Raw genomic sequence first — 72,089 nt, 5'->3', positions numbered from 1 at the left:
GTAAAAAAATATGTTCCTGATAACCTGATATTGTAGTTTCATGCTGTAAAAGTTACAAGGGTATCGCAGCAATAACAAGCAGTGCACACTGGTCCAGAATCAAATTCTAGGTGGCCAAAAACGAAAAAATAGAAATGCAATTCTTAGGCGCAATTTGTGCTACAGTGTTTCTTTATTATATACCTGAATAATTCTGTACATTTTAAAGTTTTCTTCTCTTCGCCGCATGGCGCCACTGTCGCTGAAAGAAAGAGCAACGGATGACGTGTTCGCTTAGTCATGATTTTCATAGTTGTTGTGACTGTGGCTTGTCGTTTACGAGTCGAATGTAAGCCTTTTGCGATTTTCTTCAGTTAATAAGTTCCTAAAGCTTATAATTTGTGTAATCAGTTTGCTTTTTTGTCAAGTTGCTTTAAAGGATGGACGAGTGATGTAAACATATAATGTTTTTGTTTACATTTCGTAATTATTAGACTGAGAAAAAAAAAGTGCCTATTACTGTCAAAAGATTTCGACATTTTCATATTGTTTTGTCAATATTAAGTGCAGTGAAGTGGGTTTCGTTGCCGCCGTGCGCCGCCGGTGTCAGATAAATGGACATAATGCAGCTATAGGTGAAAACCGTTGAGGAAAATTATATGTAATCGACTTTGTATGATTATTGTTTAAAACTGTGTGACATAAATCTTTTTTTTTATTTGATCATGGAAGAAGTTATTACTTTTAAGACTCTTTTTGAGCAGTGGAGGAACCAAATTAACCCACAGGGGCCTACTACAAGAGCCACAAGGGATTATCTTGTCGCCTATATACAAAATTTGAACACAGGTGTAATCGACGAAGAACTTTTAACATCAAAAGTAGCTAACTTTTGTGCAACACTACACAAATATTGGAAAGCAGCAGATCACAGCAGAAACAAATTTTTAGTGAAACATTCGGAGTGACTAGAAACAAAATTCGAGATAAAACCGAACGTTGCAGCGTGTCCTGGAAGACCTTCAAAGAGTTTCGAGGAAAGTAGTGAGCGTTCGAAAAGGCGAAAAATACAAAAATTGAAAGGTGATGTGTCAGTGGAAGAGGCGATTACTTTGTCAATATCTTATCTACGAGACGAGGGAAAGCGAGCAGCCGCCGATTTGTTAAAAGATGTGTTGCAAGTTTCGCCTACGAGACCTATAAAAATCAGAAGAGCATACAAACAAAGCATGGATAGGTCAACCGAAGTGACTCAATACACAGATGACCAAGCCCTGGCATTGGTGATGGATGGTAAGTTGTCAAAGCATAGCTACATCACATTACGAAAAGGGGCCATAGAACATAATTTGAAAAACTTTTACCCTCCGTACAACAAAATAGTGGAAGCAAAAAATCGCTGCTATCCTGAAGGGATTGAAGTGAGTCTAGAAGGAGCCAGAATTCCTCATCAAAAGTTATTAGATCACACTGCCGTAAGGCTTATAAAAATAGCAGACTGGACAACAGTGGAAGCGCTCCCACATTTAGAATTAAAGAAAGTGGTTTTAACTGTAAAATATGGCTGCGACGGTAGCTCAGGACACAGCGAATACATGTATGTACCTCCAAAAAACGTACATTCTAATGAACTCCCGCCAGACGATAAAGGCAAACCTCTGGCAGCCGACACGATGGGACAAAAGGGGAAAGGAAAAGGGGGACAAAACGACCACATGCACCAGGAGAAACTCCGGATGCAGCACAAGACCAAGATGAAGCACTGGATATCGACGATGAACATGAAGAAGGTGACTCTCAAACTTCAAGTCTGCAAAGTGGAAATCTGTTTTTATTTTCTATGGTCCCTTTAAAACTTGAGGGTACTTTAAGTAATGAAGAACAGCAGGTCATCTGGATCAATGATAGGCCATCGTCAACAAAATTGTGCCGTCCTATAAAATTAATATATGTTAAAGAAACTGCCGAAGTGATTAAAAACCAAGTGAATCAAATGAAAGCAGAAGTAAATGATTTGGTTCTTTTTCAAGTGTATGTAGAATTCCAAAATAATCCTATTTTAGTTGAATATAAGGTCCTTTTTACTATGATAGACGGAAAAATTATAAATGCATTGACAAACACTGGAAGTCAAATATGTTATATTTGTAAATGCACACCGAAAGAGATGAATGATTTACAAAATTTAAAAAAGTTTAATATTAATCCTGAAACCTTAGAGTATGGTTTATCTCCTCTTCACAGTTGGATTAAATTTTTAGATTTAGTGTTAAAAGTTTCGTATAAAAAAAACTTAAAAGCTCCGACAATAAGAGGAGCTACTGAAGCTCAGCGACAGGAAATGAAGATGATCAAAAAAGAAATTCAGACCCGATTCCGGAATGAAACAGGCCTACACATAGATAAGGTGCTAGCAGGAAAAGTCGGAACTTCTAATACCGGCAACGTTGCCCGACGTTTTTTTCATAATGCTCAACAGTCTTCAGATATAACAGGATTTGATGAAGACTTGATTCGAAGATTTGGAAATATAATGATTGCAATTTCAAGTGGAGAGGTTATCAATGGAGAAGCCTTCGCTAAATATACAGAGGAAACGGCAAGGAGATTTGTCAATCTATACGGGTGGTACAGAATGCCTTAGCGTTCACAAGATTTTAATGCACGGAGCAGAAGTTATTAAAAGCGCCATCTTTCCAATAGGTATGTTATCGGAAGAAGCTCAGGAGTCTTGCAATAAAAAATACAAACAGTTTCGGATGCATCATACTCGAAAAGATTCATGCGCATGCCACGACAGATTTAGTTCATCAGTTACTCGTGGATTCAGATCCAGTAATAACCACTCTTAGGAGAGCAACAAGAAATAAGCGTACAACTCTACCGGAGGAGGTAAAAGCTCTGCTATTGCTCCCGAAAGAGTCAGACACGAGAACAGAAGGAGATAGCAGTGAGGGTGAAGAACTATGAACAATCCGAGGACGAAGAAAATACTTTGGACAGCTGAAAAGACCATGATTTATGTGATATATTTTTTCTTAGTTAAAATTCTTTAGTGATCTTTATTATTTCATTTTAGAATAAATTACATACTTCAAATTGTTTGTTTACTTTCTAAAACTTATTGTTGTAGTTTCCAGTAACATTTATTTATTTTCAATAACCTTAACTCATATTCAAGGAGCCATATAGTTAATTTTACGAATAGTCCGCCATCTTGGATCCGCCATTTTGAATTTTAAACAAAAAACTGTTATCAGGTTTGAAATCAGCGACCCCGAAAACCCCCCGACACTCACTCTTGAGCGATAGAAGGAAATGTTTCAATTGTCCGCCATCTTGAATCCGACATCTTGATGTTTTAACAAAACTTTACCAGATTTGAAATCAGCAACCCTGAAAACCCCTCTGTAGCAATTTTTAGCCACCAGCTATTTGAAATGAATTTTGGCCACCTAGAATTTGATTCTGGACCAATGTGCAGTGTTCGTAGTTTCAGGGAAATTTCCCTAATCTAGAGAAATTCTTGCGCTTACTGATTAGCCAATATAAATACTTAAGTTTTTCTTTGTTCGTCGGAAATAAACCAATAATTATTTCACTGTTAAGTCAAGTATAGTTTTATTAAGGAAGTGCACATATGTATGTCAAGTCACTAAAATTTCATGCGATCCAAATTGGATGGACTTTCCATGAGTGCTCCCTGGTACAGACAAAAAACAATCATTAAATATATATATATTTTTTTTGAGGGTTCGGGTCCGGTGGACCTCTTTGTGGGTGTCCCCTGGCTGTAACGATATTTCCCAACTGTTGACGCTAACGAGGTAACTACAACAATACGCTTAAAAGCTCATAATGTAATTCAGAAATATTATAAGTGTTGATATATTTTCCCTCTCTCTTAAAATATTGTGATTAACATTATTATCAATCAATTCTGCTGGTTGAATCTTTGTTTCATTAAATGTTTGTTGTTTAAATTTTTACAATCACATCTGCTTGTCCATCAGGGCCACTTATCATACGTCCTCCCGAAAATTGTAAGATGTGTAATTTAATATTTAATTGAAAAGATAATGGGAAAAATCTTTTTATAGGAAAACGGGTCCCTCAAGTCCGTCTACATGTCTTCTTCTCTCGTATTGTTGATATGCTTCACCCTAATTGTATTTTTTAAATATTTTAGTTGTTCGGGAGTTAGCCAACTATATTTCTACCACTGTTTTGTATAGCATTGTTTCTGTTTTTTTAGTTAAAAATGTTTTGTGTGTAAAAAATTATTGCATTTCTTTGTTCGCAAAGATTTACGTAATTAAACTGCAACATTACTAAACGACAATGAATAGCCCATGACTGATTTTTGAAAAGTTATAACTTTAAATTATGTCACTTCTTGTATATTTATTTGTGTTTCTAAAAGATGAAAGAGCAGGAGTAAAAGTAAAGGGGAATACAGGAGGACCCCCTTCTCCCACTTCCAAAACTATCTACGGTGCCCCTCCAATTCCTAAAAAATGCAATGGGCAAAGATAGGCACGGAAGACGGCGTGACGTCAACCGTCCCCCTATCTTTTCAGACCCACTTTTACCCTTGTGTAAGAGTAAACTGAGAGCACGACAGTTAACGTTTACGAATAATGTATTTTCGCTCAGAATTGCTCGAGTAAAACAGTAATAGAACGTTATGAGTTTTCATAATTAGAGTAGATTTTAGGTAGTTATTTAGTAGCATCAGAATATAGGGAATATACAATTTTAAGTAAATTTCAAAAAAATAAATTTTCACTGAAATGTTACATGACAGTGTCGTGTTAGAACTAAATAACTTGGAGTTGATAATGAGTGCGGGGTAAGGGAGACTATTTATAACATCATAACAAGGTATTCTAAAAGATTCTTCCAATTTTTCAGAACTAATGGACCATGGACCTCCCCCCCTAAGAAAATATCCTAGTTACGCCAATGGGAATTGAATTGAAAATCTATGTAAAGACTTTCTGCTGTGGCATGCTTCATAAGGACAATTCCAGTCTGCTCACCTGACATTTGGGGTTCATGAATTTCTTGCGAGCGTTCCGACTTTGAATTCTCTGTTTATGCCCTCTCTTTATGCATCGCATAATTTTTCAGGAATATAAATGATATGCTGTAATATGAATATGGAGAAGTACCCTCTATATGACAAATAGCTGCAAATTAATACACTACATAATTTATTTATTGCTATTGAACGATTTTCCTAACTTGTATTTAACATTCTCATATATAATACCGACCTGCTGTGAACACCTACCTATCTCAGATGTTATATTTTACACATAATAATTACTATGTTCTGCAATGATTATGTTATGGTCGGGAAATGTTAAGCTTAAGAAGAATGCTGAAGATACAATTGTATATTCACTTAGAACACTGGAAGACGTTAGGAAGCTAAACTAAGCAATATGAGTGTTAAGGATAAATGTTTTTCATGTTACTATCAAAATACAAGAGGATTGAATACAAAATTAAGTGAATTGTACACAAGTGTTCTAGCTGCTAACTTTGATATCATAGTTATTACTGAGACTTGGTTAAAGCCAAGTGTGTATGATAATGAAATTTTAGATGATAGATATAGTATATTTAGACAAGACAGAAATAGTAAAAAAGGAGGTGGTGTCTTTATAGCAGTATTAAACCACTTTCATACATATAGAATCGACATAAACATAGAAAATATTGAAGCAGTTTGTGTTAAAATTATAGTAGAAAATCGCTCGTACCTAGTAATTGCTGTTTATTTTCCGCCCAATTCTAGAGCGGAAACTTATTATAATTTCTTATCAAGGGTGGAGGAAATCATTAAATCACATCATTTTAATGTAATTCTGATTGGTGACTTTAACTTATCTTTGGTAACAGACTCAGATTTTGATTTATTACAAGGTGGAACGATATATTCTTCTCTTGCTAATTTTATGTCATTGAACAACGTTAAATCTATAAATAACATAAAGAATCGATTTGGGAAAACATTAGATTTAGTAATAACAAACCTTAGTCAAAATATGAATGTATATAGAATGTCAGAACCTTTTGTAGCTGAAGATTTATATCACCCAGCTCTGTTAATTCAAGAATCGATAATTGTTAGACCATCTCATGCTAGATGTAACTCGATTACAGTTTATAACTATTCTAAAGCAGATTTTTTGAGTTTGTATCATGATTTATGGGAAGTTAGTTGGGATGGAATATATAATTCGAAAGACCCGAATGAAGCATTGGATCACTTTTATAGGGTCTTTAACATCATTATTGAGAAAAATACCCCTAAAAGAAAATTATATAAGAAAAGATCATTTCCCAAATGGTTTTCCTCAGACATAATTAAGACTTTGAAACAAAAGGAATATTATAGAAAGAGAAAACAACATTCTGAGTTTAATGAAACTATGTTTATTGAATTGCGTAAGAAGTTGAAGAAAATGATAAAAATGGAATATAATCTGTATTTACACAATCTTGAAAATAATCTTGATAACAACCCTAGTTATTTTTGGAATTACATTAAAAGTAAAAAACTTAACAATCGAAACATCAACACTATGACATATCATGGTACGCTTTTACTGTCTACACGGGAAATAGCAGATAGTTTTGCACAATACTTTAAAACTGTGTATGCTGCAGAACCTCCATCATACGAAATTCCAAGCACACATCAGTTGACAGTACCTAATTGCTTAAATATTGATATCATACATGAAGATGAATGCAAGGAATCAATAAAGAAATTAAAATCAAGTAAATCTAGTGGACCTGACCAAATACCTCAGTATATATATAAAGGATGTCGCGATCTAATAGTGAAGCCTCTGTGTTATATATATAATATCATTCTGAAAACTCAAATATTTCCTGATAAGTGGAAACTTAGTAAAGTTTGTAGCATTCACAAATCGGGTAATCCTGATGTAATTGAGAACTATAGGCCAATATCATTAATTTCAACACCCTCTAAAATATTTGAACAGATTTTGTACAAAAGAATATATAATCATGTAAAATCATATATTTCTGAATTCCAGCATGGCTTTTGTCCTAAAAGATCTACAGTGACAAATTTAGTAACATTTACTCAATTTATATCTAATGCAATTAACAACGGTAACTCAGTTGATGTAATTTATACAGATTTTGCTAAAGCGTTTGACAAACTAGATCACTCTATCTTGATCAAAAAATTGGCTATGTATGGTTTCTCCAATAGTTTGTTAAAATTGATCATATCCTATGTATCAAGTCGAAAACAGTACGTTTCCTATTATCAAACTAATTCAGTACAGTATGAAGTTCTATCAGGTGTCCCACAAGGTTCCAACTTAGGACCATTATTTTTTATGTTATTTATAAATGATCTACCGCAAACAATTAAGTCATCTCATTGTTTGCTGTTTGCAGATGACCTTAAAATATATAAAGTAGTTAATAAAATAAATGACGCTTTAGATTTGCAGGCTGACTTAAATAAATGTTACAAGTGGAGCATAGAAAACAGATTGTTTTTTAATGTAAGAAAATGTCTAGTTATATCATTTTCTAGAAAGTTAGTAACATATAAATATGAGTATAAGATGAATGACGAAATACTACGAAGAGAGGATAAAGTGAAAGATTTAGGTGTGACAATTAGTTGCCGTCTTACATATGAAAACCATATTGAATCTGTTATTAATGATGCATACAGAACATTGGGTTTTATAAACAGAAATACTGTTGATTTCAGAAATATAAACGCAATTTGCAGACTATACAATAGCTTTGTAAGAACTAAATTAGAATATGGATGTATAATTTGGGCTCCCTGCTATCAATATTATATAAAAAGGATTGAACGGGTACAAAATAAATTTTTAAGATGTCTCTTTTATAAAAAACATAGAAGGTCATCGTATCAAGAGAGAATATCGTATAAAACCCTTTTAACAGAATTTCATTATGATAGCTTGTGTGATAGGAGAGAATTAATTGATCAAATGTTCTTGTACAAAATAGTTAATGGTTTGGTCGATAGTCAAGAACTATTACATTCATTAAATTTTAATATTAGGAAGCACAGTCTACGAGTTCGATTACCTTTTCACTGTTGTAAGTCTAATACACTCGTACATCAAAACTCGCCAATAGCAAGGATAACTAGAAAGCATAATCTATTAGTGAAAAACTGTTGTGATGTCGACTTTGCAATGAATATTGAATATTATATTAGCATAATAAAAGAATACATTAATAAGTAAAACAGTACTTTTGTAGCTAATGAGGACCTACTGATTTGCAATGCGATTTGGACCATGTATATTTAGAAACTACAAAACAAATATCAAATACATATGAAATTATATATAGGAATATCTACGGTTTGCACTTTGTTCATGTATTCATTTATTACACATTTATAACAAAAAAATGTATTTACTCTTTTACTATGTAATGTATTGAATGTATATACTATTTTCTTTCATTATTCTGTATACGTTTGTTACTTTTCTTTTCACTTTGTTTATTCTTTTCTTTTCTTTCCTCTTTTTTTCTTTTTGTAATGTCCGTCTTTATCAGTTTTACTGTATAATTTTATAAGAAAAATACCTGTAATACCTATTGTAAAGGGAGCAATAGCTCTGTAATAGGTAATAACGATAAATAAATAAATAAATAAATAAATAAATAAATATATATATATATATATATATATATATATATATATATAAAACTGATGTATATTAATGTAATTATTTTTTATAATTTTTCATGCATTGCGGAAAATATAATTGAAAAAACCGTTAACCGAGATGAGAATCGAACTTACAACCTTACTATTTGAAATCCGACAGCTTACCAGCGAGCTAACAAAGGATTTACAAAAACATGCTTCTAGCGAAACATGTGTAACTGTTCTCAAGAAAATCATGACATTCGTATCCACTACAAACGCTGTTTTTGAGGCGATAATTACGTTCTATGTCTTAACTTTGAGCATTCTTTTACATATGGAAAGATTCTTTAACGTATCTAAATGTTCAATTACGTATGGAGAGCTAAATGGCAAACAAGAATGTGCTGACATTAATACAAGGTTTCGAAATATTGTATCATTAAGTATTTCAATCAATGTTGCTTTTTTCTTCACTTGGTAACAAGTCTTATCATATTTAAAAGAAGAAAAACACATCTGCAAACTTTTTCACGATTGCAAACTTTTTCACGATGGAGGTTCGAACCTGGTTTACTTGTTTTTGAAGATACCCGAAGCTGGAAAATTTATGCCTCAAAACACCAATAAAGAATGCGCTCAACCTTTTTGAGACAAGGTGTACCAAAAATAAACAAACCTAACAATTATAATAGATATCCTTAGGGGGGAGTTGAAGTCCGAATTTTTGCGAAAAATTGAGTATCTCACAAGTCGTTGAACTAAGAGCTGAAATTCAGCATAGAACTCTTTATTAAAACTAAATAGCATATGTCCTGACATTTTTTATTTTTTTATGAGCGGGGGGGACATTTTCTATATATTGGAAATTGGTAGTGGGTTGATTTGTAAAAATAATCGAAAACGTTTGATATTAGTTGAGAAAGAAATTGAGTAATGAAAACTACAGTTCTTCGAATTTTATACCAACTGCCTTCTATTTATAATTGCAGAGGCTGGTGTTTAATATATGGAGCGTTCAGGATATAAGGATATCATGGCACAAAGTTGAGAGAAAATGGCCATAAAAATGGTATTCTGAACTTAATCACATGGGCATTTTCAATTAGAACGGCATGCTAAATTATATAGAAAATTAGTTTTTTTTTTTACGAATCGTCTACTTTTCCTTGATTTGAGATTTTTAAATTTCATCCTATTTTCTACTGAAATGTGTATGTAAGGAAAAAAGAAAATGTTATATATGATAAATTCAAATTCATTTTAATTCGGAAGATGGGAACCACTTTACCATTGTATATCTTCAAGGTCAGATCCACCAATATTGAAATAGAGAGGTGCAATGAGCCATTGACGGTAGAAATTCAAACTCCGATAAGTGATAATTTCATAGTTTTTTTTATTACAAGTGTAACCTCTTTAGTCAATGGAGAGAAGGACGTGGAGCATGGGTCAGATTTGATGACGATGGGATTTGGTCGGTCGGAGTTGGTCGCAATGGTTCAGAGTAGTTCATAGCTGGTGGTAGGTCAGAGTGGATCACGATGGATGATGGGTCAGAGTGGGTGAATGGGTCATTTGGGTGTTGGGTGATAGTAGGTCATGGTGGGTCGTGGATCAAATTTTCATTGACCCATACCATCTCTGGTTAAAATTGTACTAAAGAGAAGAGGCGTCGAAGATGTATATCGGCTATTATGCTCAAATTTTGCACATAGATAGTACCTCACAAGAAAGCAATAAATCTGAAATGGTTCACGGTACCACCTCCTAGAACTCGAGATGTAGGGGTTTGTCTGATTGGCTAAATTAAGACCTCAATGATTTATCCTTCAACAAGCAAGCTTTTTATGATCGTTTCCGTGGGGAAGTCAGAAGAACACGTGCCTAGTAATCGTAATATTGATAGTTCGCGTCCAGCCCGGGGTATTTGTTTAGTGCTTTTTGACTCACCTAAGTATAAACAAACCACAGATATAGGCAATTCAACATATTTTGGGAGAGTGATTTTGTGGTTCGTTAGCGTTTCATCGCGTCTCTGCCAATGGTAGTAAAGTTTTCAAAATGGAACTGGTGCCACAGCTGATCGTCACTGCGGGACCACAAGTTTTTGGCGAGAGGTCAATAGTTGACCATCTGTAGTCCAACGACGCTTACAGCTTAGAGTAATGAACGATGGCTTTGCCTTGTTGACTTCATGACTACCGAGTTATTATTATTATTATTATTATTATTATTATTATTACTTGTAGTAATAGTAGTATAATTGATAATAGAATAATTATATTGTCTATGTATTGTCTCGGTAGGACTACACACAGGATTTGGCTCGTTTTGGTTCGGTTCGACTCTAATCCGAGTCGAGTTGGAGGAAATTTTTCGCGCCGAGTCCTAGAGTGGACCTCAAAAATGTCTGTTTCGAGTCGAATCGAGTTTCAAAGAAAAGTCGCTCGTGCCCATTCCAACTAATGAGAGCTAATCGGAGTTGAGCGAAATCGGAAGTCACACTATTTCTCTAAGCGACTCCGAAAACTATGAATTCGACACTAATATCGATCATTTTCTATCATTCTTTTACATGTATCCCCTCCAATTCACCATAGGTAACCCAACAGCACTCTTTTTCAGACTATAAGAAATGTGGTTAAAATACTCTAGGCCAGTGGTTCTCAATCTAATTCCTATCACGATCCCCTTTTATCACATCCTCTTGCCAGCAACCCTTTTTTAATTTGTGTTTTATAATAAGCTTCTATGGGATTTTTAAAAAACCTATTTCTATAATAGTAGAATCCATTTCTTGTTTATAGTGAACAGAGCCGTGGCATGGAAAATCTGCGCCCGGGGCGAGAGTATATGACGATGTCTCCGTACATATGAGTGAGGTCGACAGACTAGCTGCGAAGCGCCACCATGGTTGGCACGAAGCTCAACACAATTTTCAAAAGTAAACCCTGCCTTTCCTTGATTTTTAGCACATTTTATTACTTTTTCCTTCTATTTTATACATGTGCACACACACCTTCCTAACATGACTAACACATTTCCTCCGAAATTCGTGCCCCCTTTTTTCGGCGCCCGGCACTGACAGTAGATTCAGTAACTGTAATATCTATATTCCCAACGACGAAGGTGTTGGTTCAAGATGGATGTTAAACCCCTTCATTGAGGAGGTCATTAACGTATCTGAACTAAGCCCACAACTTCTTGACCTAATAATCGAATGATCATGCGACAAGTCTTTGCAACTGGTCTTCTGTAACGAAGACTTGGACAAGTTCTGGCTGATGAGGAGAAAAGAATATCCTGGTCTGGTATCTGCTGCTTTAAAAGTAATAATTCCATTTGCTATTTCGTACCTGTGCGGAAGTGTGTGTGTGTGTGTTTTATTTCATGGTAAACATTAAAACAAAGACAAGAAAACGCTTATCAGTTGAAAATGGCTTGATAATGTTCGTCGCGAAGATTGAACCGGACATTGCTGTACTAGTGAAATTACACCATGCTTAGGTATCTCATTAGGTTTCAATTTTAATTTTATTTCAATGTGCAGGTTTTGTTCGTTGTGTATTTTTCTAGCATTTCTATATACAATTCTCATTAGTTTCATATCATACCCCTTTAATTAAAATTCATTTTTAAACAATTCTGCACCCTTTGAAAATATTCAGTAGACTTATTTTTTATTGTGCTTTACAGTAGGCCTATGTATAAAAATAAAAGTATGCCTATCAGAACAAAATTCAAAATAATATTTAAAAATAATTTCCTATATTAGATTCTAACTATATTTATCTCTTCCGCTTATCTTCGCGACTCCCAGGTTGAGAAACTCTGCTCTAGGCATATATGTGTTATGTTGGAACATACATACATACACTTTTATATGTATAAATACAGATAAGAGAGGGTTGAGAGAGAACGATTAAAGTATTACCGCTCTCAATCTCTTCACTTTACTTTTGCGATTCGTAAATTTCTTACGTGACAGTTTGGGGCTAGCTAGTTTTTTGTCTTGAACCACGATCCGATTTTCGATGTGCTCTACCTAAATGCTGTAATGCGAATATTGAGAAGTTACCTGCGTATGAAAATAGCTGCAAATAAATACATTACATAACTTATTTATTGCTATTACACGATTTTCTTAATTTGTATTTAATATTCACATATAACATACCGACGTTCTGTCAATACCTCAGATGTTATATTTTAAAGATCAGTATTAATTATGTCGTGAAATGATATGAATATATATATATATATATATATATATATATATATATATATATATATATATATATATATACAACTGATGAATTGTAATGTAACTATTTTAAATAATTTCCTTGCATTGAGAAAAGTAGAATATCATAAAAAAATCTCACCTGAACGGGTATCGAACTCACGATTTAAACGCTCGGGGTGTACCACTGAGCTAATACTACCGCTTTTCGGAATATGCTTCTGAAATATAACTGAGCTCATACGTAAATGCTCTTTTCCGTATGGAAATCACAATGACGAAACAAGAGTGTGAATACATAGTTTCGAAATATTGACAACCTCCTCAGTTCGTGTCTAAAAATGAGGATGAAAGAGTGAACTGAAGGAGTCACCTTCCACTCACCATCTGAAATGAGTGGGAATGTTTTCTACTTTTATGCGAGACGTTAACTTATCGTACATAATCTTATGGGGATTTATCATAAAACACAACTCAGATTTAAATTAATCAACGATGTATGTATTTCTTATAGGAAATGTGCAAGTGTAAAATGTGATGTCTTTAGTTACGGGTATTTAGAAGTTTCGCCAGATTGAGCATCGCAAACGAAGCATTGAGCTGTTGATTACTGACTTTAAAGTAACACATACCTCTGGGATTCAATTCAGCTGGTGCCTTTGTGGTGAACCTTGGTGGTCTCTCCGTGTCTGGCCTCCGGTTGGGAGATATCCCCTGGGTTGATATCTCCAGACTGTAGACTCGTGGTTTGTGTCTCGATTGGTAAGACTCTACGCTGTAGTCATCGCCGATTAGGATGTGATTGGACTCCACATCTCATATACGTTATGTGTATAACTCTAACGTTCGTTCGCTAAACGAAGTAGGATTGTGACTAAGGATTAGTCACATCAGAACTAAACTTCTCTCAGATCAACTCCTGAACTTCCGTCTGAACTTCTCTGGAACTTCTGTCCTACTTCTCAGGAACTTCTGTCTCGAGACCTCTCGTACCTCCGTTTTTGTTCGAACTTCCGTACCACGGAATTCGCCACAGTCTCATGACGTCAGAAGCGCGTGTCCTCCTTTCTTGAGGAAAACGAGGTTGTTTCCTCATTGCAATCAACAACTGGCAACACTTGGAATGCTTTGTCTCATGATTCTTGGCAATTTCTACATACCCGTGAATGTGTCTTTTGTTCACTAATTTTACAAATGCATGACCATAAAAGTCTGTTAATTGTTCTCGTTTACACATTTGTAGAATTCGGTTCCTGAATTCTCAGACGGAGAACAATGTGCTAAGATGTTATTCTAAAGAGCTGACAATACAAGCTTGTGAATTTACTAACAATTGCATTCATGTGATTTCTTATACTGATATTAATTTTTTCCGTGTTTTTATTCTTCTTTAATCCATAACCAAAACAAAAATAAAATCCTTAATAAGATGAATATCACAAAATGTACATGAAAATTAACCATAAAATATGGGCTCTGCCACATGCCCCTCTTCGAAACCTTGTTAGCCCTGCTAACAAATTAGATCTCACAGGAGATCATTGCTATATAAAACACCCTGTACATATATATAAACATGAAAGTATAAAAATATATGAAATTGCAAAATATAGTTTAAAACAAAATAACAATATATAATAGCATTAATAAATATTCATAATTGATAATTCCATCTCCAAAACCCTAATTTCAATTAAAAGTATTAATCTTTTAATCATTCAATACTGGTAATACATCATACATAAATAAAGATTTAAATGTGAATCCTAACACGATCTAGTGGTTGAGGCAAGAATTATGACAAGTAAGCTGTTCTCTGTATTAATTGCAGCTAGAGTTCTTCTCATAATATGCAATTAAGTTATCTGTTGCTAAGACAGAAGTAAAATTTTCCATTGGCACTGTGTACAAACTTGCCAACTCGAGCACAAGTTGACTGTACAACCAAAATTTATTCACGTATTTTATGACACTTTTATTCACTGTTTTCTGTTTTAAAAACTTCCACACAAATAAGAAAAATATATATACACATGTGACACTATACACTACAGGAATTAGTATCACAAATTCACCCATTACTTCATTAAAAAAAATACACCAAATTTTCACTTTCTGAGAATGAAAGTTCTCTTTTAGCCAGTTTGCAACGATGTGGATGACTTTGATTGAGAAGCGCGAAATCAGCGTTTTTCGAATCAAGGTTAATTCAAACATCCGCTTTGCTCTCTCATTCGGGCGTTGGCTTGCTTAAAAGTTAACTCGGTGATCCCACACAACAAAAATTTTAGTGTATTTTTAGAAGTTTTTGCGCTTAAATTACAATAATATCACAAGGATAAAACGATTCCTTGTCGTCGCCATCCGTGTTTCCACTTTTCACAAGTTTATCGGGCGTAATCACTAAAATGTTTGATTGAAAATCGGTGACGTGTCCCGTTTTAGTCTCTTGGTGCTCAAGATTCAACACGTTATTTTTGGTGATACTTAAATTATGTTACCTTAATTATTAGAGAGAGTAAACCGTGAATTATTAGTACGACAGGAAATATTGATAAATTGCGACAATTGCATATTGATACACGTACGTCACCACGTAAAGAGAATCAGTTCGATCGTGGGTACCACGGCTCACATTATCAAAGTGAAGGATTCGAATCCGACGGCCCCCTATTGTATTTATGAATATGTAATATTTGACATAATTTGAATGAAATTTGTCGTAACTATGTATATATATATATATATATATATATATATATATATATATATATATATATATATATATATATATATATATATATATATATATATATCTTCTGCGTGTGAGTGCCCACCTCCAAATATACAGAGAAATTGGCGCCCTTGCGTAGTACTATATACCTAGGTACTTGCTAGAAATTACAGAAGGTTATTCGCTTTATACCCACCCATTTTCGATTCGGTGCTCCCACCTGGCGTATCATACTGGAATTATGGTCTCCTTACAAGGGCAGTGTTTAGTATACTAGCAGACACAGTTAAAGATGCTTTTATCATGGAATCTGGAATGTCCCCAAAACTTTCCCTTCTGTTCTTCGAGATATTTGTTAGATTTATGACCCCGTTACCTGAAAATGAACGTTGCTACTTCCCTCTATTTTCCCTTTCTTTTATCTTCCATTCATTGTTTTTTTAATGCTGAATTTTGTTGTTTATGAAAGGTTACGGAAGTACGGCAACATTGAAGAGAATGACAGCGCACGTGCTGCTTAAGATCTGCCCTGAATTGTGGGGGGGGGGGGGAATGTGTAGTGTTTGGGGCAAGATATCTCTAAGTTTGTCTCCAGTAGTTACAGTAGGTGCGTGAGTGATGTTAGTGACTGTTATCAAGTGGCACCGAAAATGTCTTATTCCACGAGACGCTTACACATACACACAAAAGCCGCGACCAGATATTGTTCTCAAGTGGAAAAATTGTGTTAAAATATTAAATTGTCCGCACTAAGTATCTTAAGTCGCGGCACAAGCCACAATCAAAAGTAGCACTTGAAGCAATAATAGCACGTATATTAAATAAAATTAGTATACGGGAGTTCGACAGTCAATCAAACCGCAATGGCATGCAGAAATACAGGATTATCTATTCCCGCTAAAACGATAAAGATGGATGGATACCTTCTTAAACAAGAGAATAGCGGTATGTGATATTGAGCTACACTAGCGACAAAATATCTCACTTGATAGAAATCTGAACTAAAACAGTATACATCCGGGTTCCATTTCACTTTCCTCCGGCTGCTACAAACAAACAAACAACTGCCGAGTGAACGATCGTGGCTAAGGAAATAAGAAACTGCAGAAGAAGATGATTTTAAATATAAAATTGCTTTTGTGAACGTTCTTGTAAATGATTTCATTAACACTGGCAACATATAATATACGGGAAGTATAAGAACAGTGTTAAATTATTAATATATTTCAATTCACAATGGCTGGTGAGGCGTCTGTTAAGTTGGAATTCTTGTGCAAAGAAGAAATTGCTTTTGACTTACCTCAGGAAGATCCACTCGAAGGGAAAGGGTGGACATACGAACAAATGACTGACAAGAAAGAGTTAATATTATCCACAACCGAAGGAGAGGAAACAATGGACAAGGATACAGCTATGTGTCCTCTGGATGTGAAACTAAACATTGATAGGGTGAAATCAGAATTAGCAGTAGAAGATGATCCTGAATTTGAAAGGAATATAGAAACGCCTAGAAAAATAGTGGTTCAGGAGACTTGCCCGTCGTACTCTAATGACTCCCAACAATTAACAACAAAAAATTTAAATTCATTTCGCCCAGAAAGGTAATGTTCAATTTTTCAGATACTAATTGGCTTAGATTGATAATACGGTTACATGCGTTCGGAAAGTTTGTTGGCTAAATGGAATACTTCACGAGAGATATTTAGGTATGGGAGATATCTCGAACGTAAGTTAGTGACCTACAATTTGGAGATTGCATGACACCGATAGACAAGCTGTATATCAAATAAAAATAAGATCGATACGACTCATACAAATCTTATGTAGTTCAGATGTTGATAAACTAATTATTTCTTTATTATTGATTACAGATTCTCACTAATTGTTGCATATATTTAAAATATAGGTGCTCGACAATATTGTTTTATTTATATAGAGACTTATGTAAAATAAGACATCGTGAGAATGGTATTTATCATAAAATTTTCCACATTTAAACGTGGAATGTATTATATTGGAACAAAATCTATGGACGTTTGTGTTTTTAGTTAGAATTTAACTCAAATCTGTATAGCCTCATTTTTCCGGAGGGCTTCGAAAGACATTAGTAAAATACAAGATAAAGAATATTTTAACCATCAATGGATGTTCATTAATTGTAGAGGTCCAGACATCAAACCATTTCATAGCTGCACTCATATCTTCCAAGGAAGTCGACTTTTTACATTCCCAGGAATCATTTCTAGAGTATGGACCTAAATTACTCAATATATATTTACTTTAGGGGCTTAGTGAACGTACATGATAAGTGAATTGTTATAAAAACAACCCTAACCAGCATGTGCTAGATGTCCGGTAAAGATAAGATTGCTATGCTGATTACGGCATTACGCAGAATGTTGGTAAACGAGGATAGCGCAAAATTCTGTATTTAGGATAAACTTACATTCTTACGTGTTGAATGTGTTCTTGTACGTATCTAAGTATTTTATAGGTAACATTCTGAAATGCTTTCTTTGCTTGTATATTTGTGTTCCAAATTAACAGAATATATTAGGGACGTAATTTCTTAATTATATGAATTCCTTCCTTCCCAAACGTTTTTCTAGTTTTGTGTCATGATTTGCCACATTGAATTTTGATATTTCATTTCGCTTAGAGTGGTAACTAGCTACCTTAACACGGGGTTACTTTGCACATCGGGCATTACTCCCACAAAATATGAAAAGAGATTCAGTCATCTGTTAGCAAAACCATGAACTGTAAACAGATTGGTAGTTCATATTTTTCTCACTGGGTGTCTGTGTACAGTCATATGGTACATTGTTACTCTGGCGTCACATATTCTGTCTGCTTGTATGTGTGGAATGCGGTGAGCGGGTAATTGAATTTTTCCTTCATGGCGACGATCGTGGCAACTATTCTACAACCAACCTAACTGAATAAATAACTTAGTTCTTTTCATTTTTAGTAGTTAAGTTCAACAAGTTTAGATTTGTGCTTTTTACAACTTAGAAATTTATAAGAACATCCCTAGGTGGAGACTACAAAGAAAGTTTCAATTCGTTCTATTTAAAGCGCTTTCCAATTCTTTTTTTTTTTTTTTTTTGTTTTCCGCTGCTCTGAGCCTATTGTAGATTATGTATTTGATATCCAGCTATTCCTAGTAGAAGAGGCAAGTAGCTCGCGAGTATTTTTTTTTTTTAATGAAGAAGGAAGTATTAATGTCCGTACTGACAAACAATGCAAGAAATTTTGATCCTAGCATTAAACTTGTTTCAAACTTAGCAATCAGAACGGCTCCTACTCTGCGGATGATATAATTTGAGATCGTTTCATTTCTTTTAGGCGAGTGAAATGAATTGAAATCTTATTTGAGAATATAAAGGAACGTAAGAATATCTCAGGTACAAAGCATGAAAAATTTACAAACCATTCTATTTTTAACATTTTTCAAACTTTAACAGCTATTGCCAGTTATTTTGCTTCTAACTGTAGTGAATGTAATTTGAGATCACGTCTTTCTTATTAGGTGAGTTAAATAAATTTTTTTACTCTGCTTTTCGATTTTAGATAGAAGTGAGAATGGCCATAGATTCAAGTCCCGCAGGATTTTGTGTTTTTTATTTAAGAACAATTTTGGAATAGAAGATTAAGAATATATTTATCAATACAAAATAACTATGCAAAGTATCTCGTTTCACAAAATAGAATCTTAATGTGTTTTTAAAATGTGCCCGACGCCGGTTTCTTCTTTTTGGGTTCCCTTTAAAGGTGGGTGGTCATTATGACTACAAATCGATTTCTAAGTAACGTTAGTTTCAACTTTGGTTATGGGGCAGCAGCATTTTATCTGATAATGTTCTCGTTGTACTGTTGAAAAGGGTATCTTATAAACGACTTTTCGTTCTTCTACATAGAAATGTAGAACTTCTATATAGATCATCATTATTATTTAAATTCATTTCAGACCTATGTTAAATCAAATTTCATTGTGGATTAATGAGGTGTACTCATAAAATGCCAGCGAAGCGTTATTTATTTATTTATAAATCAGCCGTGTACAGTACAGATTAAGAATATCATAAATACGATATTTTTAAGTACATCCCGCCTTTTGAAGAAAATTTCTTAGTATGATAGAAAACTGTATCATTTAAGCTGCATTTCATTCTTGAATGTAGGTTTCCATTAGTAAAGAACGATGGTGGTTGAGTCCAAGTTTTTATGAGACAAAGATTTGAACTAAACTGCTTTAAGAAAAAATATTTTCAACTTTTATTAAATTTCTTACACGGGGCAATATATTCTATGATCCAATCGAATGTGCAGGAACGTGAGAGTACAACGAACCAAGACAGACGAAAAGGTTATGGAGCTAATAGTTTATACTTTACTTGTGTATCGTTTTTTTATTAATTATTGTATTAATTTGTATTAATTCCCAGTTTTTTTAAAACAAAGAAGTTGTTACTGCTACTATCCTCTCCACAAGTCCAATTGAGAAAAATGTGCTGTAACTGATAAATAGCAACTAGAGTTCTCAACTTTAACTAACGTGTCATTCATATATCTTAATTATATCCTTCTCGTGTTTCAGTTATCGGGTTTTCTTAACAAATAGGCAAAACCTAAAAGAAAGTTTCACTTTCTGAGTAAAACTTCACAATTTTCCTTGATTTTGTAGTTTAAGTACCATTTTCCCTGGTTTGTCCCTTACTTTTTCGTAAAATTTCGTAAAGGAGAAGTTTCCAATATTTCCCTGATTTCTAGATTTGTAATGTAGCAAAAAAGTTTTCGAACTGCCACAAAATATGGTTAGAAATTCAACCTGAAGACTTTTAAGAGGTCTATGGAAACTCAGCCACGGGAAGCGTACAAAAAAATCTGTTACAAGCATGGAGAAGCATTGACAAAACTCAGATCAGATATCCTCCTGGTTGCTGTTTTTTATTAGGACTATTCTATTATATTAGGATTTTTCTATTATATGCTGTGAAAATGTATAATTATGAAAAAATCCAGGTTTGTTGATAACTTCCAGGTTTTTCCAAGTTTCCCAGGTCAATAAACACCCTGTGTTAAATACTCGCTCGTACAGATGAACCACTCGTCCCAGGTGAGTGGTGGACTAGAGTATTAAAGTAGGATAGGACTCACCGAAAGTAGATCTATAAATAAATAGCAAAATCTTTTAGGTTCACTCGAGCAGACGGTTCTACCAAGTAGCATATTTATCGGTAAAATACGATGTGAAACATTTTTCGTGAAGCAATAAGAGTGTGAATATAAGTATTTACTGCACATCATATTGAAATGAATTTTGAGTGATAGTGAAAGTATTGTATGTATAAGAATGCTTTCCACTATCCTCGTTTATGCGTGTGCTCCCTACGGACGCGGCCCTTGTCGCCGGTCAGGTCTTCCTGCTGCTCTCCTGATCTGACTCAGTTAGATAGCATTCGTGCTTTTTAGTGGCCACCTATCATAAGTTGATTCTTATTTCATGCACTGTACGCAGTTTTTATGCCATACGTCCACACTATTTATACTGAGCCTTCAATCTGCAACTAGTAACGGAGTATCTCATTTAGTGCATGATCGGCTAAAAGAAATACTAAGCTCTAACCTAACCTGAAAATGTAAAAGTGCCAAAACTTAGTAGAACCGTCTGCTAGAGTAATCCCATGATTTTTGTGTGTGTAGTAACTTTCTTGTGTTTATAAATATAATTTTTTTGTGTGCGTGGGGGGGGGGTACCGCCGTGACTTCATCTCGGATGTCTGCAGAGACCAGAATTTTTAGCGAATTTGTAATGTGAGACCCGACCCAAGTCCGAAATAGGTTTTAGCATTTAGGCCTGTGCTCGTGTGATAATCAAATGAGTCCGAAATAAGCCCGAATTACAAAAACTTAATAATTAACGTAAAATTGTATTTTTATTTACAGCAATTGGAGGTTCAATTATGCAGTTGTGCTCTGAAAGTTCTCCAGAAAGAATAGTGCAATAAATATCGTTTGAGAGCATATTTACAAAGTTAGGCCAGAAAAATATTGTTTTATATTTAATAATTTACTACTCAGGCCCGATGTGATTTATGCTTTGTAAGCCCGAATCCGGCCCGCGGGCTTAGTCTGAGCTCGTACAGACCTCTACTTCGTCCATCATTGTATATATTAACCAGGGGCGGATCCAGGACCGACTTCTTGGGGGGGGCGGTGGGTTGTCATACTGCTACTTTTAAGGGCTCCAAACTTTGGGATGAGTTTATTTATATATATAAAATAAGAAAGTTTCCTCTTGGGGGGGGGGCGATTGCCACCTGGATCTGCCCCTGATATTAACAAGGAGGGGTTCTAGTTATTATTACTTTTACTTCAATGTTACTTAATTATGCACCAAGGCAGACGGTGATGACAGAAATGTCACTGTGTCTCCAATAAAATAAAATAGTACCACTTTACACTTCTCCTACAATATATACAGTATACTGATATTAATTTATTTTGCAATTCAGAATTTAAGTAAAATATGATATAATTAAGAATATGCTACTCGAATCTATTGGCATAATAGATTTTGTCTGTTTTTTCCCCTCTAACTTCTGCGCTGATAACGGGTAATTAATTAAAGTAACTGATTGTAAACTTAATTTTTTTAGCACTCTTACGTCGGGAATCGAACTCGGGACCACGTGCACCAATGGCACGCGCAAGCAATTTGAACACCGGCGAAGGCTTGATCCACATGCAGAAACTGCCCTACGACGAGAAAAGGACAAGACTAGTGATGGGTAAATTCCCGGGAAGATATTTTTCGGGAATATTCCCAAAAATGGGAATTTTCCGGTAATTTATGAACAATCACAATTAAAAAATGCATTCTATTACTTTTTTTTATCATTTCAAAGTTAAATTAGTTTTTATATCACAGTATATGATTACAGTTGTCCCCCAGAGGATTCTTTATAATGTATATTTTGAACGATATTATGTTATTTTTATTAATATATTATTATATTTAGAGGGTACACATAAATGGATATTTATTTACAACATGTTCTAGGAAAGAAAATATGTTTCAAAAATGGTATAGTAAGTCCACATACTTTTATACCGCTAAAAAGTTTAAATTTTCATGTAAGTAGATTTTCTAAACTTGACTCAACTACTGATATAAAGATAAAACATTTTTACATGTTATAAAAAAATTAGGTTGGGTAACTACCAGAAGACACATGCCCACCATTTTGTCAAGATTTGGGCATAAAAGTGTATGTTCACAATATTTAAATTCTTATCTTAAAATAAAGTAATTAGTCATATTGTTCTTATAATTTGGAAGATAAAGTAAAGAAATGAAAATAAATTTCTTTTCTGGATTTTATAGGCCAAGGAAAAAAACCGGGAATATTCCCGTTTAGAAAAATTCTTTCCCACCGAGAATATTTCCACTGCCCAAGAATCTCTGCTGGTCAGTAAGTGCTACAGAAATTTTTACTTAGGGGGGTGTTCAAAATAAAAGTTGGGGTGCTCTCAGAATAGTGATATACATTTTTAAACAAACTCAAAGAAAACAAGTATATTTTCTTACGCAACTATTGCAATACTATTATTATTATTATTATTATTATTATATTATGTTAGCTCCTCGTAGTGGTAGGTTCAGTGAAGTAAGTTCACACATTTGAGCTTTTATTATTATTATTAAACTAAGTAATACAGTGAAACCTCTCAAAACGGACATCGGTGAAACCGATTATTTGTCCGTAAATGAAGAGATGTCCCTAAAAAGGAGGGTTCTCTCTCATAACACCACACCACACATATACATGGCATGGAAGAATAAGAAAGTTTGTCCTCTTATGAAGGTGTCCATTATTGAGGCATGGCCGTTAAGAGAAGTTTCACTGTATTAGGAATTAACCTCCACTATTTTATCCAGTAATTACATTTGAATAGATTACATACGAATTATTGTAATTATTTTGCAAAATTCGGCTATTATTCAATTCATTCACCTGCAGCAAGTTTTAGTGGGTGATTTTTTTTCAAAATATTAATTTGGAAAAAATTCCCTCGTCCCATGCTGAAATCACATTCGTTTAGCAATTAATACTGTACATAGTTACAATTTCATTACTTTAATATTCTAACCCTGTTATTAACGTTAATTGTAGCAATATTATTTGATCTCTTAATCTCCGCTTCTGGCTACGTTATTGGCTCTGAATATCTTTCATAAGAAAATTATTCATTGATTTAGTTCTTTCCAGAAATCCAGTTTTTCAATTTAAAACTATTTTGTATCTGTCTGTTTTGTCTTTTTTAATGTACCCTAATTTTAATAATCCCAGGGCTCATAGTTGTCTGGTCTCTTAACGTTGAAAAGTGATCAAAAATGGCCAAAAGCACACGAAAAAGTGACCAAAATCTCATCATGCTCCTTTTTTCCTTTGTCAATTTCTTCATCAGCTCTCCCGTTGTTTGTTGTTTTGTTTCTTCTGTACTTTTGTTTCTTTCTTTTTGAACTTCCTCCTTTCTTAGGTTTTCTAAGTATGCTTTGTAGTTACGCTAAGCAGAAGTAAAAAGCTTCTGATTAAGTGGAACAAGTTCTGGCGTATTTCCGAATTTTTTCATCATAGACATTATGTTTAACTTAGCATTAAGAGTTCTCAAAAACGTGAAATATTCAAATTCATCACCTACTCTTAAGAAGAACATACAAAAAGCATAATACAAAACGAATATGATGAACCACACAAACACACACACACAACGTTGAACGGAGCATACTAAAAGATTATTATGATAGAAGAAAAAATAGACACAGAGGGTTCTCAACACCTTGAGAGCTTAAGCATCCACCAACCGTCCACTGTGCTTTAGAAAGAATAAAAGGTGAAGTGAGAATAAAACTGACTGTTTCACATATGGCAGCAAGTACTGAAGCTTTCAGAATGAGTAACGAGTAACAAGTTCCTGCCTTTTTCCAGTTCCTTTTATACTTTTCTTAGAAAACTGCCAATCCAAAACATAAATCACACGAAAAAGTCACTTTACCTCCAAAAAAAGTAACTTTTAGTTACAAATTTGAAAAAAAAGTAACTTCTACTGACCAATTTGAAAACAAGTAAACTTTAGTTTCAAAAGTGACTCGCTATGAGCCTGTTCCATTCAATGAATTTACATGAATAAAAATATACTTTACAAAAAATTAAGCTAGCGCCAAATGTATTCCCGCACAACACTAGACTCAGTCTAAAAATATGTATAATTCTTACTTCGACCGATCTCTTCATTTCTGAAGAACGTTTTGACTACATCCTTCTAACGTTCGTCCGCTGATACACCATTTGCAGAGCAGGCTCGAAACCAGCCACAGAGCTTAGGCGGTCCATGAATATATTAGGATTGACAAAGTCATTAAAAATTCTTTTACAAATATCCACATATTGCATTTTGTATTGAAGTCTGGAGGGGACATGAAAAATTTGGGGTGGGCCAGTCCCTCCCTAGCCTCCCCTCTGGTTGCGAGCCTGTAGCAGAGTAGCACTTACCAACTGAATCTGGTATAGACTTATTACTATATTGTCACATTATTCTTTATTGAGGAGGAAGTAGGTTGTTGACCGCTGAAGACGTTGCCAATTTCAGTCATATGCATCTGTCCATCAATCTCTTTTCTCGGAAAGGACCGCGGAGACCAGGAGGGTAGATATGAGCGGTCTGGTTTGTCAATTGTTTCGATCGAAATATCGCCCGAAACAATGATTTCATGTGGTTCTCGAAGCCGTGCATCAGAACGAGGTCGCTTCGTATTTTGAAGTGAAATAAATAAATAAGAATATTGCCTTCTTTCCTTAACGCTAAACCTTTTTTAACTTGATGTAATAAATAACCTATATGATACCGATTGATACAATTGGATTTGGGGAAGTATTCCTTTTCCATTCAGGGGTGTGTGTAAAGAAATTTGGAGGGGTATTAGGGGGGTGTTGGGGGTGTACTCCCTGCTGCTGGTAGTAGACAACGCTAGAAGCAGACGATACAAGCGAGTCAGTTTTGTAGCATTCTGAAAAAAAAAAATTGTTGTATAAGAAGTGGTGCCTCTTATAATAATCACTCTACGAAAGAAAACGCAGAATTACCTGCCGCCCGAAATAATTCGTTCTCCATATTGGACTCGCAACAATTATCTTTCATTCACTTTCGCTATCTGACCTTTCACTTTCACTATTTGACCAATACAACACTTGTGGCCTGTTTAGGCTTCCGCCTGAGGCACCACCACTCCTGTTACTGTTATTAGTGTGCAAGAAAGAAAGAAAGAAAAAACGCAACCGCAGAGGAAGAAGATTGAGAAAATAAAGTTACTTTTCTGAAAGTTCTCGTAAATCATTTCATTAACACTGTCAAAAAAAAAAAAAGTAAAATAAAATAAAAATAAAGGAAGTATAAGAACAGTGTTAAATTCTGATAATATTTGAATTCACAATGGCTGGAGAGGCGTCTGGCGTCTGTTAAGTAGGAATTGATGTGCAAAGAAGAAATTTTGTTTGACTTATCTCAGGAAGATCCACTCGAAGGGAAAGGGTGGACATGCGAACTGATGACTGACAACAAAGAGTTAATATTATCTACAACGGAAGGAGAACAAACAATGGACAAGGGTACAGCTATGTATTCTTTGGATGTGAAACTGACCGTTGATACGTTGAAATCAGAATTTGCAGAATCAGATTCTGCATTAGAAAGTAATATAGAAACGCTACGAAAAGTAGTGGTTCAGGAGACTTGCGCGTCGTACTCTAATGACTCCCAACAATTAATAACCACAAAAAATTTAAATTCAGTTCGGCCAGAAAGGTAATGTTCAGTTTTCATATACTAATTGGCTCAGATTTATAATACGGTTACATCGGTTCGGAAAATTGTTGGTTAAAAGAAATGCCTCACAAGAAATATTTAGTTATGGGAGATATTTCGAACATAAGTTAGCAATCTACAATTTCGAAATGGCGTGGCACACATACACTAGCTGTATACCAAATAATAACAAGGAATCGATTTTTTGTCAAGATATAAAGGAATCCTTTTTTTCAAGATTTAAATTACTACTCATACAAATCTTACGTAATTTATTTTTTGATAAAAAAAAAATGATTCGTTTATTACTGATTACAAATTACTCACTAACTGTTACACATATTTAAAATATAGGTGCTCGGCAATATTGTTTTATTTATATAGAGACTTTTGTAAAATAACAAATCACTAGAATAATATTCATCCTAAAATTTTCCAAATTAAATGTGGAATGTATTATATTAAAAAAAAAAAAAACTAGGGACGTTTGTAATTTTACTCAGGATTTAGCTCAAATGGTTCTAGCTTCATTTCTCCGGAGGGCTTAGAAAGACATTAGCAAAATACAAGATAAAGAATATTTTTTATCAACAATGGATGTCTCATTAATTGTAGAGGTCCATACACAAATCCATTTCAAATTTGCACTCATTTCTTTCAATGAAGTCGACCTTTTATATTCCCAGCAATCATTTCTAGGGTATGGAACTCCATTTCTCAATATAGGATCACTTTAAGGCCTTAATAAACGTACATGATATATGAATTATTGTTCAAACAACTCTAACGAGCATGCGCTAGATGGCCAGTAAAGAAAGATTGCTATGCAGATTAGACCATTACGCAGAATGTTGCTAAACGAGGATAGCTCAAAATACTTCATTTAGGATAAACTTACATGTCTTGCGTGTTTAATGTGTACTTGAACGTTCCTAAGTACTTTATAGGTAACATTCTGAAATGCTTACTTTGCTTGCATATTTGTGTTCCGAAGTACCGCAATACATTAGGGACGTAATTTCTTAATTATATGGATTCCTTCATTCCCAAAAATTTTTCTAGTTCCGTGTCATGATTTGACACATTCAATTTTGATACTCCATTTCTTTTAGAGTGGTTACTAGATACCGTAACAGGGGGTTACTTTGCATATCGGTCGTTACTTTGCACCAAAATTGAAAAGAGTTTCATAGTCCTCTGTTGGTACAACCATGAACTGTAAACAGCTACCTTGAAATAAGCTGTAAGATAGAACATGTAACTGTAATTTGGCTATAATGTTGGGGGTTAGAATCAGTTCTAATTACCGGGAGGATTTGTTGTAGTGGTATGGAAAGCAGTTATTGTAAAAACTGCCTAAATTTCAAAAAAATTCCGTCAAAGTCAGTTTCGTAGAATACTAGTGTGTATAATTGGACTTTGATGCAATTGTTGAAATTGAAATGTGAAACGTTTCGTAGGTGGGGTTACTTTTCACAACATACAAAAAGTATGTTGACATACGTTTCTGTGCAATGTTTTAATTCAGTATTTCAACGTTTTACATTCTACACAAAACTGCATGCATTTTAGTAACATTGATATATTGTTGGTACCGGTATCAGTACTTAGTTTGAATTATCGATATCTGTAAAGGAAATTATGTATTTTCTGTTACCGACTCTGGAACCACATTCTAATAGTTTAACATATGTTCCACAAAAGTGCCAACTGACGAAAAGAAAAAATCATTTTCTTAAACTGATTTAATTTGGTAATTCTCTTTGTCCAAGAATATGATCCGGACACTAATCAGTTCAAGATTTACGGGTTTGTAACTTTCAGGCTGAAACCTACCCAAAATTACATTTTTTTTTTAACGGCAAGTCTGTGATTAGACTCAAAAACAGTGACTTTAATCGGTTCTTGCAGGTTTAGACATTTCCTGTAACTGTTTCTGCGTGAGTCACTTGTTTCAACTGTTCGTGCCTTTGGTGTGACGTCTTAGTTCAGAGTTTGGTAATAGTTCATATTTTTCCCACTAAGTGTCTCTGTAAAGTCATATGGTAGTTTGTTACTGTGACGTCAAATGTTCTGTCTGCTTCTATGTGTGTGCTATTGCTGGTGGAATGCGGTGTGCGGGTAATTGAATTTTCGTTTCATGGCGGCAATCGAGTTAGCAGGTGCGATTTAGAAACCATAACATGAATTTAATACAAATAATTTGAACTTGTTGTTTAATATGTTTGTATTAGATTCGGATATTAATTCATATCGGTTTGCAGCACTGTGTGGTTTACTTGAGTTAGAAAAAACCTGTGATGATTGTGTTCGAAGGCTGAAGATATTCCCGACGTATGGTAAAAGTGGGCGTTTATTCGTTAGTCTTGTTTGTAATAATAACAAGTGTGCTCGCTTTAATAAATCGACGTCTGTGCGGAAAGGAACACTTTTCAGTAATGTTAACTTGAGGATTGCGCATGTGTTCTTGCTATCTTATTTTTTCGTGAATCAGTAATTATGAGTTCATTATTCATGAGTGTTCTGGTATGGCGAAACGGTGTGTGCTTTCTTTTTTAATTGATATTAATTTTATTCTTGATTTGCTTTGCATTTGAATATTTGGCAAAGTATTTGTTTTGCTGCTGGTTGTTCCATTATCTTGGTGAAATGCAATTTATTTTTCCGCATCATGCTGCACTGATTTATAATTAGTGATGAGTGCTTTTTTTATTTTTTTTCCTTCTTACGTTAGCTTTATAGTAGTGTTTTGAATAAATATTATTTTCTTTGGATGTTTTTATGGTACTTTAATATGTGTGGGTGGGGTGGTAGCCCCCATTTAGATATCAATATTGATAGTCACCACTTCACCTGGATTGATTAAGAATGGTGTTTGGTAACTTCTTGGCCCTTGTCTTTATAGTATAATTCTTAACATTGTACATTATTTTGACTCGGACAGTAACTATAACCGATTCAACTGATCCGGTTCCGGGAGCACACCGGAGCAGTTTAGGAATAATTCCTAAACTGCTCCCGACACCGGATTAGATAAATCGTTGCAGTCACTGTTTGAACCGAAGTAAAGATTTCCTAAAAATTTGTTGCTAGTGATCCCTACGTGTATAAGCTGCAAGCCCAGTTCCCAAAAGTCTAGCGATTTCTAAAAAAAAAAAAAAAAAAGTCCTTTTAAATGATGTTCGTCTCAAACAACTTTTCTGGATCTGCCAGTGTTCATAATTTGTTTTCTAACAAGAAATCCGTTGCAGCTTCTACCTAAATTGGAAATTTACCTAAATTTAAAACACAGGAGGCTCCAGTGGTAATAATTTTCTATCTAAGCGATATTTTGTACCGGTGCAAATTAACCCCTAATACAGGCTTAAACGCCTTCTCCCAGTTTTACGTTTTTTATGGCTTTGAGACATTTCAAATTCAACTACTGCATCAAAGTAGTATTCTACGAAACTAATTTAACTTCGACGGAAATTCTTACAGATGATATTTGTTAAATTTTATCAGCCTTTACAGTGACTGCTTTCCCGGTAATTTGAACTGAATTTAACCGCAGACATTATGGCCAAAATACAGTAACATGTTCTATCTTACGGTGGCACTTGAAACTTTCTCTCTACTGATCACATTTTTACCGAAAGAGTACCGTGAAACTCTTTTCAAATTTTGTGCCGAGTAATCCCGTCTTATGGTACTTCAAAGTAGTTTTATGCAAGACATCATCCACGATTAAACGGTAGGTTATATATCATTATTTGGTTTACCATAAGTGGGGAAAAGTAAGTATTAAAGAAAATTTTATTAACTTTCTCTTTCTCTGTCATCACGTTAGGAGGATGAAGCTCTATTCGTGTACTAATTTATAACAGCTAGTTAATATACACTTATATCTAACATTATGGAGTAGGGTACTATAGATGTGAAAGACCCCAAAATATTAGGAAGAGTAGGAATGGGAAAATGATCAAATAGGGTCGCTATCACTATCGAATCCATAATTTTCAGGCGCAGTAGGTGTTGCTCATTGGTATTTAGTTTCTTTATATTTTATAATAATAGTTATTATTGTAATTATGATAAGGAATTGCAAGTGTACCGGAAAAGACATTAAAATCACAAGATTGTTGCTCCTCTTCTTTGTTATTCTTATCAGTTTCTTATTTCTAAACTTTTGTATACACATTTTTTCCTAAAGCTAGTGCTATTTCTCCAGGCGCATGGTAAAATACAAGTTTCTGAAGTACTATCATATGAATTTTTACCTAATACTGGGGAAAGAGTTCGTAATTTGTATCATTTGTTTAACATAACATAAAAAGATATAGAAAAAGTATATATTAATAATCATAACATATTGAGTAATCGTGGACAATACATAATGATTCCAGTATTGTCCACGATTTATTATAGTCTTTATAATAATCTTTAATATTTATAATAATCTTTAAAACATTCAACGCTCGAAATCGAAACTGGCATCAGTAATCACTAGAGTTTGGAAACACGTCTGAAATAAATAAAAAAGTAAGAAATTATTTGTATTATTAGGGACATTGTTTCTGTAAGACCCTCGAAAATTTTAGCCATTTCACTTGTCTTTTAATGGTGTGATTTCAAATTATAACCCGTATTGTGAAAAGCAGAACGCACGCCATTCATAGATCCAAGTTCTAAACATGTTACTAATAAAACGATTAGGTATATTTGTATAGCTTTTACCTAGGATACTATTATCCCTTCCTAGATTGTAGAAAATGATAACTAATTATTTCACTCATCCAGTAGCGATAACGTGATTTGAAGTGAGACACCTCCACCTTAGTTCCTCAGAGAGCGTAAATGAGAGGTCAAAATTTAGAGTAGGTAATAAAATAGAAGAAATGGATAATTTTAGTTTCTGTTATCTACGGACATAATTGTATGCTTTATATTGTATCATATAGCAACAAATGTGTTTCCCTCAGTTATTACGGATAAGACAATTTCAAATTATATCCTTTGGTTTGAGAAGCGGAAAAACTATTACCAACCACAAGTTTGATAATATTTCAAGAATATGGATTGGATATTTTTCCTGACTTATTTCGGATTTGTACCTTTTAGTTGCAGCAATTTTACAACCAACTTTATGGAATAAATAATTTATTTATTTTCATTTTTAGTAGTTAAGTGTAACAAATTAGGAGTTTGTGCTTTCTACAATTTGAAAATTTGTAAGAATATCTTTAGCTGGAAACTACAAAAAAAATTGTATATTTTGTATTGTATTGTATTGTATTGTAGTGTATTTTGTTGTAATTTATTTACAGCAATTGGAGGTGTGATTATGCACTGTGCTGAAAATTCTCCAGAAAAAACGGTCCAATAAATATCGTTGTAGAGCATATTTATAAAGTTAGGTTGTATATTTAAAAGTTTACTACTCAGGCCCGATGTGATTTATGCTTTGTAAGCCCGAATCCGGCCCGCGGGCTCAGTCTGAGCTCGTGCAGGCCTCTACTTCGTCTGTCATTTTATATATTAAGAAGAGGGATTCTGGATATTATTTCTTTTACTTTAATGTTACTTTATTATGCACCAAGGCAGACGGTGATGACAGCAATGAATGAACGGTAGAGTGAAAAACGTGGGAGGAAACAAAAGAATACCACGAAATCCCCCGTACATGTTTTTATTTTTCAACTACAAAACCCGCTTGACGAAAGCTAAACGAACTAGCAGAACTTTACCACTCGGCCACCGTGTCTCCAAAAAAAAAAAAAAATAAATAAATAAATAAATAAATAAAATAAATAAATAAAATAGTACCACTTTACAGCTCTCCTACAATACATATTATATACTGATATTAATTTATTTTGTAATTCATAATTTAGCCAAAATATGGTTTAATTAAGAACATGCTACTCGAATCTATTGGCATAATAGATTTTGTCTCTTTTTTCCCTGTAACTTCTGTACCGATGACGGATAATTAATTAAAGTAACTCATTGTAAACTAAATTTTTAGCACTCTTACGTCGGGAATCGAACTCGGGACCACGTGCACAAATGGGCCGTGCTAGCAATTTAAACAACGGCAGAGGCTCTATCCACATGCACAAACTGTCCTATGGCGAGAACATGACAAGACTGGTAATGGGTAAATTCTCGGGAAGATATTTTTCGGGAATATTCCCGGGAAGATTCCCAAAAATGGGAATTTTCCGGGAATTTATGAACAATCAGAAATAAAAATGCATTCTATTATTATATTATCATTTCAAAGTTAAATTTGTTTTTATATCACAGTATATTATTACAGTTGTCCCCATAGGATTCTTTAAAATCGATATTCTGAACGATGTTATGTTCTTTTATTATATTTAGGGAGTACGCATAGATGGTTATTTATTTACAATATGTTCTAGGAAAGAAAATATGTTTCAAAAATGGTAAAGTAAGTCCACATAGTTTTCAACCGCTAAACAATTTAAATTTACATGCAAGTGGATTTTGTAAATCTGACTCTACTACTCATATTATAAACCTATTATATTTTTAAATGTTATAAACAAATTAGGTTGGGTAACTGTCAGAAGACACACGTCCCACCATTTTGTCAACATTTGGGCATAAATATGTATGTTCACAATATTTGTAAGATAAATTCTTATCTTTATGATTTTCCATGTACTATTGCCACACGACCTTTCTTCCTGCCCATTTCTCGAAATGTCGTGCTTTAATTCACATGTCAAGCCTGAGTACCTCTTCAAAAATTCTAGCCAGAGACAGAAGACAGACCGACGGCTATTACTAACGGTGTTTCAGGGTTTATTAATAGTGCTACATCTCTATTTCTACGTAATTCTAAATTACTTTAAAAATGGTTCCTTTTCATTATTTGTAAATTAGTACTTTGCTAATTTTTGCTTCTGTTTATCTTTGGTAGACCAGCATATGAGCCTTCTTTTTGTGATATTCTATTCTGATGCAATTTTTGGTTTCATAAGTTACATTACGTTACCAAAATTAAACTCAAACAGCATTGCCGAGCGAGCGTTTGCGATTGAAGGCGGGATAGAGCCTCGCAAGGCACGTTGTTTTCTATCTGCGTTACCAGCAATTCACATTTTTTTCCCACATAAATCACTTCCACTTGCATTTGTGGTTTGTGCAAATCCCCTATTTCCCTAAAAATTTGTATTCGATACTTTCTTGAGTACTTGAACACCACTATTAACTCATTTGTTCCGTAAATTATTCCACGTTTTACTATTTTTTGGCCCCTATACTAAACAATTGCCCTACTTTTTAGTTCAAATAAAAATGGAACTTAAGAAAATCATATTATTAGTTATATAAAGAACAGTCAAATAATTTTAATTTTTTTAACTTCCAAATTCTTTAAAACCTAGAAGTGTGGCATAATATATTAAAATAAAATAATTAGTCATATTGTTCTTATAATTTGGAAGATAAAGTAAAGAAATGGAAATAAATTCCTTACCGGGATTCAATAGGCCAGGGAGAAAACCCGGAAATATTCCGTGTCTCAAATAAATAAAAAATAAGAAATTGTTTGTGGTTCATATCTAGGCCCATTCTTTCTGTAAGACCCTTGAAAATTTTAGCCGTTTTACTTGGCTTTTAAATGGTGTGATTTCATATTATAACCCCTATGGTGAAAAGCAGAACGCACGCCACTAATAAAGCGATTTATCTGAATTCTAAACATGTTACAAATAAAACGATTGGGTATAATTGTATAGCTCTTACCGAGGATAATATTATCTCTTCCTAGATTTTAGAAAATGATAACTAATTATTTCACTCATCCGGTAGCGATAACGTGATTTGAAGTGAAACACCTCCACCTTAGTTCCTCAGAGCGCGTAAATGAGAGATCAAAATTTAGAGTAGGTAAAAAAACAGAAGAAATGGATAATTTTAGTTTCTGTTATCTACGGACGTAATTGTAGGTTTTATATTGTACCTTATAGTAACAAAAGTGTACCTTATAGTAAAACCTCAGTTATTACGGATAAGACAATTTCAAATTATATCCTTTGTGTTGAGAAGCGGAAAAACTATTATTACCAACCGCAAGTTTGATAATATTTCAAGAACAAGTATTGGGAATATTTTACTGACTTCGGATTTCCTTGTTTCGGATTTGTACATTTTACTTATAGCTATTCTACAGCCAACTTTACGGAATAAATAATTTATTTATTTTCATTTTTAGTAGTTAAGTCTAACAAATTAACAGTTTGTGTGTTCTACAATTTAGAAATTTGTAAGAATATCTTTAGGTGGAAACAACAAAGAAAGATTCAACTCGTTCTATTTCAAGCGATTTCCAATTCGAATTTTTTTCGGTGCTCTGAGCCTATCGTAGAGGTATATATTTGACATACTCCTATTCCTAGTATAAGAGGCAAATAACTCGTGAGTTTTTTTTTTTTTTATGAAGAAGGAAGTATTAATGTCTGTACTGATAAACAATGAAAGAAATTTTGATCGCAGCATTAAACTTGTTTCAAACTTGGTGATCAAAACGGCTCCTACTCTGCGGATGGTATAATTTGAGAAAGTTTCATTTCTTTTAGGCGAGTGAAATATAATTGGCATCTTATTTGAGAATATAGACGAATGTAAGAATATCCCAGGTACAAACTTTGAGAAATTTCCCAACCATTCTATTTGAAACATCTTGCGTTATTTAACAGCTGTTGCCAGTTATTTTGCTCCTAATTACAAAAAATGTAATTTACGATCAGGAGATTTCTTATTAGGTGAGTGAAATAAATTTTTTTTACTCTGCTTTTAGATTTTAGACAAGCGAGAATGGCCCTAGATACAATTCCTGCAGGATTTTGTATTTTTATTTAAGAAAAGCTTTGAAATAGATGATTAAGAATAGATTTATCAATACAAAATAGCTATGCAAAGTATGTTTTTTGACAAAATAGAATCTTAATACCTTTATAAATGTGCCCAACGTCGGCTTCTTCTTTTTAGTTTTCGTTTAACGGGAGGTGGTCATTATGACTACTAATCGATTTCAAAGTAACGTTAGTTTCAATTTTTGCTAAGGAGCAGCATCATTTTATCTGATAATGTTCTCGTAGTACATTTGAAAAAGGTATTTTATGATCAACTTTTCGTTCTTCTATATAAAACTCCTGTAGCCTGACATCATCATTATTATTTAAATTCGTTCCCAACGATGTTAAGTCAAATTTCATTGTGGGTTAATGAGATGTACTCATAAAATGCCAGCGAAGCGTCGTTTATTTATTTATAAATTACCCCTGTACAGTCCAGATTAGGAATATAATCGGAAATACGAAATTATTAAGTACATCTCGTCTTTCGTACAAAATATTTTAGTAGCATAGAAAACTACACTGTCTAAGCTGAATTTCATTCTGGATTGCAGGTTTACATTAGGAAAGCACGATGATGGCTATGAATCCAAGGTTTTATGAGTGAAAGATATAAACTGGTTTAATAAAACTATTTTCTACATGGGGCAATATATTCGATGATACAATTAAATTGCAGGAACGTGAGAGTACAATGAACCAAGACTGACGAGAAGGTTATGGAGCTAATGGTTTATAGTTTACTTGTGTATCAGGTTTTTATATATATATATATATATATATATATATATATATATATATATATATATATATATATATATATATATATATATATATTGTTTTTCCACGTATATTTCCCTTTCTTTAATTTGTACCTTTTCTCAATTTTTAAGAGTTTTTTTCACACTATTTTCGATTGAATTCCACCAAGATATGAGTTTTCTACCATTGGGCAGTGCTTGTATGTATTGATAGCTTTTATCATATTTCATACTGCCTTTTTGGACAGTTCCAAATTTTTGCACTTGAAGATGTAAACGCTGAGCTATTCCATATAAAATCAAGAACTTCACGAGTGAAGCCTCAAAAATTAGAGTTAAATTTTACATATCAAGTAATACATACCAGTTGGCGAAAAAAAGTGGAAGGCTGAGATTTTTTGGAAGTCAGTTTTGAAATTACAGATTCTCAAAATACTGATAATTTACCAGCAAAATATTCCATGCTTGACATTTGTTCGATTAGCACTTGCAGAGTACTCAAAGCTCATAGGATACTGGCAAGTAGCAACATAGCACTTGGAATATAGATGTTTTCTTTTTTGTATCCAAGTAGTATGAGAGTCGTCAATTTAATTTAAATGATTTTTTTATTACTTGTTTATGGTAATGAACAATTTGTTAAACAACTAACTTATATTTTAACTGAGTGTAACGTGAAAAGCCACGAAAGTCCCTCCTTAATTATAGCGCTTTCAGTTAAACGTTTTCCGAAACAAAAAGTAAACAATAGATCATCTGGTTTTAATTTCAGAAAAGCCGATTATCATAAATTGTATTTAGAACTTCCAAAAGTTAGTTGGAATTACCTTTCATATTAAAATGACGTAAATAAAGCTGTAAAAACATTTATAAATTAATTTACGACGTATTTAAACAATGCATTCCAACTAAAAAGAATCCCTGTAATAAAATCTTTCCTGTCTGGTTTAACTCAGAAATAATTCGAAAAATCAAACAAAAATCGTACTATCACAAAAACAGAAAGAACACAATAGACAATAATACATATTACCGTGATAAATTCTGTAGTTTAAGGACGGAGGTAAAGACAAAAATTGCGAAAGCATACAAAGAATTCGTAGCTAACTCCGAAAATTGCATAGCAGATGATCCAACAAACTTTTGGAATTTTATCAAAAATAAAACAAGGCATTTGACTAATGGCCCCCTTATGTATAATGGTGAAAGTCTACAGTGTAACAGGGATATTGTGGAGGCTTTTGCACATTATTTTAGGTCTGTTTACAATCATGAACCTGTGAGTTATAACACGGATGCTCTAATGTCACATGAACCTAGAAGTATATCACTCGATATTTTCCAAATCACTGAAACAACAATATCAGAAATAGAACATGCCATTAAAAGGTTGAAATCTAGAAGAGCGTGTGGCCGTGATGGTATCCCATCCTACATAATAAAGGGAACTATTGATATCATAAAACATCCTATACATATACTATTAAACATGTCCGCAAAATATAATGTTTTTCCAGACCGATGGAAAGAAAGCTTGGTATGTCCTATTCCAAAAACTAGTAATGCTAAGAATATAGAAAGCTTTACACCAATTGCAATTCTATCCCCATTTGCAAAAATTTATGAATATATGATACACAATCGCTTATTTAATCATGTTAGATCCAGTATCTCTGTATACCAACACGGATTTCTCAAGAATAGATCCAATTCAACTGATTTGACAATTATAACAAACTTTATAGCTTCAGAACTAGACAAAGGAGGACAGGTGGATGTAATCTATACAGACTTTCAGAAGCCGTTCGATTTAGTTAACCACGACATTTTGCTTGAAAAACTAGCTCTTATGAATCTTTCTAAGCAAGCATTAGTACTTTTCACATCATACTTACGTGATCGTAAATAATCTGTAGCTTACAGAGGTCATATCTCCAACAATTTTAATGCTACATCGGGAGTACCGCAAGGATCAAACCTTGGACCTTTATTATTTCTCATCACTATCAATGACATAACTAAGCACATCAAGAAATCGCATACTTTACTCTTTGCAGATGACTTAAAATTATGTACTCAAATTAAATCACTTGAAGACTGTAAAAACCTCCAGGAAGACTTGGAAAATGTAAAACACCGGTGCCACGTGAATAAATTTAGCCTAAACATAACTAAATGTAAAGCTATTACATTTACTAGAAAAGGAAAATACATAAATTATGATTATACTATTGACGGTATAAATATTTGTAGGCCGGAAACTGTTAAAGACCTTGGTGTTACCTTTGACTCAAAACTGACTTTCGCACATCACATTGAAACTATTGTAAACAATGCTTATAAGTCTTGGATTTGTTTGTCGTGTAAGTAGAGACTTCCGTAGCCACATGACAATTTTGAAACTATATTATTCGTATATGAGATACCAACTGGAATACGATTCTTTTATATGGACTCCTCATAATGGAAAATATATCCAAATGATTGAAAGAGTGCAGTGTAAGTTTTTGAGATTACTAATGCATAAAAAAACTGGAATGTACCCAGCATACATATCATACCCAGAACTAACAAACAATTTCAATATACCAACATTAGAGCAACGTAGGTATGTGAATGATTTAGTTTTTCTACATAAAATAATAAATAATAAAATTGATTGCATAGTACTAAGTTCTAATATATTTCTGCATGTTCCGACGTCTAGAACGAGGTTAAGCAATAGTAGTACCATGTACTGTAAGAAAGCACGCACTGACATCCTGTATAATTCCCCTTTATGGAGAATGAGCTCTCACTACAATAATATTGAAGAAAAGTGTGAAATGATAGACATATTCAATATGTCTGAAATAATGTTTAGGAACACAATTTGTAGTATGATGAGCTGAGTTAATTAATGAAACAATAAAAACTTCTGTATGTTTTTCTTCTGTAAAAATAATGATATTTTACCATATATGTAAACAAACACTGTAAATGGGAAGAACGCCTGTTGTGTTGTTGTTACAATAAATAAATAAATGAAATTTCAAACTGTATGGAGGTGGCAATAATATCATGCTATGAAAGCACATGATTTGGTCTACTTTCCTAGTGTAATCATTAGCACACGTGCGGAACTATTTCCAAACAAGCAAACGGAGTGAAATGAATAGTATATACCCAGTCAGAAATGTCCAGAGAAATAGTAACTGTATTCGCATCACTGGTAATTGCATTTAAGCGCAGAACTGCATTTTAAAAAACTTGAAACCAGAATCTTAATGAAACGACATAACGATCTTACCTTCCTCCAGACGCTGTAGACTGGAATAGTGATGTCGTCATTTCCTTTCCGTTACCATGGTGATCGCCATGTTTTTTTTCTATACAAACGCGTGAAATTAATGCGGCTAAAGAGTTTATTTCTAAAAGCTCCACATCCCTAAGTAATAAGGTAGAAATCGAATAGTTAATGTAAGCACAATTATCATGCAATCCACCAGAAGAAGCAATTATACGCAATATAAACTCCCTTACGTGTAGATTGACAAACTGTTGGCACAGAGAAAGCTGTAAAAATATATGATTTTTAAAAAAGAAAAATGTCTTAGAATAATGTGGGGCATTTACACCTCTAATGGCTACTCTTTATAATGGGAGTGCACAATATTATTTCTAAGTATATATTACAAAAGAAAGAAAAGTCTAGCCTTTAGAAAAATTCAATTCAGACCATCAGTGGATATAGGTAGCATTTTTCTTATATTCTCTATCAACTTTTTTTTTTAAAGCATTTAGAAAAGATGCAACAATTACACATCCAATTATGAATGGCTCAATATATATTTTAAACAAATGTTAAGCAATAATCCTGTTCAAATTTGCAATATTATATCATACTCATATTATTGAATCAAAAATTTTCCGGAATTATTTTAGTCAATACCTGATTATGAACAGGGTGAGTACACTTTAAGGTTTAATTTAACCTGAAAATATAGAAATTCTCAAAATATACGTTATGAAAGAACAAATTTCACAAGACATGTGAACTCGCTGGTTTCCAAGATTTTAATGCTTGTCATGCACGTAACTTTATTTAACATATTTGTTTTCTAATTGATTTTTTCTACACTTTTTTTTTTCAGTTTCAATCATTCGAAATATTTAAAAAGAAACGTAAGTATTTGTTCCACTCTAATGTTTGCAGTTCCGAAATATTTCATCACTGTTTTCGTTTTGCACATAGATTCTTTAGATATTTAGGCTACTTATTTCTTAGAAAATAAAATGGCGATCACCATGGCAACGAGAAGGATGTGACGTCAGTCTATTATGTTTGGTCCGTAAATTTACCATGAAACCATTGCCTTCAGGAATCTTAAAAGCACACAAATCCTGAGAGATAAGGTTGGTATCTACTCTTTACATCTTTTATACGGTATAACTTCTATACACTATTCATACATGACGCGGTACAGCTTCTACACAATATTCATCTTACTTTCTTCTTCCCCCCCCCCAAAAAAAAGAAAAAGAAGAAAACCGCAGCGAAATGATAGCTATTTCACAATTAGTTACTAGGTTTGGAAACACACCTGATCGAATCACAGGTACCGTAGTGAGTGATCAAATTTTGCAGAAGGCAGTTTTATAACTTTTACGTTTGCATAGAAAATTTCAATCGAATATTTCTGATTCAGGCATACACATTCAGGACAACAATGCTACCAACTTGAAATGTGCAAAATATAGCTACAGAATCAAATATTTAAACATGTACAAATTTTAGCATAAATTCCAAATTGAAAAGTTGAATATAGTATTATTCAAAGATAGAGTAGTCACATAGATTGATTGTTTTATATCTGAGGGATGAAAGCAGAATAACGATCATGTGGCATTTCGCTATATTTGACACAAAAGCCGTTACTTGTAGGGAGCGTAAACCCATGGCCGATAGGTTTTCCGACGTATGGTCTACCATCCAGTAACATGTTTAATCATATTTGATATTTAATTTTCTAGTATAAACATTACAGAAACCATGACCTGTAACAATTTCCATCGTTTCTTTATGTGATTCTCTTTCCCCTTTCCTAATTTACGGAATGTATTATTGCAATTTTTTCTTTTATGGTCAATTTTCACCATGTTATGCATTTTTTTTAATACCGCGTTTAGCTACATTACTAATCGGAATTTTTACAATGATTTCTTAAATGTTCACTTATTTCTTTTTAATCCAATTTTTTATTACTTGTCCTAGTCAGCTAACCACTAACATTTAAGAAGGCTGGCGTTCTAAGAAATAGCTCCTTCATCCAGCTGAATTGTTTCAGTGTATATCTTATAACTGGACACCGAACATAACACGCCAGGATATTTCTCCAATTAGAGCAAGAAAGAATGCATATTTCGGCATCACTTTGAGAAGTAGTAGATAGATAGGATAAATTACATTCACGTTGAGTTCTAAGGGATGAAAATTAATGCAAACAAAATGAATATAATAATGTGGATCATGCTGAGACAGAGAAAGATGGAGAGAACAACAAAATTTTAACTCTTAAGAATGGACAGTCTGTATTTCCCTCCTGCCCCATCTTTCTGTTTGGGTTTTTCTTTTCCCTTATGGAATAAATCGCTTTTGGTATCAATGGCCAACTTAATTTGCAATGCTTAGTTCATTGAAAAACAAACTATAGGCGAATCAGACGGAGAATTTAGAATGAGTCTGACACGCTATCCAAGTAGGGGCACAATCTAAGGCGTATGTTCAAAACAGCCATATAACTGCACACTGCCATATAATTGCCGCCGGTTCCATCTAATTTTTTAATTTTATTTACGGTTTTTAGATGTCTATGACTAAACGTGTGGCTCCAGCAAAAACCTTGGATCTGTAGGTCAAGGTCAGGCAAAAGTTAATCCACAATCTTCAGAACTTATTGTTGCGTCTACATATATGTAGGATTAGTCGCAGATTTGCATTGAGAAATCCTAAAATATCGTAGATAGAAGCACTTCAAATTTGGTATTGGCTCACAATGTTGCGTATAACATGGACAGAAAAAAATAAACAAAGACTAAGGGACGCTAGTGAAGGACAACAGATCATGAAAATAATACGAAAAAAAAAGAAAAAGCATGCTTGGCCATCTTATTCCGCACTTCGATTGTATCACCATGCTGATAGCGGGAAATGCAATAGGAATACCAGGAAAACGGAGACCTGTGGCCGTGAAATCGTGTTTTTTGTCGTTGTTTGAATCTTGTAAATATAGTCGTAACGTTCATATTGATTTTCACCTTTTTCCCAAAAGTTTACACATCCCTCTCTCTCCCTGCCACTATTTTTTCCCGTTTATCCCTGCTTTGCTACGGCAAATCAAGATTTCTTCCGTACCTACGTTTTGTCATAAACCGAGGCTGGGCAGAACGGTAGACAAAGCGTAGATATCGTAAAAATGGAAAAGTAAGCAAGTGATGAAATTAAGCTTAGATATTAAAAAACTAAAATTATCTTGCAGTACAAATCACAAAACCTGGTTAAACTGTATAGAAAATCTAATAATACTAAATGTAATTCATACAAATTAAAAGAACATCAAAAGGTTACAAATGAACAAGTAGCTTTTACTGTATATGTTTACGGCCGTTTCGACATCTTTATTTCCACCTTAATCTTATTTTTTTTCTTTTAATAAAGGTGGCTGTGTCGCACAATTGATAAATTAAGATTTCACTTACTCACAATAATCTTCGACCGGTCAACTCCTTCAGGGGCCTTGCAGTTTTTATGATCTCAGACGTTCCACGTGGGATAATCCCGAGTGCCCTCCGGAGTCCTCTGCTCATAGTAATAAGCAATCGTCCAAGCCGGCACAATTATTCCGTCCTTCTCAATGATTTGGAGCCAGAGTTTGTTACACAAAACTGAACTTACAAACGAATGTTAAGATGCTAACACATTTCTACTAGTCACTTCACTGCTGGTTTCTGCACAATATTAGAAAAAATATTTTACACGAAGGTGTATGCAAATATCGTACAATCGCTGATGATAAACTAAAAAAATGGCTCTCGTTTATGCAAACGGCGGTTTAGCTTGCGAAGCTGAATCCGTACAAGTGGAGAACTCATAAGAGTATAACGTGTGTTTACTTTAGAACAATGCACCCCACTCGCCTTCGTGGGTGCCTTTCCGAGCGACGACTAGGCGTCGTGCAAAACATTGAAGGTTATTTTATCAAACCAAAGCTTGTATATGGTCAGCGAGGAAATTCTCGATTTTCACTCCTAGCATCGGGACCGAAATTTTCGTCCTATTGTCTTTTAGTTATGACAGTGCGTAGGTGCAGGATGATCGTCCCGAAATTCAGATATAAGGAAACTGTCACCAGAAATGCAGCACTCACGTGATCAGTGTCCCTATTTCTTGAGCATATGTGGCCATAAGACCGGAGATGGTCTTACTAACACAAGTGTACCATAATACCAAACTGATGAAAAATTTTTCAAGATTGCTCCTCCAAATACGAGGCTTGGTTAATAAAGTTTAAACTTAACATTGTCCTATTTCTTTTAAATTCCAAAGAATGAGCCTCATGTCGTGATAGCCGAAACGTTGTCTTTATGATCTTATGCTATGTATAGTACTAAATTTTTGTACGAAACAATTTACATCTTGATTTAATTTTTGATTTTTGCACAGTAAATAAAACGGACAAACGAAAACTTCGTAGGTCGATTCGGTGGTCAGATGGTTAACGCGTTGCTGTCTGGAATAAATGGTCGTGGGTTCAAGTCTCGGAAGTTGAAACATTTTCATTCTAAATATGTCTCTATATGTTCACATATATTATTAATATTTCTTTTCTTGCACTTCACATATGTTATCTTCGACCATGTGTTCATGGATTAGGTAATTTAAACCAGGTTTCGTTATATATACTTATAGTTTCCTACCTTTCCTTCAAAATGGATTTCTATATGTTCACATTTGTTAATATTTATTTAATAAGTTAAGAAGTTAATAATTATTTAACAAGGAAGGATATATTAGCAGAAAATATAGAACGATGCCAAAGCACATTTTTTTTTTTGACACAGCAATGCATTATTTTTTTTTATTCCGAAAGTTACTGCCAGTGTGTGCTATGCAGTTAAACCTTCTACTCACTGTTAGTGCGGTGGCATCAGTTTTCTGCACGTAAACACACTGTGAAATCAGTTTTTCTCTTCAAAAATGACCTATGGATTATTATTCTGATAAAATATAGAAAGTATCAGTGTTAAAACTATAATCATTTTATTTAGACCCGAACACATTTTAACACTATTGTAGAACAGCCATTTCAAAACTGGCGTCGAATCTGGCGTAATATCACGGCTAATTTTTTTTTAACTGTATACATATCAAATATGGAAGTAGTTCAAATTCACTATTATATCCAATTTCATTACTTATTTTCTTAGAGGAAGAGTGCTAAAAATCTATCACGTTGCAGTTTCTTCTAATCAATTCTGCATTCAGATAGTATGTTTATTTTTTCCGTTGAAATTCAATTCAAACTGGACGTGGTTAAAATTATCCGTCTCCGGTTTCAACATTTATCGCTATAAAACGAAAATGGTAACAGGTATGTAGCAGCTGTTGTTTTGTAAGTGATTAGTAATCCTGTTATCTGATTTTCATAGAGAAAAACTGTATAAGCTGTCGAGCACCTCTTCTGCGATCGGGTCAGCGTCCGAATAATATGTTCTGTCTTTTTCCTTAACTTTCTATTCAAATTAGAAGTGCTTCAAATTAACAAGTTTTTTCAACATTTATCTTTATAGAAGTGAAAGAGTAACGGATAACTAGTAATAGATATTTGAGATAGATCCAGCGTCCAAGGAACAGATTCCTTCTTCGATCTTGTTAATATATGGGAACAAATTGTTACAGATGTGCTAATTCATGTTTGAATATTGAATTGGCATAGGTTGAAAGTCGACTGTGAAGCGATATTCACTTGTTATTTGGGTATTGTATAAAGTGTTTAATAAACCCCACCAGGTCGATACTTTTAGCCATGCATAAAAAAGTTGTAGCTATGTAACAGATATTTGGCAGAAGTTATGTGAATGGTTAATAAAAAATGTTCCGCCATGACTGCCATGAATTTTAACCTTTATCCTGATTTGAAATATTTTTTTAGTACTAGGCAATGCTGTTATTTGTTCGTTTTCTAGCGAATGATGTATGTTTTAACCACCACAAGATTTTACCGTTCCGACATTTACGTTGGTTATTCACACATTCCGCTAACACTGCATCATTTGTTCATAAACGCAGATATTTTACGAATTATGTAACTTTTTGAACTTGTTCATTATAGTTACCTTAGTGTAAACATAATGTTCGGCCGGTATTGTGTATATTGGTGATTCTACCTACCTGCACAATTGTATAGGTCAGGGTTGAAAGGGTGACAGATTGTTATTAAAAACCAGGAAAAAGACGTTAAAGTTTGAATAACTTACTTCGCGTGAGATGAACGAAAAGAAATTTTACGTGCTATATATTTAGTTTACATTTACAATAAGAAGACATCACATTTTTACACAAATAATGAAATTGATATATCTACGATAGGCGGGTCACGTCGCTTGCGTCGCTATGTCTGTGAACTGTAAAACTTTTGTGACATTTTGGTGTGTGAAAAACGAAAAGATAATATTATAGGATACGATATTCTAAGAGTGAGCTATAATGATCCAAGTTGGCATGGTTTAGTGTAGGATGATAGCCAGTCGAGAAGTTAAATTTATGTGGTGTGGGACTTTGGGTTTGGTTAATCACTGGGTGAACGAGTATATTCTTGAATGTATACTAAAATTTAAAGTGAAATATATATTTTACCTTTTAAGCTATTGCTGCTAAAATTACACATTGAAAATTATTATGAAAACTTCAAATGAAGTTCACGTTTTTTGCAATTAGGTTACTATTTCGGCCTTCGTTCAAAATTTCGTGAACGTATGTTCAGTATGTTGTACTTTATTGTAACCAGCGAAACAAACACCTGATCACGAGGGTGCTACCTCTGTAACAAAGTGTGCAAAAAACCAGTGCGTAACTTCTACTTTGAAATTTTACAGATAGTACAGTAAATACAACCGGGACCAAGCTTTTGCTTATTGTCCCTGGTTCAGGATTTGTGCAGGAACGTGATCCTAACTCGTACTTTCATGAGATGTGGACTAGTTTGAAGACGCATTTATGCGGAGAAAACATATTTTGACTGGAATAGTATAAATAAAATGTATACTTTCTTCGAAATGCGATGGCAAAGTTGGGAAAAGATTTTCTTGAAAATGTATATCAAATGTTAATTATTATTATTATTTTGTAGTTTTTACGTTGTAAGTGTTTATGAATGTCCAATGTTCGTTACAAAATTAGTCATATAGTATTACGTAATTCTATTCCTCCTAGTGTGTGTTTAAAGAAGGTATATTTATGTACGATGCCGTTAAAGGTACGTAGATATACTTAGTGAACAATGTCCGTAAGTGTTCTTCCTTGAGTATTGTATTGTAGTAACGCGGGAATGAAACAGGAAATACTAATGTGAATTATCGAGGGAGAAGTAGTGATTCTTCGATATTTTTCCCAAGAAGTAGGTAGATGTACTTCTCCATATAAGTTAATTGCTCCATACTACGTTAAAGAAGAACGCTCGGAAATGATAAACGCGTTGTTTGAAAGAGAAACAATAAAAATACTTTGTTTCGCAGTAAATTTTTGTAAGTCGTATACTACAAGCCTTTTTGCGGTTTTTGACGTTACTCTTGTTAAAACATCTAAAGAAGTCTATAAGTTGATTTGAAGTTTACAGCTTAATGTCACAATATCCCCTTGAAAACGTAGTTTTTCTACATTTTTTATGCTATCAACATTGTAATCACTTGAGTGCATCAGACAATGCGTGATGAAGTTGTGTACATTGCATATTCATTTTATATCATATGGTAAATTTGTGTATTATGAAATCTGCGCAAAATTGTCCGTTTTGATCTCCTAAGTCGTAGATAACTTGCTCACTGCTATAGAGTAAAGATTTTTCATGACAGTTTTCACCTCCCAAGCATAATCCACTCATCAGATACTCTGCTTTTAGTGTAGCATTTATAGATTTTCTCTTACTCGTGGGATCTTCATTCTGAAGACAGTAACGTAAAAAAGATAACCAGTTTTCTAAATGAGGTACATCATACATGTCTGGCTCATTGCAGACATGAAAAATTTAATTTCAATCGATTCAGCCATATCTGTAGTTAATATCAGATTAGGTTGATGTCAAATTTTTTGTACTAATGTATAATAACAGATTGTTCCTCTTCTCACTCTTGAATGCTGTAATTCCGAAAACACTGCTGCACGTGACACTTTTTTAAAAGTGAAAAAGCTATTGTGCCAACTGTCCTTTCTCTAACAGGAGAGACCACTTAGATTATGAGTGTTGACGTACAAATTTAATCCCCATTTGAATTAACGTAACGTAATAAAATGCCATTTAATTGTAGACGCTCTGCATATTCAATTATTTATTTCAAGTAGTTCAGCTGCCTGTATTTTATAATGTGATACCTAACATATTTCTTCAATATTTCGGTATTCATAGTGCAGCATTTATCTTCTCACGCCCTATTTACTTTTAACGTAAAAAACAATAATGACTAAAGTGTTTCACGATGCTAATAACACTCTAGGGGTATTGTTTGCAAAAGCCGTGTAATAGCAGGATTCCAAACCCAGTATATATATTTCGATTTCTGCGAAAGACATTACACCGCTTTATGATAAATTTAAATTCTATGTTTAGAGCACAAACATAAAAGCACTAGTAATAATCCAAGAGTAACGAAGGTTTTGATGGTTGTCCACATTACGTTAACGTGGAATTCTGGAATCGTTATATCATGTATTTCAAGTAAGTAGATTAAAATTACAAGAAATTGAAAAATGTATGCTTCTCGAAAGTATTTATTTAATAAGAATGTATTAGATGTAACTACGTAGCTACATATCAATATACGCAAAATTTAACTATCTCGAGGTATCAGACTATATAAAATCGCAACTTGAAATTGGTATACATAAGGAAATCACATATCTTTTGCAAAATTTTAAAGTTGTTATATCGCCCCTTTGTTTCTTTTTAATCATAGTGACAGTTTTTTGTAGCTCGAATTGCAACAAGCCTTTCCTATTTTTAAATTTTCTGACACAAAAAGTAATGATATATAATTAATGTTACTGACAACGGGTCTGTGTTTTCACTTATAATAATGAAATATTTATTCCACATAGCACAAAATAAGTACTTTGTATGTAGCAGGTTAACTCTGATATCGTATATATCGTGACGGACTTAAGTCTTTGACCAGGTAATGGCCACTGCTTTGAAACAAATGGAGCTTATGAGAATTAAATCTTTCATATCTGTAGTTTCCTGTGCAGTAGAATTATACTTCTGGGTCATGATTGCAATGGCTCATGGTGAGTGGTTTGTCGTAGTGTGTCACGGTGGTGGCGGTGGGTCGCAGTGGGTTATATGCTTATGACCCACGACCAAGTGACCCACCGATTCAACGAAAAACTCCAACTGTGGCACTTTCCGGAATATCCGTACAGATTTTGAAAAAGTTCCAAAGATATGTAATGGTTACATTTTATGTAAAGGTTTTACTAGTCTGCAGTTTCATTTTTGAATGGAATTACGATTCGCCGTGACTTCTTCTATATATTTTTTCATCACAAAACGTTAATGACCAATAGAAAATTCAACTTTTTCGATTCGGATTGGTTTGGGTTAACAGCTTGAAAATGAAATCCTTTAATATCCAGTGATTATGCCTGTTAGGTTACAGAAGAGTATGATTAAAGCAAGTGAATTATGATGGACGAATTGGTGGATAATATAAATACAATAAATTATAATGTAGATAAGAATTTTCGTACGGGGACACATCGTACTAAAGCCTATAAAAACGCCCGTAGCGTTAGCGAATAGTTACAAAATAGTCGGGATTGGAGAGAAGTGTCCTACCATACGTCCCTACAATTAGTTAAATGTTATAACGGGAAGTTTCGAGACAAATTTCGTGTATAATGTAGGGATTCTGAATTTACAAGAGCCGTAAGTAAATTTATTTTAAGTAATGATTATGCCGGCTAAGCTACAGAAGGTGTCGATGATGATAAAAAGAAAAAAAAATATTCGAATAATGAAAGTGGAAGGAAGCGGAACACGGAGAAAATCTATACACACTGTGTTTGTTCAGTACAATACTCACAAACGGGAATTGGGTGAAACAGGTTGAACCATTAAATTTACAACACTTCAGTAATAATAATAATAATAATAATGGTACTAAAAGTTTTAAGTTGACCTACAATTTGGCAAAACTTACTTAAAGGTAGTTTTCGGAGAAGGGGGTTCCGTACCGTCCTGAGACATTTCTGCAGCTACTCAAATTTAATCGAAAGCTTTCTGCTAAAATTTCCAGTAAAAAATATTGTATTGTACGTTTTCAGGAAAATAACTGTAATAAAAACAACTGAATATCCTTGAACTCTAAGGGTTACAATAAACTAACATGTGGAGTTTGCAGATGTAATTATATAAGCTTTGCTAAAAAAACACACACATATATATATATACATATATATATATATATATATATATATATATATATATATATATATATATATATATATATATATTCACATACCATAATTCAGTGAGCTCTGAAATAGAAAGTAAGAAAATAATACATAAAATTCAGTCTACAGAGCAATTGTTACCTAAAGAGTGGCATATACTCTTTTGAGAATCGAGATGAGACGAGCAATGTATACGATACTTTTCGTCTCGTCTCGATTGTCATCTTTAAAGCGTGACGATATTGTGAGTTAGCCTTGTTCCATCTCGAATTAAAATGTTAAGCCTCATCCCGATTTTGTTCGGTTTGTTTTAGAATCGAGATGAGATGTTCCCGTTTTAATTGGCAACATTACGCAAAACCGATATATATATATATATATATATATATATATATATATATATATATATATATATATATTTGCCTAATATCACGTTTCTACTTATAATCGTATGACCTGTGCGATAATAAGTTTTTATTGTTTAAATATCTCACAACATAATTATTATCATTACTAGTATTATTCCTGAAAATTTGATAGTTCAAGTACTGAAACAAACGAATATTCAAATATTTGAATGTAATAAAAGTCTGTCTGCCGATCAATCGCAATCTAAATTCCTAAAGTAGAGAAAAAAAGTTGCTCGACGTGTATTCGGTGGAAGAACCTCCAGATTACTGGTCAAGCGTCTAGACCACTGAACCAAGATCACTACGCTGTAAACGATTCATCTTTAGTCTGGTTACGTTAAGTTTCTCTGCCTCAGCTTAGAAAGTTGTATGTTACTTTTTTGTGTTTTTCAAAACGACTTGCGTGTTGCTTTTATGATAATATAAGTGAATAATCTTCGGTAGAGTTTTTATTAATAAGTTGAGTTGTTCTTAAACCCTTGGATCAAAAATTTGTTTTTTCTCCACATTTACTTCTCATACTCTCCATTTGTTTCAAAGCAGTCACCATTACATGGTCAATGACCTATGACCGCCACGATACAAATGATTGTTCAATTTGATATAGAGAAAGAAAACTACAGCCTCTTATTTTGAAAGCAGAAAGACATGGAGACTTCTCACTGGTACTACATTTCATATTTCTACAATATTTCATGTAATAAAACAAATTGAGCGTAACTTTACCATGAAATATACCCAATGATGATACATTTTTTGTTGCTACTTAATCATTATGTCCAATCACATTTCGTTGTTTGTTGAATATGTTACAGGCTCCATAACGTATTTGATTCCCATGGAGAAGAGAATACGTTTATTATATTAAAGAAAACCATTTCTCATTCATATGTGGAATCCCATACTTCGATGCAGTTTGGCAAAGGATTTGATCGATCACGATTGTCAAGACATATGCTGACACAGGAAAGTGAAAAGCGTCATACGTACAAAATCAGTGATAAACGCTTTAGTCAAAGAAAGACTTTGTCAAGCGGTAAGTTACTGCATCCAGGTGAGAAATCCCACATCTGCGGAGTATGTGGAAAGGAATTTACTGCAAGTTCAAGTTTGTCTAAGCACATGTTAATCCATACAGGAGAAATACATCACACATGCCAAGAGTGTGGTTATAGATTTAAACATCGTTCAAGTTTGGTTACACACATGTTAATCCACAAGGGAGCAAAAGCTCACATATGCCAAGAATGTGGTAGTTCATTTATTCGACGTTCAAGTTTGGTTAGACACATGTTAATCCACACCGGAGAAAAAAAGCACACTTGCCAAGAGTGTGGAAAGGCATTTAATCAACTTTCATCTTTGGCTATACACATGAAAATCCACACAGGAGAAAAACATAACACGTGCGAAGAGTGTGGTCGGGCATTCAATCAACGATCAAATTTGGTTACACACATGTTAATCCATACAGGAGAAAAGAAGCACACATGCCAAGAGTGTGGTAAGGGATTTAATCGACGTTCACATTTGGCTACACACATGTTAATCCACACAGGAGAAAAAAAGCACACTTGCCCAGAGTGTGGCAAGGCATTTAATCAACGTTCATATTTGGCTAGACACATGTCAATGCACACAGGAGAAAAACTTTACACGTGCCAAGAGTGTGGTTGGGGATTTAATCGACGTTCAGATTTGGTTACACACACGATAATCCACACAGGAGAAAAGCCTTACACATGCCAAGAGTGTACTAAGGCATTCAAACGACGTTCACAATTGGCTACACACATGTTAATCCACACAGGAGAAAAAAATCACACTTGCCAAGAGTGTGGTAAGGGATTTAATCGACGTTCAAGTTTGGTTAGACACATGTTAATCCACACCGGAGAAAAAAAGCACACTTGCCAAGAGTGTGGCAAGGCATTTAATCATCGTTCATATTTGGCTATACACATGAAAATCCACACAGGAGAAAAACCACACACGTGCGAAGAGTGTGGTAAGGCATTCAATCAACGATCAAGTTTGGTTACACACATGTTAATCCACACAGGAGAAAAACCTCACACGTGCGAAGAATGTGGTAAGGCATTTACTCAGCGTTCAGATTTGTTTAGACACATGTTAATCCACACAGGAGAAAAGAATCACACATGCCAAGAGTGTGGTTTCGGATTCAAACGACGTTCAAATTTGGTTACACACATGTTAATCCACACAGGAGAAAAAAATCACACTTGCGAACAGTGTGGTAGGTCATTTAAACAACGTTCATATTTGGCTAGACATATGTCAATCCACACAGGAGAAAGACTTTGCACTTGCGAACAGTGTGGTAAGGGATTTAATCGACGCTCAAATTTAATTAGACACATGTTAATCCACACAGGAGAAGAACCTCACACTTGCGAAGAATGTGGTAGTCATTTAATCAGCGTTCAAAATTGGCCACACACATGAAAATGCACACAGGAGAAAAACATCACACGTGCGAAGAGTGTGGTAAGGCATTCACTAAACCTACACATTTGGCTAGACACATGTTAATCCACACAGGAGAAAAGCATCACATATGACAAGAGTGTGGTGAGTCATTTAGTCGACGTTAGGATTTGGTTATACACATGTTAATCCACACAGGAGCAAAATCTCACACGTGTCAAGACACTGGAAAGGAATTTATTCAACGTTCATACGTTTTGACCCACAGAAAGAAAACGTCATACGTGAAAAAATGTGGAAAAGAATAGTCTACACTCAAATTTAGAAGACATTTCAATAACAAAGTAAAAAACCACAGAATGCAAAGAGCGTAGACGGCATTTACTTAAAATTAACACGTAGAAATCACGTTAATTCACACAGGACAATACCCACACATACGGAGAGTAGAAAAACATTTACAGGCAGTTCACATTTAGCGAATGGCAATATTAAAGCTGTTCAATAACCAAACATGAAAATGGTGTTGAATATAATTTAGTTTGGAATCAGCTTTGGCAATGCATGTAACTTTACGTAGGATATATAAAAAGATTTGACGCACGCACAAGATTGTAAGTCACATTTTTTAAATATATTAAGATTCTATTTTGTCAAAAGAGATACTTTGCATAGTTATTTTGTATTGATAAATCTATTCTTAATCTTCTATTCCAAAATTGTTCTTAAATAAAAAAAAATTAAAAATCCTGCGGGACTTGTATCTATGGCCATTCTCACTTCCGATCTAAATGCAGAGTAACAAAATTTATTTCGCTCACCTAACAAGAAAGACGTGATCTCAAATTACATTCACTGCAGTCAGAAGAAAATAACTGGCAATGCCAGTTAAAAATTGAAAGATGTTAAAAATAGAATGGTTGGGAAATTTTTCATGGTTTGTACCTGGGATATTCTCACATTCTTTTATATTCTCAAATAAGATCTCAATTTATTTCACTCGCCTAAAAGAAATGAAATGGTCTCAAACTATACCATCCGCAGAGTAGGAGCCGTTCTGATCACGAACTTTGAAACAAGTTTAATGCTACGAATCAAAATTTCTTTCATTGTTTGTCAGTACGGACATTAATACTTTCTTCTTCATTTAAAAAGAAAAAAATACTCGCGAGCTACTTGCCTCTTCTACTAGGAATAGCTGGATGTCAAATACATACTTCTAGGATAGGCTCAGAGCAGCGCCAAAAAAAAAAAAAAAAAAAAAAAAAGATCGAATCGGAAAGCGCTTTAAATAGAACGAATTGAAACTTTCTTTGTAGTCTCCACCTAGCGATTTTTTTTATAAATTTCTAAATTGTAAAAAGCACAAATCTAAATTTGTTAAACTTAACTACTAAAAATGAAAAGAATTAAGTTATTTATTCAGTAAAGTTGATTGTAAAATAGTTGCCACGATCGTCGCCATGAAACCAAAATTCAATTACCCGCTCACCGCAATACATAGATACAAGCAGACGGAATATGTGATGCCACAGTAACAAAGTACCATATGACTGTACACAGACACCCAATGAGAAAAAAATATGAACTACCACCAATGTGTTTACAGTTCATGGTTTTTTTAACAGAGTACTGAATCGCTTTTCATATTTTGTGGGAAGTAATGCCCGATGTGCAAAGTAACCCCGTGTTATGGTAGCTAGTTACCACTGTAAGCGAAAACTGAATGTGGCAAACATGACACAAAACTAGAAAAACGTTTGGGAAGGAAGTAATCCATATAATTGGGGAATTACGTTCCTATTATATTGTGTTATTTTGAAACACAAATATACAAGCAAAGAAAGCATTTCAGGATGTTACCTATAAAATACTTAGGAACGTACAGGAACACAATCAACACGTAAGACATGTAAGTTTATCCTAATTACAGAATTTTGCGCTATCCTCGTTTACCAACATTCTGCGTAATGCACTAATCTGCATAGCAATTTTATTTTTACCGGCCATCTAGCACATGCTGGTTAGCGTTGTTTGTACAATAATTCACATATCATGTACGTTCACTAAGCTTCTAAAGTGATTATATATTGAGAAATTTAGGTCCATACTCTAGAAATAATTCCTGGGAATCTAAAAAGTCGACTTCCTTGAAAGAAATGATTGCAGCTATGTAATTGTTTGATGTATGGACCTCTAAAATTAATGAACATCCATTGATGGTTAAAATATTTTATATTTTGTATTTTGCTAATGTCTTTGGAATCCCTCCGGAAAAATGAGGCTAGACACCTTTGAGCTAAATTCTAAGTAAAAACACAAACGTCCATAGTTTTTGTTTTAAAATAATACATTCCACGATTAAATTTGGAAAATATTAGGATAAATACCATTCTCACGATTTCTTATTTTACATAAGTCTCTATATAAATAAAACAATATTATCGAGCACGCATATTTTAAATACGTGCAAGAATTAGGGAGAAATGTGTAATCAATAATAAAGAAATAATTAGTTCATCAAGATATGAACTATATAAGATTTGTATGAGTCGTACCGATCTTATTTTTATTTGGTATACAGCTTGTTTATCTGTGCCATGCAATTTCCAAATTGTAGATTACCAACTTACGTTCGAGATATCCCCCATACCTAAATATTTCTCGTGAAGTATTGCTTTTAACAAACAAACTTTCCGAACGCATGTAACCGTATTATCAATCTGAGCCAATTAGTATATGAAAAATTGAACATTACCTTTCTGGGCGAAATGAATTTAAACTTTTTGTTGTTAATTGTTGGGAGTCATTAGAGTACGATGCGCAAGTCTCCTGAACCACTATTTTTCTAGGCGTTTCTATATCCATTTCAAATTCAGGATCTACTGCTAATTCTGATTTCACTCTATCAACGTTTAGTTTCACATCCAAAGAACACATAGCTGTATCCTTGTCCATTGTTTCCTCTCCTTCCGTTGTGGATAATATTAACTCTTTCTTGTCAGTCATCAGTTCGTGTGTCCACCCTTTCCCTTCGAGTGGATCTTCCTGAGGTAAGTCAAAAGCAATTTCTTCTTTGCACGAGAATTCCAACTTAACAGACGCCTCACCAGCCATTGTGAATTGAAAAATAAGAATTTAACACTATTCTTATACTTCCCGTATATTTTATGTTGCCAGTGTTAATGAAAAGATTTACAAGATCGTTCACAAAATCAACTTTATATTTCCAATCTTCTTCTGTAGTTGCTTATTTCCTTAGTCACGATCGCTCTCTCGGCCAGTGATGCCAATTCCTTCAGAGCCGTTTTCCCTTCACAAGCTTCAGAATTTCTCTTTTCCGGACAAAATTTCCCTTCATCCAAACCGTTCAAGTACTGTATTTAGTAAACGCATTTTCAATCGTTTTCGCTTCCGCCCCCTTACCCCAATCTTATAACCACATACAAGCAGATATACCTGACAGCCTTCCTTTGAGCTTACGCTGAATTTGAACTTCATTTGTTGTTTAGGTATCTAAGGCGTCGCGATAGAGGAGGGGAAAGGATATGGAAAGGTGCAGGTCAGACCTATGTTAAAGGGGCAATCTCTGCATTTGCCTGGTGTGACTGAGGAAAAACCCTATAAATACCTCGGTCAGGACGGAAAACCTAAATAATTCAAAAAATATATAAAATAATTATTATGTAAATTTATTTTCTATCCTAGATATCATGATAGATTTTAATAGTAATGTAACCTAAGGTACAAAGAAAATATTAAGTATATATTTGGTACGTACTTACTTAAGAACAGCACTTCCATATTTACTGAAACGAATACGAACAGTTACAAAGAAAACTCTAGCTGCTACTGTCTTTGGCTGTACACGAGGAATGTTCGTAAGCACAATACAAACTAAATCAAAGTTTAGAGATGCGGAATTCTTAAGAATTTATAATTCTGTGCGCACAGTCACCAGAAAATTGTAAACTCACAATCCCTCACGGGCTGCAGCCAATTTTGAAATTGCGGGTCTTGCATCCATTCAGGTCTAAATTTTTAAAACTGCTCACGAGGAACTTTCTCCTCCGTGGAGAGTTTATTTCTTTCTGCTCGTTTTTTCACTGGCGTTCCTGCAGATTCACGCGAACGACTGCCGTCTTCCATTTTGTTACCACTTAAGAGTATGGTATGCTGGTGATATAACACTTCAGATCGATTTAACAGTTGCAAGAAACGTAAGCCAGAGCTACGGACTATACTGCAAACGCACCAACACAACACGTCCCGGACACGAATCCAAACCAAACCGTTATAATAGTTGGAATGATAATTTAATTCAGAAATATTTCATCTTATTGCATTGCATTTAATTCAACAATGGGAAGATTAATTTTGATAAAAGATTTTAAAATATGTTATGTTGATCGATGTGTAAAGTTGATAAATATTAAAGAATGCAAAGCAAGATAACTTGTGAGAATTTATGTGAAATATGTGCAACGGATTGTTTGGAACAAATAGGATGTTGAATTTACACTGAATTTTAATGAGTTTAACCCTAGAACGCAGAACATGGGTCAAAAATGACCCCTCAGTAATTTATGTATAGATTTTTGTCTGCAATATTTGTTGCACAGTAGTTTTTCTCCATGACATCTTCTATTGGTTTGTTTACTAAATTACATAAAAATAATGTATTTAAGTTTTTGGTTTTGTATTTATTTTTTACATTTTATTATATATATTTCTATACGTAGTATACATAACATGGGTCATTTCTGACCCACGGTATATTTTAGTATTAGATTACTATTATTTATTAGTATTAGTATATAATACTAATACTAATCTTTATAGTAGTATTAGATTAGTTCTTTGCTATAACAAATTAGTATTTGTTTTACTAAAATGTTATTATATTCGTAGTAGTATTATTACTACTAGTCTTGTACGTTGAATTGGATTTTTTTAGAAATATATACTCTGAACAGACTAATCTTATGGTCCATGTTATTGACTCATGGACCCATCATAAAGACCCATGTTATGGAAACTAAGGTACAATTCATGTCATGCGTTTAAGGGTTAATCACATACGTAAATACATTAAATCCATAAATGATTGAAGAGAGGTTCAAATTTCCCTGCAATATTGAAAGATTACAAGCAATTTCCCTTTTTCCCTTTTCTCCAAAATTTATTCAAAATTTCCCTGCGCCAAGGGAAATTTCCCTTAAATTGGCATCACTGCTCTCGGCAATTGTTTGTTTGTTTACAGCAGCCATTGGAAAGTCAAATGGAACCCGGATGTATACTGTTTTAGTTCAGATTTCGTTCAAGTGAGATCTTTTGTCGCCAGTGTAGCTCACTCGAACATACCGCTATTCTCGTGTTTCAGAAGGTATCCATCCATCTTTATCGGGGAATAATATAGTTTCCGGGGGTGGGATATAATATGCAACGAATCATATACAATCTATATATCATTCGATTCAGCTTGACAAAACAAATCGATCGGTACCAAATTTAGCTACTTCCGGTTAACCACTTCCGGTTTACTGAGCTTAATTTTGTTTCCGGGAATGGGGTATAATAAGCAACGAAACATATAGAATCTATATATCAATCGATTCAGCTTGACAAACCAAATCCATCGATACCAAATTTAACTACTTCCGGTTAACCACTTCCGGTTTACTGAGATTAATTTAGTTTCCGGGAGTGGGGTATAATAAGCAACGAAACATATAGGGCCTTATGCAGAGTCCTTCTGAAGCCTGATTAGAGCCATACTAAAGAGTTCGACTAGTAATGTTTGCTACAGTAGTCAAGGTTTTTAGTATGACACTAATCACACGTCAAAACGACTCTGCAAAAGGCCCATAGAATCTATATATCAATCGATTCAGCTTGACAAAACAAATCGATCGGTATAAAATTTAACTACTTCCGGTTAACCACTTCCGGTTTACTGAGCTTAATTTAGTTTCCGGGAGTGGGGTATAATAATCAGCAACGGACCATATGCAATATATATATCAATGGATTCAGCTTCGCAAAATAAATCGATCGATACCAAATTTATCTACTTCAAATTAACCACTTCCGGTTTACTGAGCCCAATTTACTTCGCGAGGTTGGGGTATAATCAGCAAGGAAACATATATAAACCAAATATCAATCGATTCAGCTTCACAAAACATGTCGATCGGTACCTAATTTAACTACTTCCACTTAACCACTTCCGGTTTACTGAACCGAATTTAGTTTCCGGGGGTGGGGTATAATCAGCAACGAAACATATACAATCTATACATCAATCGATTCAGGCTGACAAAACAAATCGATCGATTCCAAATTTAACTGTATCGGGTTTACGACTTCCGGTTCACTGAGCCAAATTTAGTTTCCAAGGGTGGGATATAATCAGCAACTAAACATATACGATCTCTATATCAATCGATTCAGCTTGACAAAGCAAATCGATCGATACCAAATTTGACTATTTCCGGTTAGCTACTTCCGGTTTACTGAGCCTTATTTAGTTTCCGTGGGTGGGTTATAATCAGCAACGAAATATATAGAATCTATATATCAATCGATTCCGCTTGAAAAAGCCAATCGATCGGTACCAAATTTAAATACTTCCGATTAACCACTTCCGGTTTACTGAGCCTAATTTAGTTTCCAGGGATGGGGTATAATCAACAAAAAAACATATACAATCTATATATCAATCGATTCAGCTTGAAAAAACAAATCGATTTGTACCAAATTTAACTACTTCCGGTTTACTGAGTTTAATTTAGTTTCCGTGGTGAGGTATAATCAGCAACTAAACATATACAATCTATATATCAATCGATTCAGCTTGAGAAAGCAAATCGATCGGTACCAAATTTAACTACTTCCGGTTAACCACTTCCGGTTTACTGAGCGTATTTATTTTTCAGGGATGGCGTATAATCAGCAACAAAACATATATTTAATACAATCTATATATCAATCGATTCAGCTTGATAAAGCAAATCGATTTGTACCAAATTTAACTACTTCCGGTTTACTGAGTTTAATTTAGTTCCGGGATGAGGTATAATCAGCAACTAAACATATACAATCTATATATCAATCGATTCAGCTTGAGAAAACAAATCGATCGATACCAAATTTAACTACATCTTGTTAATAGCTTCCGGTTTACTGTGCCTAGTTTAGTTTCCAGGGGTTGGGTATAATCAGAAACGAAGCACATACAATCTATATATTAATCGATTCAGCTTGGAAAAACAAATCGATCGGTACCAAATTTAATTACTTCCGGTTTACCACTTCCGGTTTACTGAGCCTTATTCAGTTTCCGAAGATGTTGTATAATCAGCAACGAAACAGATACAATTTATATGTCAATCGATTCAGCTTGAGAAAACAAATCGATCGATACCAAATTTAACTACTTCCGGTTAACCACTTGCCGTTTAGAGTTATAGAGCTACAAATATTACGCCATATCTGAGTAGAAAGTATCAGATGAAAGAACCAGTGTGATACAGCTGTTGATAGTTTCTTTGGTTTCTGAGTTTTCTCTAAGTAAGTTTTCAGTGGAGTAAATTTTATTCTTAATGAAGTTCAATTGTTGTCATTTTGCATTCTGAATTTTGGCAAATGTCGATGATCATTTTCGTACAAAGCAGAAAAGAGTTGAAGTGTTTTGTATACGTTGCTACAACATGTGACATTCCAAGGTGCCGCGAATACATATATGGAATACCAATGGGGTTATAAACATGGAATATTAATCCATAATTGTATCTCTCACGATTTTCTTCTATTTTTCCTTTTTATTTTGTATCATACAGATATGCCTACATCCAAAGAGAAAGACTGTCATCTGAAACAATGGGCAAGTAGCCATCTTAGAGGTCAGAAGTAGGCCTAAGAAAATGACAAATCTTAAAAGGCGAAATATTATATAGAACGAAAGGCGATATTATAGGCGAAATATTATTGTTCCCAAATCTACTCTATTTAGGCTTCAAATAAAAATCCGGACGTTATACTTCAGGGAGCTGGAAAAACAAAACTTGGACGCAAAACTGTATTACCTACAGAGTTGGAAAATCCGCTAATTTAAATTAGTGAAATATTTATTGCTAATGGAAAGAATATACTATATATTCACGAAGACTAACGCTAAGAATATGGTAGAAGAGATCTAAAACTAAATGGCTGATAAGTCCTGAGCAAGTAATACCAGTTCGAAATCCTAGAAACAGTTAGGCAGCAGAGGAAGAGAAACAGAAACAGTTGCAGTTTTGACATCTTTAAAATGTAAAAATGCTCTTCAGCAGAAGGAAAGAAGCCCAACAGACAAGAAATAGAAAAATAAAATGCAAATAATAAACAATACACGTATAGGACAAGGAAAAAAGTACAAATGAGCCCACAGCTACCTCAAGATATCGTGAATAAAGTAACACACTTTTAAAACGACACAGGGAGAGTTCTTCCAATCGATCAAAAGAATGTAATATCAATTTCGAAGACTCATCTTTAGACTTTTCTCAGCCATACGATGAAGTTATCCCAATAGTCCTGATGCAGAATGTTTTTTTTTTCTTTTGCGGTGGATAATTCCCACAAGATAATCATAGAAAGCAATGAGTGATGTGTTACATGTGTGAATTACGATGCCACGTCGAATGCTTTGGATATGAACGAGGATGTTGTTAGCTTGGTGAGTTTTGTAAATATATAATTACAAGTATTCTATATTTAGACCGGGCCGCGGTGGCTCAGGGGTAGAGCGTTCACCTCTGGCGCTTGGGGTTCCGGGTTCGATCCCAGCCCCCGCCAAGTGAACTTTGTGGTGGACAAACACCGTGTGCGTGGGTTTTCTCGGGGTTCTCCCGTTTCCTCCCACTTTCTTCATTCCACCATTTCACTCATTTCTCATAATCACCGTCTCCTTTAGCCTAACCGGCATAACCGTGGGACGTAAAACTCAAAGATTTCATTTCATTTTTTATATTTAGACCCATTTACTTAAACATAAAAAATCACATGTTATCAGTAAATCATTGCTATCTATCTTAGGCTAATTCATGTGACGATTGTAACTTCTTATTGTTGTAGTAAATATTCAACTTGACGTTCTGAAGTATATTTTGCTGATATTTTCAGTTTTGGTGACGAGTAATTACTTAAATAGTAAATTGTATTCTATATTTGTATCCTTTCCTTTAATATGCAAAATACGAATATATTATTATGTACGTAAATTAAGCAAAAATGTAATATGTAAATACATAAATATTGCAGTCTCTATACATAGGTTTCAACCTTTTGATTTGTTCTTCTTTAGGCCGTGGAAAAACTTCATGAGACATTTTTCTGACATTGTCCTTTTCTACAACTGTAACAGAAATTTTCATCTCCGTGATAATATTTTTAAGAACCTACCACCGATTCATAATAGTTTTCTCTCCAGATTTGCCAACCTTGTTAGGTATGCGTTTCACAAAAGCGGTTATTTGGAAGAAAATTCATCTGCGTTTGAAAATCCGTAACATTTTGTTTCAAAGATTCTGCAACATTTTACGATTTGTTTACAGTTATTTCTGTCATAAGCGTACGTGATGTAAACGATGATTATACATTACACATTTCTTTTGAGGAATATGCTTGTTGTAAAATGCTTTCTTGATAAATTCATAATTATAACAATTGAGGGCATATGAAGTTCTGGCGTAGTGAGAGGCGGATGTATCCCAGAGCCATTTTCCCAGGGCCTGCCCCCCAGTTTTCAGAGTGTCGAAAATAATTTAAGCTATTATGTATATATTTTTGAAAGTTTATAGTAAACTCATGATATAGTTAACATAGTCTAGGGTCTGGCAGGCCCCCCAGTTCTTGCCTTCTAGATCCACCACTGGGCAAGGGGACTCACTTTAAATAAGCATCCCTAATAATGAGAGGTGCAGAGACGCATTTGATTCAAGCATCCCGTTAAAGTACGTAGAGAAAAGGGTTTCAAATCGGTCAGCAACTTCTTGCGGAAACCCTGCCAACTATTATTGTTCCTGTCTTACAACAGAGCATTTCAAACCAAGATGACCTTTTGTAATTGTAACCACCGTATTGGGCCCGGGTTTTGAATTTTGTAATTTTGACGTCAGAATCTGCATAAGCTGTTCTAAATCCCCCTGGTAGTATGTTTTCTTCTACATTAAATGATTGTTTTCTGTCTATGCTTGAGAACCCCTACCGTTCAAAGGGTGATTCTTACTCTTAAACCAGCACCTTTGCCCAAATAAAAAAATACATGTCGATTATTTTTCGATGTTCTACAAGTATGCAAGTTTCATTCAAATCGGTGAGTGACACTTCCGTAAGTCTCCTTGTCAGTATTCACTCATTACTCTGGAAGATTTAAAATAATACAGATTGTTTTTATTTCTAAAGAAAATAATATTTCCTGTTATAATTCGTCATCTGAAATAACCTTGAAAATTTTCATTTTTCTTTAAAATTAATATTAAATATTTAGATGAACAATTTCCCATAGGTTTGCAATATGATATGGCATTCTTATTGGCAAAAAAGAAGTAAAACAGCACTTACGGTATTACAATATATGAAACGCGAAAGTTCAGCAGGGGCACGATTGTTATCCATTCCTTTAATAATAACTGGAAAGCCGATAACTGCGTCGCCCTTTTAATACTTGTTACGTTGTAGATAGAAAGAAATATGACACCTCAACAATATACTTGTAAAGAACTTTGAACACAAAAGCAATTTCTTTTATTTTTCTCGTCTCGTGTAACAGAAGTCATTTGAAATTTGGCGTTCTGAGTAGACACACTGAGATCGAAAATTGTCTAGTTGTCAGCATAATAGTTTTTGTTTGTTCATATATTTAGAAGAGTTTACACATATTTCTGTGTTTTAATTTGGTGAATTCGTTAAAGAAATTTTGATCGATTGTACTAAAATAAGTCTTTTCATTATGATACTGAAACAGAAAGGACTGTCAAGCAATGAAAGAAGTGTGTGGCATTGGGAATCTGTATTTGAGGGGTTGCACCTAATGAACTTTGAAAGGAAAATTCCAACAGAAAACTTTGCAAAAATAATATGTGAAGAGATTGGAATCATTCCTAGGAGAGGATCGTCTTCAGTGCCTGAATGTCCCAATTGCAACACAAGCAGTCACATGATAGAATGGTCCGAGCCTGCGAAATTACTTGGCTTCCGTTACCATTGTAAACTGTGCAAGCGTAAGTTCAATCCACTTATGAACACTATATTTGAAGGATCACATGTTACTTTTCTGCAGTTTTTGAAAGTTGTGTTTTGTTTTGTAGTAAAATCCACCAACTCAGAGATCATTAAGTATAACGGACTTTCATCTTCGACTGTGTGTGATTGGTTCAACTTTTGTCGTGATGTGGCCAGTGCTTGTATTTTTAATAGTTATGAAGTTCATGGTCCCATAGGTGGAGATGGAGAAGTTGTTGAAATCGATGAGACTTTCATATATAGACGAAAAACAAAGAAAGGAGGGAACCGAGGTAGGCTTTCAAAAAGTCAGAAACAAAAGATTTGTTTCTTCGGTGGAGTGCAGCGTAGGAAGAATCCTAAGCAAAAAGGTAGAGCTTTCATTATTAGGGTCAGGAACAGAAAAACCGAAACCTTAGATCCTTTGATTGTAAAGGACATTGCTCCGAGGTCAACAATTTACTCTAATAAAGCTACAGTCTATTCTAAAATTAGTCAACGTTTGTATGAAAAGGAATATAAACACGACACCGTTAACTATTCGAAAGGCGAATGGGTTAGAAAAGAAGGATTTACTAATACTTGCGAGAGTATGTGGCGATATCTGAAGCAAAGCATTCCCCAGCAAGCATTTAAGAACATCAAGATGGTTGACAACTACATAGCTGAATATCTTTACCAAAGACAAATTTTTGTAGATAATAAGTTAGATGATGGTCCTAACTTCCGAATTTTTCTGGACGATATTGTGAAAGTGTATGCTGGTTTCGGAGGAAAGGGATTAAGTCTTGAAAGGCCTTATTCCGATGTAGACGAAGAAGAAGATGTGAGTGAAGATATTACAGTAAGAAGCGATACTGAAGAAAGTGATCAAAGTGATATCTCAAGTGTAAGGCCGTTTCCAGTTCCTGAAATAACTAAAGAAGACATGATAAAAATAAGTCAATGTACGTCAAAAGATGACGAGTATTTAATATACAATGGTAATAGATCGCAATGTTTTGTCAGAGACCTAAAGTTGTTAGAAGACAAATGTTGGTTGAATGATAATGTAATTGAAACTATTCTTTCCTATCGTGAAGAGACGCATGATAATACATATGCTGAAGCTTGTCCTGTGATCGACATGATAACTGGCACTTACGGACCTAACAACTACGAAAGAGTATGGACAAATTTCACTCTAGAACGTGATCTTCTTTCACGGCGTTTTGTCTTCTTTCCGGTAAATGTAAATAGAAACCATTGGGCATTAGTTGTTGTTGACAGTGAGGAAAGAACAATTTCGTACTACGACTCTTTAGGTGGACTTGGCAGAAAATATTGCACTGCAGTTAGAAACTATCTACAGTTCATTGTTGAAAAATTGGGAAATACAATTGATATGGCAAGTTATATAATTAATTCACGTATTCGAAACATCCCTAGACAAACAAATGGATATGACTGTGGGATGTTTGTGCTCCTTTACGCCGAGTGCATTATTAAAAACTTTAAATTTACTTTTGACCAGCAACACATGCCTTTGTACAGGAAAATGATTCAAGTGGAACTAATTGCTTTGGATTCTTAGTAACATTAGCTTTCGTGTTTATTGAAGATTAATTTATCACCAGTATTGACAATACAGATTGCCAAGGGAGAATTTTAATTTCAACGTAGTAATAAATAATAAAGTTGTTTCTGAGCTATATGTAAGTAGGAAATAAATTCACTTATAAAATGTTTGAATTAGAATTGGAACAGTTGATTATATGCTAATTTAATACCGATATACGGAATTTATTTCATTATAACTAATTGTCTCATATATATTAAAATTCGTTATATTTTAACCTCTGAAATCCAATCCATCAACTATATTTTTCTTCCAAGTGTCAAGTTTTATTGTTTATTTTGAATGAGCACGAAATTGACCTTAGTCAGATAGCTGAAGAGAAATCTAAGATTTTGTTAGGCACATGCCAGAAATTCCGCAAAGACAGCCATTATTCGTGCCAGGCGAAACGACTAACAGCCTATGATTTGTACAAATCGTCATCAAATACCAATCTAACACATTTCTATCTTTATATGGAAAACAACAGACACCAAATCAACCATAACTTACCTACAGCGAAGTTCAAGAAGAACAAGCTTGCTAGAGAACTCAAGAATGTAGCCAAAATAAAACATATCAAAGAGAAAGGGATATACTTCAAATTTTTAAGAGAAGAATTGTCAAGAAATCAGCAACAAAACGGAAACACAGCCCATATATCGCGAGAACACATTTAACATATTTTATCTAGATGTTAAATTACGAGCGTAGCAACGAAACACGCAATGCAGTGGCGGATCCAAGGGAGGAGCCATAGGGGCTGAAGCCCCCCCATGACGGTGAGGTATACACTAGATAAAAATGGGCTTCAATCCTGCTTTACACTGGATAAAACGGCAAAATATGGTTTAGCCCCTCCCTTGATCATATCCTGGATCCGCCCCTGACGCAATGTATGGATAATTACTAGAGACCGGATTTTTTTAGGTGCACAGTGTGCAAAAAGTGCGTTATTTTATTTTTTTTAAAAAAAGGTGCAAAATTTACAGTTAAATATTTACTTTAAAGCAGTGCAGAAGTTAAAGCAATATAGACAAAAACATTCGACACAGGTATAAGATCATCTACGAATTTAACAAAGACTGTCAGCCTCGCGCTTTTGTATTAAAGAAAGCCGACGGAACAATTGCCACTAATGATTGCGGAGGAAGGGAAAGTCACATAGTAGAACCAGATATCCCAGGGTTACACATTCATCTCCTTATCTGGAACAAGGTGGAATTGCCACAATTAGTGCCGGATTTAGGTTTGATGGGGAACTAAGCTAGTAAAATGAGCCCTTTATACGTCAAGCTTTCTTCTTCAGCGACAAAATATCGCCAGTTTTTAGGCTTGAATACGAGTATATGTTATATTCTAATTTATGGACCAAATGAATAAACCGAAAGTGGTTAACCGGAAGTAGTTAAATTTGGTATCGATTGATTTGTTTTGTCAAGCTGAATCCATTGACATATAGATTGTATATGTTTCGTTGCTGATTATACCCCACCCCCGGAAACTAAATAAGGCTCAGTAAACCTGAAGCAGTAAACCAGAAGTAGTTAAATTTGGTATCGATCGATTTGTTTTGTCAAGCTGAATCGATTGATATATAGATTTTATATGTTTTGCTGCTCATTATACCCCACTCCCGGGAAGTAAATTGGACTCAGTTAACCGGAAATGGTTAACAGAAAGTAGTTACATTTGGAATCGATCGATTTGTTTTGTCAACCTGAGTCGATTGACATATAGATTGTACATGTTTCGTTGCTGATTATATCTCATCCTCAGAAATTGAATTAGGTTCAGTAAACCGGAAGTAGTTTACCGGAACTAGTTAAATTTGGTATCGATCGTTTTATTTTGTCAAGCTGAATCGATGGATATGTAGATTATATATGTTTCGTTGCTGATTATATCCCACTCCCTGAAACTAAATTAGGCTATGTAAACCGGAAATGGTTAACCGGAAGTAGTTAAATTTGTACCGATCGATTTGTTTTGTCAAGCGGAATCGATTGATATATAGATTGTATATGTTTCCTTGCTGATTATACCACACTCCCGGGAAGTAAATTGGGCTTAGTAAACCGGAAGTGGTTTACCGGAAGTAGTTAAATTTGAAATTGATCGATTTGTTTTGTCAAGGTGAATCGATTAACATTTAGATTGTATATGTTTCGTTGCTGATTATACCTTACCCCCGGAAACTAAATTGGGCTCATTAAACCGCAAGTCGGTAACCGGAAGTAGTTAAAATTGATATCGATCGATTTGTTTTGTCAAGCTGAATCGATTGATGTATAGATTATATATGTTTCGTTGCTGATTATACCCCACTCCCTGAAACTAAATTAGGCTATGTAAACCGGAAATGGTTAACCTGAAGTAGTTAAATTTAGTACCGATCGATTTGTTTTGTCAACCTGTATCGATTGATATATAGATTTTACATGTTTCGTTGCTGATTATACCCCGCCCCCGGAAACTAAATTATTACCCTTTATCATTTTAGCGGAAATAGCAAATCTTGTATTTCTGTATGCCATTGCGGTTTGATTGACTGTCGAACTCCCGTTGCGTATACTAATTTTATTTAATATACGTGCTATTATTGCTTCAAGTGCTACTTTTGATTGTTACTTGTGCCGCGACTTAAGATAGTTAGTGAGAACAATTTAATATTTTAACACAATTTTTTCACTTGAGAACAATAACTGGTTGTGGCTTTTGTGTGTATGTGTAAGCGTCTCGTGGAATAAGACGTTGATTTTCGGTGCCATTTGATAACAGTCACTACCATCACTTACGCACCTACTGTAACTATTGGAGACAAACTTAGAGATGTCTTGCCCCAAACACTACACATTTCCCCCCACACAACCCAGGGCTGATCTTAAGCAGCACGTGCGCTGTCATTCTCTTCAATGTTGCCGTACTTCCGTAGCCTTTCATAAACAACAAAATTCAGCATTTAAAAAAAAGCAATGAATGAAGGATAAAAAGAAAGGAACAATAGAGGGAAGTAGCAACGTTGATTTTCAGGTAACAGGGTCATAAATCTCTAACAAATATCTCAAAGAACAGAAGGGAAAGTTTTGAGGACTTCCCAGATTCCATGATAAAAGCATCTTTATTGCAGATTTCAAATGATAAGCGGCATGGCCTTGAGTTGGCTTCACGCGGCGTCCAATTGGCTTTGAGCGGTGTTGACAATTCGCGACAAGCAGTCCTGCACGTTGACTTCTCGCGCTACTGCGAATCTTGACAATACCAGAGGCGCTTATTAGAATTATTGTATTAGCACATCAACTGCTCACTTTACGACAAATTACGAACACATACGTGAAAAACTACATCTTTTTATGTCAACTGGTTGTTATGATACACGCTTTTAAAGGTTTCCATATACAATAATTAGTAAAACGGGCGATGAGTCCCGCGTCTAATTTCCAGTGGATCTTTCTTCAATTTGGAACTAGAACTCAACTTTTATTACAGAATAATCATGGGTGTAACCAGCAGGTTGTTCTAGGGGAACATTACTTTCAGGAGGAGGAAAGCTTTTCACACATTTAAAAGAGAACAAATGATCTCTTTCAGAATACGAAAGCATATTTTAACTCACCATACATACTATACACATGTTATATTTTCACGATGCTACCTTATCAAAAGACGGATCTTGACAGTACAGAGTTGAAAACCGGATTGTAGATGAATCAATAAGTTACTCATAAGAAAACAAATGCTGTTTATAGCAGTCTGTTTATCTGACTTTGTATTTATATGGGTTAAAATAGTAAAGGAAAAAAAAAACTCGAAAAAATATCAACTCAGATATATTTATGCAATAATCTAATAGAGAGTTCATACGGTGTGCTACCAATTAGGGAAATGAGAATATAAAGCATATGGTTAATTTTAGTTGTTTTAATTAGGTTCAGAAACCGTATTGATGATTGATTTTTTAAAAAATTTTCATATTTTATTATAAAAGTCCCTCATTTGCATTAACTATTAAATAAGTTTATTAAACACATACCATGAACCTCATTTTGGAGTTGGAAATAGTTTGGAAAGACAGGGTCCCATTTTCCCCCGTGGCTACACGCCTTTGGAATCTGATTCATTTATATATATATATATATATACAGGGTGCGAATTACCGGGGAAGATGAGGGGGATTTTCCCCCTCAATCACACTTTATTCCCCCCCAAAGAAGTCAGCTGAAGTATCCCCACCGGGGATGCTCGCTTTCCCCCTCAAACTATGCTTAGTATAACTCCAAATTTCACTGACTTTTGTTATTTCTTGTAAATTTAATCTTCTAGCTGTATTTCGAAATGATCGATGTAAACTGTTCAGTTTTGGTCATTTCTACTTACCACCTAATTACCCACTATTTTCAACGTTGTTTAGTAGAACTATATTATTATGACAACGGTTGTTACTTGCAACTGTACCTTCGTACCCTTCAGTTCGTCATCGTTTGTGAATTTGAATGTACTAATTGCGTATAACAAAGCCACATATAGATTTATAAATGTTCTTAGCGGTTGGCCAAGAAGAAGTAAACAAGTAGCTTCTTCTACCATACTTGGCGAAGTTCGGATATGTCATATTCATCCTCTATATTTGTATCGATTATCATCTTATTTTAATTTTTGTTATAACATGTTATTTCATTTTCCAGTGTTAGCCTCTTTGTTAGCACATGGTCTTCATTCCCTAGTAGGTTGTATGTATGCAACTCAAAAGTTGCATTTAATTTTTGATAATTAGCATAGTAATCACTGCTTTTACAGTTTACGGAAATGAACTTTTGAAACTGTACTCAAAATCTGAGATATAGGTATTCTCTCGTAAGTATATGTGAACGTACACGCTGGGGGATACGCTCCTAGTGAGCAGACATGTTAATGGAGGTGATTTTTAGGTGAATAAGCGAATAATTCAAGATTTGTTTCAGCATTTGTTAATACGACTGGTTCTCCGTGTCATTTTCCGTGTCTGTATAAGCATTTCAACTGGAGCGGTTTTTTTTTTAAAGTTAACCCTTCATTTTTTCCATCTTTTCGCTGTACAGTTTGCTGTCCACGCAATTAATGTTGTCTGAAAAAACTTCAGTGTAATGTTTTACTTTATTTGAATAACGTAGCCCATAGTGAATCAACTCATCTTCAACCTAACAGTAAAGTAATTTTTAAGTGTTGACTTTCTGTGCCCACCACGGAATCGATATTTGGAGAAAAAAAGTCGTGATGAGCACAGCTTTAGCGGGAAGTAGAAGCACAAGCTCGAAATTTAAATTGAGAAATTTTAAATATTTGGCCTTCGATTTGACCTTGATGTGAGAAATCGGGACCAGCAACAATCCATTTCTTATTTGATAGGCTAATATCTAGATTTTCTTTAAAAAATAAATAAATAAATAAATAAAGATATGTCCGGTTTAACTGATAATTTTAGTGGTTTTCACAAGACTGAAGTAGGTTTCTTTTCGCAACCTGTATGTATTAATGCAAAGTGGAAGCTTTCAATATGAGTGGAAAAAATAACATATGCTTGTGATATGCTATCGTTCGAGCCGAATTGATTTTAGAGAGCTACGGGGACAAGAGTGAGTACAACATTAAAACACGTTCAGAAAGGTTTAGTGGGGTGTGTGTATGTCAGACAATATATATGTGCATAGTTATTGTCGGTAGATTTATTAAATTAATAAATCTCTTATTTATTACAGATGTCACACACACACACACACACACACATATATATATATATATATATATATATATATATATATATATATATGGGTAAGGCATTTATTGTCTCATTTTGAAATTTGAATCTTCAGACTATGTCCTTTGGCCTAATTTTATCCCCCCCAATATAGATTATCTAATTCGCACACTGTATATATATATATATATTATAACCGGGAGGGGGTTCGATTTTCGTTGGACCCTGTTCGGGATGACATTATTATAACCCGCTGGGGTTCGATTCCTGCCTGTCCCTGTTCGAGAGCCATTATTATAACCGGAAGGGGGTTCGATTCTTACCTATGCCTGTTCGAGAAGACATATTTTTGACCCGCCTGGGTTCGTATCTTGTCCGGTACGCCTTTCTTGTTATAGTACTGGAGTAAAGCCTTTTATAACAGTACGTGGTTCGGATCCCACAGACCCTTAGGTGGGCTTGGAAATTTACAATGGTCCGGGATTCGATCATCTACAATTTATATGTCTCCCTTAGTATTTGACAACAATTTGTATCATTCATCTAAATCTACCATATAACTACTGGACACATGATTCGGAATTCGAACTAGAGCGTTTTAGAGAACCAGCATAAAAGTAGATTCTAATTGTATTTTCAGCGCTGATGCAATTTAGTAATGTACGAATTATTACATTGCATAGGCGCTAATCACTCGTGCTGTAAAGAAAAGTAAATTATATTGTTTCTTAAAATTAACAAATATAAATTTAAACCATGATAATAAT

The 72,089-nt window shown here is 34.2% G+C and overlaps 1 protein-coding gene across 4 annotated transcripts; it reads left to right on the top strand.

Annotated features, from left to right (window-relative positions):
- Positions 1-16,692: 16,692 nt before the first annotated feature.
- LOC145690917 (uncharacterized) lies at positions 16,693-53,430 on the top strand. Of its 4 annotated transcripts, none has more exons than XR_014132301.1 (3): positions 16,693-17,261; positions 23,051-23,134; positions 51,091-51,220. XR_014132301.1 is itself a non-coding variant. In XM_081766356.1 (3 exons), the coding sequence occupies exons 1-3, from the start codon at positions 16,897-16,899 to the stop codon at positions 51,097-51,099; spliced, it is 405 nt and encodes a 134-aa protein (XP_081622482.1). In that variant the 5' UTR covers positions 16,693-16,896; the 3' UTR covers positions 51,100-51,208. The 4 variants fall into 4 exon arrangements, 3 of the variants coding, with proteins under 3 accessions (XP_081622482.1, XP_081622479.1, XP_081622481.1); XM_081766356.1 differs by lacking the exon at positions 23,051-23,134 and adding an exon at positions 40,294-40,324 and having other exon boundaries at positions 51,091-51,208; XM_081766355.1 differs by having other exon boundaries at positions 17,128-17,261; positions 51,091-53,429.
- Positions 53,431-72,089: the final 18,659 nt, after the last annotated feature.

The sequence above is a fragment of the Thermobia domestica genome, chromosome 7, assembly GCF_964235325.1.
Source record: "Thermobia domestica chromosome 7, izTheDome1.hap1.1, whole genome shotgun sequence".
In the NCBI taxonomy this organism is placed as follows: Eukaryota; Metazoa; Arthropoda; class Insecta; order Zygentoma; family Lepismatidae; genus Thermobia; species Thermobia domestica.
The sequence above is the reverse complement of the archived record's forward strand: the minus strand, read 5'-3'. Positions and strand labels throughout refer to the sequence as shown.

Bases quoted from the DNA above. Each gene is read 5' to 3' on its own strand.
- LOC145690917 (XM_081766353.1), top strand. From the start codon at position 16,897: ATGGCTGGTGAGGCGTCTGTTAAGTTGGAATTCTTGTGCAAAGAAGAA. The intron at 17,262-51,090 runs GTAATGTTCAAT...AATATGTTACAG, and splicing joins AATTCATTTCGCCCAGAAAG to GCTCCATAACGTATTTGATT.